Genomic DNA, 60,948 nt, shown 5'->3' on the forward strand with positions numbered 1-60,948 from the left:
TTGTCACTATGAGCACTGAAACAATGGGCACTATCACCGTGAGAAATCTCACCATGCTAACTGTCCCCAAGGGCACTGTCACAGAGAGAAAAGTCATCATGAGAACTGTCCCAGTCAGTATTCTCACCATGGGTACTCTCTTTGTGGGTAATGCCTCCGTGAGCACTATTACCATGAACACTGCTACCGTGAGCACTAGCATGATAAGAACTGTCACTATGGGCACGGCCACCATGGGCACTCTCAGGGTGTGCACTGTCACCAGGGACACTGTCACCATGAGCAATGTAACCATGGGCACTCTCACCATGAGCAATATCACCATGGGCACTGTCACTCTTTGCACTGCCACCAGATGCACCATGACCATGTACACTGTCACCATGGGCAGTGTCACCATTGGTAGTCTCACTATGGGCACTGCCACCATGAGCACTGTCACCATGAGCACAGCCACCATGAGCACCATCACAAGAACTGTCACTATGAGAACTGTCACCATGGGCACTTTCACATGATTACGGTCACCGTGGTTATTGTCACCTTTGGCACTGTCAACGTGAGTATTATCACCGTGAGCACAATCACCCTGAGCACTGTCACCATGGGCACAGCCTCAATGCGGACTGTCACCGTGAACACTGTCACCATGGCCACTACCATGGTGAGAACAGTCACCATGGTCACTGTCACCATGGGCACTGTCCCCGTGAGCACCGTCACTAAGGGCATAATCACCATATGCACTGTCACCGTGAGAACAGTCACCATGGGCACTGTCAAAATGGAAACTATCACCATGAGCAATGTCACCATGAGCAATTACAACAGGATCACTTTCACCGTTAGAACTGTCACCGCGGGGACTCTCACCATTGGCACTGCCTCCGAGGGTTTGTCATGATGAGCACTGTCACCATGGGCAATGTCTCCATGGGCAGTGTCACCGTGAGCACTCTCAATATTGGCACTATCAACATCAGCAGTGTCAGCATAGGCACGGTCACCGTGAGCACTGTCATAAAGGGCATTGTCACACTGTGTGCTGTCACCATGGGAACAGTCACCGTTAGCGCTCTCACCATGGGCACTGTGATCTTGGGCACTGTCACCATGGACTCTGCCCCCGTTGGCACTGTCACAATGGGAAGTATCACCATGGGCTTTGTCAACCTAGGCAGTGTCCCCGTGGTCACTGACACCGTGACATCTATCACCATAAACATTGTAAACATTGGCACGGTCACCATGAGCACTGGCACAATGAGCACTGTTATTTATGTCACTGCCACCATGAAAACTGTGACCCTGAGCACTGTCACCATGAGCATGACACCATGGGCACTGTCACCATGGGCATTGTCACCCTAGGTATTCTCACCATTGGCATTATCACTGTGAGAATTGTGAACATGGGCACTGTCACCATGTGCACTGTCACTGTAAGGACTATCCCTGTAAGCAGTGTCACCATGAGCAATGTCACAGTGGGCACTGTCACCATTTTGCACTGCCACCATGTGCGGTGTCACCATGGGCACTTTCACCATGAGTACTCTCACCATGGGAAATATCACCATGGACACTGTCACCGTGAGCACTGTCACTATGAGAATTTTCACCATAGCCACTGTCACAATGAGAACTGTCACCATGGTCACATTCAATGTAATAACTGTCACCTCGGGGACTATCACCATTGACACTGCCACCGTGGTGTTGCCACCATGAGCACTATCTCCATGGGCAATGTCTCCATGGGCAGTATTACCATGAGCACTGTCACCATGGGAATTGTCACTTTAGGCTCTGTCAGCATGGGACTGTCACCATAAGCACTTTTTCGATGAGCTCTGTCACCCTGGGTATTGTCACCATGGGCACTATCACCGTGAGAGTTGTGAACATGGGCAATCTCACTGTGGACACTATCACCATGAGCAATGTCACCATGAATACTGTCACCCTGTGTATTGACACCATGGGCACTGTCACCATGAGCACTATACCGTGAGAATTGTGAGAATGGGCACTGTCACCATTGGCACATTCATCATCGGCACTATCGCCATGAACACTGTCACCATGAGTACTGTCACTGTGTGCAGTTTCACCATACACACTATCACCGTAAGAACTATCACCGTAAGCAATGTCACCATGAGCAATATCACCATGGGCACTGTCACCATTTTGCACTGCCACTATGTGCAGTGTCACCATGGGTAATATCACCATAGGCACTATCACTGTGAGAAATGTGACCATGCAGAATGTCTCTATGGGCACTGGTACCATGGGCATTGTCACTGTGAGCACTGTAACAACGGGCACTCTCACCGTGAGAAATCTCACCATGCTAACTGTCCCCATGGGAACTGTCACCGTGAGAAGTGTCACCATGGGCACTGTAACTGTCGGCACTTTCACCATGGGCATTGTCATTGTGGGCACTCTCACCATGGCCATTGCCACCTTGGACTCTATCACCATGAACACTGTAACAATGCCCATTATCACCGTGTGCAGTGTCACCATGGGCACTATCACCATGAGTACTGTCACCTTGAGTAATATCACCATGGGCACTGTCACCGTGAGCACTGTCACTATGAGAATTTTGACCATAGGCACTGTTACCATGAGAAATGTCACCATGGGCACCGTCAACATGGAGACCATCACCTTGAGCACTGTCACCATGAGCACTGCCACCATGAGCAATGTCACCATGGTCACATTCAATGTAAGAACTGTCACCACGGGGACTATCACCGTTGGCACTGTCACCGTGGTGTTGTCACCATGAGCACTATCACCATGGGCAATGTCTCCATGGGCAGTTTCACCATGAGCACTGTCACTATTGGCCATCTCACTATCGGCCCTGTCACCATGGTCATGGTCACCATGAGCACTCTCACCATGGGCCTTGTCACACTGGGTGCTGTCACCATGGGCGCTGTCACCGTGGGCACTATCACAATGGGAAAAATCAGCAAGAGCTTTGTCACCAAGGGCACTGTCCCCATGGGCACTGACACCGTGAACTCTGTCACCTTAAACACTGTAAACATTTGCACTGTCACCATGAGCACGGTCACCATGAGAACTGCCACAATGAGCACTGTTATTTATGGCACTGCCAACATGAGCACTGTCACCATGAGCACTGTCTCCATGGTCATGACACCATGGGCACTGTCACCAGAGGCATTGTAACCCTAGGTACTCTCACCATAGGCATTATCACTCTGAGAATTGTGAACATGGGCACTGTCCCATGGGCATTATCACCATGAGCACTGTCACCATGAGTACTCTCACCCTGGGTATTTTCACCATGGGCACTGTCACTGTGAGCCCTACACCATGAGAATTGTGACTATGGGCACTGTTACTATGGACACTCTCACCATGGGAACTATCACCATGAACATTGTCACAATGAACACTGTCACTGTGTGCACTGTCACTATGTGCACTGTCACCATAAGGACTATCACTGTAAGTAAAGTCACCATGAGCAATATCACCATGGGCACTCTCACCTGCTTGCACTGCCACCACGTACACTGTCACCATGGGTAATATCACCAAAGGCACTTTCACCATGAGAAATATGACAGTGCGGAATGTCTCTATGGGCACTGGCATCATAGGCCTTCTCACAGAGCACACTGTCACAACGGGCAATATCACCGTGAGAAATCTCTGCTAACTATCCCCATGGGCACTGTGACCGTGAGAAGGGTCACCATGGGAACTGTCACTGTCGGCACTTTCACTTTGGGCACTGTCATTGTGGGCACTGTCACCATGGCCACTGCCACCTTGGGCTCTGTCACCATGAACACTGTAACAATGTCCATTATCACCGTGTGCACTGTCACCATGGGCACTATCACCATGAGCACTGTCAGCATGTGCACTGTCACTATTTAGCACTGTCACCAGGTGAACTACCACCAGGGGCACTGTCACGATGTGCACTATCACAGTGAGCACGGTTACCATCGGCACTGTAACAATGCACAGTGTCACCATCGGTACTGTCCCCATGGGAACTGCCACCAAGTGCACTGTCACCAGTAGCACTGTCACCACGAGCACTGCCACCTTGGGAACTGCTATTATGAGCACTGTCACCATGAGAACTGTCGCTATGAGAACTGCCACCATGGGTATTTTCAACATGAGTACCGTCACCATGGGTATTGTCACCATTTGCACTGTCACCATAAGCACTATTACCGTCAGCACTATCACCGTGAGCACTCTCACTGTCGTCACTGTCCCCACGAGCACTGTTGCCCTGGGTACTGACACAATTCGGACTGTCACCACGAGCCCTGTCACCATGGGCAATATCACTGTGAGCACTCTCACCTTACTCACTGTCTCATGGGCACTGTTACCATGAGCACTGTCAACATAGACAATAGTGCTGTGGGCAGTGTCACCATGGGCACTGCCACCATATGCACTATCACTGTGAGCACTGTCACCATGGGTACTGCAACCATGAGAAATATCACCGTGAGTACTGTCTGCATGGGTTGTCACCATGTGCACTGTCACCATGAGAACTGTCAACATGGGCACTCTCACCATTTTTCACTGCCACCATGTGCAATGTCACCATGGGCACTCTCACCATTTTTCATTGCCACCATGTGCAATGTCACCATGGGCACTATCACCGTGAGAATTGTCACCAAGAGTACTGTCATCATGGGTACTGTCACCAAGGGCACTGCCACCACGTGCACTGTTATCATGGTCACCAGCATCGTGAGCACTTTCACAATGGGAACTACCACCATGGGCATTATCAACGTAAGGACTCTCACCATTGGCAATATCACCATGGGCACTCTCACCATCGGCACTATTGCCATGAACACTGTCACCATGAACACTGTCACCGTGTGCAGTTTCACCATACAAACTATCACTGTAAGGACTATCACCGTAAGCAATGTCACCATGAGCAATATCACCATGGGCACTGTCACCATTTTGCACTGCAACCATGTGTAGTGTCACCATGGACACTTTTACCATGAGTACTGTCACCATGAGTAATATCACCATGGGCACTCTCACCATAAGCACTGTCACTATGAGAATTTTCACCAAAGGCACTGTCACCGTGAGAACTGTCACTATGGTCACATTCAATGTAAGAACTGTCACCACGGGGACTATTACCATTGGCACTGTCACTGTGGACTTGTCACCATGAACACTATCAACATGGGGAGTATCTCCATGGGCTGTTTCCCCTTGAGCACTGTCACTATTGGCACTCTCACAATCGGCACTGTCACAATGGGCACAGTCACCATGAGCAGTGTCACCATGGGCCTTGTCACACTGGGCACTGTCACCATGGGCACTTTCACAATGGGAATTATCACCACGGTCTTTGTCAGCGTGGGCACTGTCCCCATTGGCACTGACACCGTGATATCTATCAGCATAAGCACTTTAAACGTGGGCACTGTCACCATGAGCACGGTCACCATGAGCACTGTCACCATGGACCTTGTCACATTGGGCGCTGTCACCATGGGCACTGTCACCATGAGCATGCTCACCTTAAGCACTGCCACAATGAGCACTGTTATTTATGGCTCTCCCAACATGAGCACTGTTACCATGAGCACTGTCACCATGGGCATGACACCATGAGCACTGTCACCATGGGCATTGTCACCCTAGGTACTCTCACCATAGGCATTATCACTGTGAGAATTGTGAACATGGACACTGTCACCATGGGCACTATCACATTGAGCACTGTCACCGTGAGTACTGTCACCCTGGGTATTTTCAACATGGGCAGTGTCACTGTGAGCACTACACCATGAGAGTTGTGACTATGGGCACTGTCACCATGGACACTCTCACCATGGGAACAACCACCGTGAACACTGTCATCATGAACACTGTCACCATGTGCACTGTCACCATGAGAACTGTCAGTATGGGCACTGTCACCATTATTCACTGCAACCGTGTGCACTACCACCATGGGCACTGTCACCATGGGCACTATCACGGTGAGCACTGTTACCATGAGTACTGTCATCATGGGCACTCTCACCAAGGGCACGGCCACCATGTGCACAGTTACCATGGTCACTATCACCGTGAGCACTGTCACCATGGGAACTACCAACATGGGCACTGTCATCATGAGCACTTTCACAATGGGAACTGCCACCATGGGCACTATTAATGTAAGCACTCTCACCATGGGCACTATCACCAAGGGCACTGTCAGTTTCAGCACTATCACCATGGGTACTGCAACCATGACCACTGTCACCACAAACACTGTCACCATTCTCAGTATCACCATGTGCACTGTCACCATGGAAACTATCACCATGAGAACTGTCAGCCTGAGCACTGTCACCATGTGTATTGTGACTTTGGGCACTGTCACCATGAGCACTGTCACCTTGGGCACTGGCACAATGTGAACTTTCACCATGAACATTGTCATCATGTGCACAATCACTGTTAGAACTGTCATGGTCGTCACTGTCAAAATGGGAACTGTAACCGTGAGCACTTTCACCGTGAGGGTTGTGACCATGGGCACTGTCACCATGGGCAAGGTTCCCATGGACAATTTCACTGTTAGTACTGTCACCATGGACACTATAAGTATGGGCACTGTCACCGTGAGCTCCGTCACCATGGGCACTTTCACCATGAGCACTGACACTCTGACCACTCTCACCATAAGAGAGGTCACCATGGGCACTTTCACGATGGGCACTTCCACCATTGGCACTATCACTGTGATCACTGTCAACAAGAGCACTGTCACGGTGGGCAGTGTCACCATGTGCACTATCCCCGCAAGAACTATCACATTAAGCAATGTCACAATGGGCACTGTCACCATTTGCACTGCCACCATGTGCACTATCACCTTAGGCACTGTCACCATGAGCATTTTATCACTGAGTACTGTCACCATGGGTAATATCACCATGGGCACTGTCACCGTGAGAACTGTCACCATGAGCAATGCCATGATGGGCACTGGAGCCATGGGTCTTGTCACTATGAGCACTGAAACAATGGGCACTATCACCGTGAGAAATCTCACCATGCTAACTCTCCCCAAGGGCACTATCACAGAGAGAAAAGTCACCATCGGAACTGTCACAGTCAGTATTCTCACCTTTGTCATTCTCATTGTGGGCACTGCCTCCGTGGGCACTATTATCATGAACACTGGTACCGTGAGCACTATCATGATAAGAACTTTGACCATGGGCACGGCCACCATGGGCATTCTCACGGTGTGCACTGTCACCAGGGGCATTGTCACCATGGACACTGTCACAATGAGCATGATAACCATGGGCACTCTCACTATGGGCACTATCACCATGAGCAATATCACCATGGGCACTGTCACTATTTTGCACTGCCACCAGAGGCACCATGACTATGTGCACTGTCACCATGTGCAGTGTCACCATTGGTATTCTCACCATGGGCACTGCCACCATGAGCACTGTCACCACGAGCACTGCCACCATGAGCACTGTCACAAGAACTGTCCCTATGAGAACTGCCACCATGGGCACTTTCACCATGATTATTGACACCGTGAGTATTGTCTCCTTGGGCAATGTCATCGTGAGTACTATCACCATGAGCACTATCACCCTGAGAACTGTCACCACGGGCACAGCCTCAATGCGGGCTGTCATCATGAACACTGTCACCATGGGCACTATCACGTTGAGAACAGTCACCGTGGTCACTGTCACCATGGGCACTGTCACTGTGAGCACTGTCACTAAGAGCATTATCACCATAGGCACTGTCACTATGAGAACAGTCACCATGGGCACTGTCAACATGGAGACTATCACCTTGAGCACTGTCACCATGAGCAATTTCAACAGGGTCACTTCCACCGTGAGACCTGTGACCATGCATACTCTCACTATTGGCACTGCCTCTTAGGGGTTGTCACGATGAGCACTGTCACCATTGTCAGTGTCTCCATGGGCCGTGTCACCCTGTGCACTCTCAATATTGGCACTATTACCATCGGCACTGTCATCATCGGCACGGTCACCGTGAGCACTGTCACAATGGGTGTTGTCACAATGGGCGCTGTCACCATGGGCACAGTCACCATTAGCACTCTCACCATGAGCACTGTGATATTGGGCACTGTCACCATGGACTCTGTCACCTTGGGCACTGTCAGAATGGGAAGTATCACCATGGGCTTTGTCAGCATGGGCACTGTTACCATAGGCATGGCCACCGTGACATCTATCACCATAAGCACTGTAACCAGGGGCACTGTCACCATAAGCATGGTCACCATGAACACTGCCACAATGAGCACTATCACCATGGGCAATGTCTCCATGGGCAGTTTCACCATGAGCACTGTCACTATTGGCACTCTCACCATCGGCACTGTCACCATTGGCACGGTCACCGTTAGCCTTGTCACCATGGGCCTTGTCACACTGGGCGCTGTCACCATGGGCACTGTTAGGGTGGGCTCTGTCACAATAGGAAGTATCACCATGGGCTTTGTCAGCGTGGACACTGTCCCCGTGGACACTGACACCGTGACATCTATCACCATAAACACTGTATACAAGGGTAATGTCACCATGAGCACGGTTACCATGAGCACTGCCACAATGAGCACTGTTATTTATGGCACTGCCAACATGGCACAGTCACCATGAGTGCTATCTACCATGGGCATGACCCCATGGGCACTGTCACCATGGGCATTGTCACCCTAGGTACTCTCACCATAGGCATTATCACTGTGAGAATTGTGAACATGGGCAATGTCACCAAGGGCACTGTCACCATGGGCACTCTCACCATGAGTACTGTCACCCTGGGCATTTTCTCTTTGGGCACTGTCACTGTGAGCACTACAGCATGAGATTTGTGAGTATGGTCACTGTCACCATGGACACTCTCACAATGGGAACTATCACCGTGAACACTGTCACCATGAACACTGTCACTCTGTGCAGTGTCACCATGCACACTGTGACCATAAGGATTATCAATGTAAGCCAAGTCACCATGAGCAATGTCACCATGGGCACTGTCACCATTTTGCACTGCCACCATGTGCAGTGTCAAGATGGGTAATATCATTATAGGCACATGCACTCTGAGAAATGTGACCATGTGGAATGTCTCTATGGGAACTGGCACCATGGGCATTGTCACTGTGAGCACTGTCACAATGGGCACTATCACTGTGACAAATCTCACCATGCTAACTGTCCCAATGCATACTGCCACCGTTAGAAGTGTCAGCATGGGCACTGTCACCAAGGGCACTGTCACCAAGGGCACTGTCATTGTGGGCACTGTCACCATGGCCACTGCCAGCTTGGGCTCTGTCACCATGAACACTGTAACAATGTCCATTATCACCGTGTGCACTGTCACCATGGGCACTATCACCATGAGCACTGTCAGCATGTGCACTGTCACTATTTAGCACTGTCACCAGGTGAACTACCACCAGGGGCACTCTCACGATGTGCACTATCACCGTGAGCACGGTTACCTTGGGCACTGTTACAATGCACAGTGTCACCATCGGTACTGTCCCCATGGGAACTGCCACCAAGTGCACTGTCACCAGTAGCACTGTCACCACGAGCACTGCCACCTTGGGAACTGCTATTATGAGCACTGTCACCATGAGAACTGTCGCTATGAGAACTGCCACCATGGGTATTTTCAACATGAGTACCGTCACCATGGGTATTGTCACCATTTGCACTGTCACCATAAGCACTATTACCGTCAGCACTATCACCGTGAGCACTCTCACTGTCGTCACTGTCCCCACGAGCACTGTTGCCCTGGGTACTGACACAATTCGGACTGTCACCATGAGCCCTGTCACCATGGGCAATATCACTGTGAGCACTCTCACCTTACTCACTGTCTCATGGGCACTGTTACCATGAGCACTGTCAACATAGACAATAGTGCTGTGGGCACTGTCACCATGGGCACTGCCACCATGTGCACTCTCACTGTGAGCACTGTCACCATGGGTACTGCAACCATGAGAAATATCACCGTGAGTACTGTCTGCATGGGTTGTCACCATGTGCACTGTCACCATGAGAACTGTCAACATGGGCACTCTCACCATTTTTCACTGCCACCATGTGCAATGTCACCATGGGCACTATCACCGTGAGAATTGTCACCATGAGTACTGTCATCATGGGCACTGTCACCAAGGGCACTGCCACCACGTGCACTGTTATCATGGTCACCAGCATCGTGAGCAATTTCACAATGGGAACTACCGCCATGGGCATTATCAACGTAAGGACTCTCACCATGGGCACTATCACCATGGGCACTCTCACCATGAGCACTGTCACTAATTGCATTATCACCATAGGCACTGTCACCATGTGAACAGTCACCATGGGCACTGTCATCATGGAGACTATCACCTTGAGCATTGTCACCATGAACACAGTCAATAGGGTCACTTTCACCATGAGAACTGTCACCACGGGGACTCTCACCATTGGCACTGCCTCCGAGGGGATGTCACGATGAGCACTATCACCATGGGCAGTGTCTCCATGGGCAGTTTCACTGTGAGCACTCTCACTATTGGCACTATCACCATCGGCACACTCAGCATCAGTACGGTCACCGTGAGCAGAGTCACAATGGGCATTGTCACAGTGGGCACTGTCACAAAGGGCACAGTCTACATTAGCATTCTCACTATGGGCACTGTGATCTTGGGCACAGTCAACGTGGGCTCTTTCACTGTGGGCACTGTCACAATGGGAGGTATCACCATGGGCTTTGTCAGCGTGGGCACTGTCACCGTGGGCATGGCCACCGTGACCTCTGTCACCATAAGCACTGTAACAATGGGCACCGTCCCTCTGAGCACAGTCACCATGAGCACTGCCACAATGAGAACTGTCATTTATGGCACTGTCCACATGAGCAGTTTCACCATGATCACTGTCACCATGGGCAGGACACCCTGTGTATTGTCACCATGAGCACTCTCACCATGGGAATTGTCACCTTAGGTACTGTCACCATGGGCACTGTCTCCATGAGCACTTTTACCATGAGCTCTGTCACCCTGGTATTGTCACCATGAGCACTATACCGTGAGAATTATGACTATGGGCACTGTCAGCATGGGCACATTCACCATCGGCACTATCGCCGTGAACACTGTCACCATGAGCACTGTCACTGTGTCAAGTTTCACCATACACACTATCACCATAAGAACTATCACCATAAGCAGTGTCACCATGAGCAATATCACCATGGGCACTGTCACCATTTTGCACTGCCACCATGTGCAGTGTCACCATGGGCACTTTTACCATGAGTACTCTCACCATGGGTAATAACACCATGGGCACTCTCACCGTGAGCACTGTCACTATGAGAATTTTCACCATAGGCACTGTCACCGTGAGAACTGTCACCTAGGTCACATTCAACATAAGAACTGTCACCACGGGGACCATCAAAATTGGCACTGTCACCGTGGGGTTGTCAGCATGAGCACTATCACCACGGCTAATGTCTCCATGGGCAATTTTACCATGAGCACTGTCAATATTGGTTCTCTCACTATCGGCCCTGTCACCATGGGCATGGTCACCATGAGCACTGTCACCATGGGCCTTGTCACACTGGATGCTGTCACCATGGCCCATGTCACCATGGCCACAGTCACAATGGGAAGTATCACCATGCGCTTTGTCATCCTGGACACTGTCCCCTTGGGCACTGACACTGTGATATCTATCATCATAAACACTGTAAACATGGGCACTGTCACCATGAGCACTGCCACAATGAACACTGTTATTTATGGCACTGCCAACATGAGCCCTGTCACCATGAGCACAGTCACCATGGGCATGAAACCATGGGCACTGTCACCATGGGCATTGTCACCCTAGGTACTCTCAGCATAGGCATTATCACTGTGAGAATTGTGAACATGGGCACTGTCACCATGGGCACTATCACCATGAGCACTCTCACCATGAGTACTGTCACCCTGGGTATTTTCACCTGGGCACTGTCACTTTGAGCACTCCACCATGAGAATTGTGACTGTGGGCACTTCCACAATGGGCCCTATCACTGTGATCACTGTCACCATGTGTACTGCAACCATAAGAACTGTCACCGTGAGTACTGTCTGCTTTGGTTGTCACCGTGTGCACTGTTATCATGAGAACTGTCAACATGGGCACTGTCACCGTTTTTCACTGCCACCATGTTCAATGTCACCATTGGCACTATCGCCGTGAAAACTGTCACCATGAGTACTGTTGTCATGGGCACTGTCACCAAGGGCACAGCCACCATGTGCACTGTTACCATGGTCACTATCACCATGAGCACTGTCACCATGGGAACTACCAACATGGGAAATGTCATCATGAGCACTTTCACAATGGGAACTGCCACCATGGGCACTATCAATGGGCGGACTCTCACCATGGGCACTATCACCATGGGCACTGTCACTGTGAGCACTGTCACCATCGGCACTGTCACCATGAGCACTATTACTGTGAGCACTACCACCGCAAGTACTCTCACCATGGTCACTGTCACCATGGGCACTGTCACCATGAGCACTGGCACAATGCGGACTGTCACAATGAGACCTCTCACCATGGACATTATCACCATGAGGACCCTCACCGTGGTCACTGTTACCATGGGTACTGTCACTGTGAGCACTGTTACCATAAGCAATGGCACCGTGGGCACTGTCTCCATGTGCACTGTCATCATGGGCATTGTCACCGTGGGCAGTGTCACCGTGGGCACCGCCACCATTGGCACTATCACTGTGAGCTTCTTTACAAAACAAGTTTGGGCACGTTCTTTACCTTATTATGTCAGTCATGTAAGGTCACATTCTAACTTGCCTGGAATCATATGTGAAGGTAATCGCCAAGCTGACCTTTTGACACGAATTGTCGCTTTCCCTTGTATTGAGGAGGCACAAGCTTCACATAATTTGCATCATCAAAATTCCGTAGCTCTGTGATATCAATTTCAACTGCCCCGGGAGACAGCCAGATCTATAATTAAAAATTGTCCACATTGTCCAACTTATTCATCCAGTTTGCCCATGGGGGTCAACCCTAGAGGATTATTACCTAATATGTTACGGCAAATGGATGTAACTCATGTGCCAACTTTTGGAAAGCTATCTTATGTACATGGTTCTGTGGATACCTATTCTCATGTAATTCTTGCCTCAGCAAGAACCGGGAAAGCTTTTAAGGATGTTATGCAACACGTATTTTTCTGTTTTGCCTTTCTAGGCATTCCAAAAGCTCTAAAAACTGATAACGCTCCTGCCTACATTTCTAAGGCTTTTAAAAACTTTTGTGAAAACTTTAATATTTCCCATTCTATGGGAATCCCCTATAATCCTCAGGGTCATGCAATAGTGGAAAGAGCCCATCATACTTTAAAAGTTCAAATTACAAATTTACAGCAAGGGGAATTCAAATACACTTCTCCACATCACATCTTCAACACACACTATTTGTATTAAATAATTTGAATACTGATTCACAAGGTAATACTGCCATGATGAGACATTGGAATCCCAATATTAATAAACCTAAACATAGGGTGAAATGGAAGGATCTGCTCACTCGTCAATGGAAAGGACCTGATATTTTCTAACCAGCGGCTGAGGGTATGCTTGTGTATTTCCACAGGACACTGACTCGCCGTTGTGGGTGCCTGACCGTCTCATCAGTCATGTCGGGCCCTCCGACCCCGCCTTACCACTTCCCAGTCAGGCACAAGGCACCACAGCTGGAGACGTCAGCTAATGAATCACCATCAGCTAAAGAACCACTGCTGCAGCAGATACAAAAGCTCACCATTGGAGAGAGACCAATTCTTTGTCTTCCGCGTCCGCACCCAAGACCTCGCAAGACACAAGCCATCTCTACAAGAACTTCGAATCCACCAACGTGGGGTCAGATTAAACGCTTGCTGATGACGCCGATAAAGTGGTAACAGAGCAGGGAGCTACCTTAACACCTGGAAATCTTGTTGTTGCTATGCTTGCTATATTGGCCTGCCAGGTAACTAGGGGAAATGCTTTGGATAAATCTTATTGGACATATCTCCCTGATCCACCGATTTTACAAACTGTAGCCTGGGATAATGAGGGTATACCAGTGTCTACTACTATGCCCAGGTTAATGGGAGGAGCCATAAGCTCCTATCCATATAATAAATTTAAAACAAATAATAATTTTACATTTCATGGAAAATCAGGGTTCCATACTATATGTTTTATATTTCCATCAATTAATAACTCTGTAGCCTCTCGTAAGGATGGATGTATACCGGTTTTTCTTAAAGGACAGCTTACTGCTTCTCCTTTGAGTCAATCTAATAAGAGACTTCTTTGGTCTTTGATTTACCTAGCACCTGGAGAAGATCCAACATATAATCAACCTTCCTCTCATCTTTAAAATTTCTTCCTTGTAATCCTCCTTATGGTATCCATACAGGAGTACAATCATCTATATTACAATCTCCGGAAGACCAATTGGATAGTAACTGGGACGCTGTAGATACCAATACCAGATTTCCTACATGGAATTATTGTATATATTCTTCAAGAATTGATATTCCCATAGAGGATACCACAAAAATGTGCATGATTGGAGTAATCCTGATCCATGAAAGGATTATAGATCTTATTTACAACATCATGCACATTATGATTGGAATAATACACTCATTCCTGCTTCTATGCTTGTTTATAGATGGCACACTGGAGGATGTGTGCCTCCTATACTAACTATGGCTCAAGAGAGTATGTATTATGCACAGACCCAGCTTTGGAAAGCTATTGCTGCACCACCACCAGTTATTCTTCATAGACCTAAAAATATGGGCATTTATTCTATGCAGGCTTGTGTGTCTGCACCTCATGTATTCTTGGTAGCCCCAAAATATGTGGATCTAAATATTTATTATAATACTTCTGATTCTACTTTTTGGACACATTGCTATGATTGTATTTCGACAAGTTGTATAAATCCCTCTATGAATGTACAAGTTTTAATGATTCTTAAACGACCTCCATACATTATGTTGCCTTAAAATTATCATCTGCCTTGTATGATGCTTATGGCTTACATGTTTTGCATGAAACTGAACTTTTATTACATTCAAAGAGACTTGTTGCAGCTTTAATTCTAGCAATATCTACATTTATAGCTGTAATAGCATCACTTTCTCTTTCAATAAGTTCCTTAGCTCAACATGTACATACAGCTCAACACGTAAATGAGCTTTCAAAAATGTATCTTTAGCTCTGGCTACTCAGGAAGTTATAGACAGAAAGTTAGAAGCAAAGGTGGATGCCTTAGAAGAAGCAATTTTACACATAGGGCATGAATTAACAGCGCTCAAAGTAAGATTAGCTTTGAGGTGTCATAAAAAATATAGATGGATTTGTGTTACTCCTCTAAAAGTGAATGAATCATTATATTCTTGGGAATAAATTCGTACTCATATTATGGGAGTTTGGAACCAAACAGATGCTAGTTTAGACCCTACTAAATTACATCAAGATATTCATGACATAGGAAATACAAACTTATGTTTATCTCCGGCACAGTCTGCTCAGAAATTTTTTGAAAGTATTAAGTCATTTGTGTCACATAAAACCTTATTCTCAATGCTCATTAATGGAGGAATCATGGCAGTTGTTGTACTAATTCTGATATTTTTACTTCCAGTCCTCATTAGAATAATTATTAAAAGCATCAAACAACTTTCCGTGGAGCTACATACTGCACTTTTAAAAAATAAAAAAGGGGGAGATGTCGGAAGCCATCCTGGAGGCATTGCACCATGACAAAGTCATGAGCAACGGAAGGCACTACAAGGCAGTGCCGTGTCAGTAAGGTGGACTACAGCTCCGTTGTTATGTTTTATGATAATAACTTTACATACAGGGGCAATTTTGGGGGGATGTTGCTCCAGGTGAAAAAAAATTCCTCTAGGACTCCCCCTCCTGAAACTATCATAGGATGGGAAGTACCCACTAAAGCCCTGTGTAAATGGTAAAGAATTAAGAGCCTGGAGCTAAGGGGATGTTTTTGTGAAAAACACCCTCTAGTATGGAGTTACGGCCATGGGCTGGAGTTCCTGATGATGACATAGGAAATTTATGGTTCTATTATAAAGGAAAATTAATTATAGAAAAACAAATGACTAGAGCAGAATTCGTTGCCCGGATAGGGAGAAAACGCTGTCTCAGTTGAAGGAAACAACGAGAAAGAGCATGCAGGTACATTGTAAATATTTTCCTGGAACCATTGTAAAAGGTTGCACATGCAAGAAGAAAAATAGGAACAAGTAGCTCCAAATTTTACAATTGAAATAATCATAGAACTGCTTGGCTTGGTTACTAAGAAACAACCTGTGATTAATGGGAACTTGGGGAAATATTTTAATAGGACATCTAGAAACTAGGGGATGTTTGTTTTAAAAAATCTTTATAGAATATTTTCAGGTTTGATTGTGCTAAGATTGTTTGGCCACGTACCTGGTAATGTAATCAACTACGATATATAAACCTGTGATTGTAAACAATAGAGGAAGAATGGAGAATAAAGACATGAGAAAGAGAAACATGCAATGCTGATACTTTAAGAAGTGTAATAGAATTATTTCCTTTGCTGACGCTATCCATCCCTCGGGTATCCCGAGACTCACTAGAGCTGGACTCTGGCAATATATGGCCTTTATTATGTTGTGGAATCTTCCTTCGATGTCTACTGTGTGGAGGGTTTTTATCATAACCTGGTGTTGAATTTTTTCAAAAGCTTTCTCTGCTTCTATTGAGATGATCACATGTGTTTTCTCTTTCAATTTTTTAATATGGTGTATCACATTGATTGATTTGCATATATTGAAGAATCCTTTTATTCCTGCAATAAACCCCACTTGATCATGGTGTATTTTCCTTTTAATGTGCTGTTGGCTTCTGTTTGCTACTATTTTGTTGAGGATTTTTGCATCTATATTCATCAGTGATATTGTCCTGCAGTTTTCTTTTTTTGTGATATCTTTGTCTGGTTGTGGTATCAGTGATAGTGTCTCCATAGAATTAGTTTTGGACTTTTCCTCCCTCTGCCATATTTTGGAAGAGTTTGAGAAAGACAGATGTTAAACTCTTTAAGCCAGAAAGGACTGGCAGGACATCTTAAGTGATGAAGGAGAAAAACCTGCAACTAAGATTAATTTTTTTTGAAATATGTGAGATCACACCATGTTTGTTTTTATATGCCTGACTTACTTCTTAATTACTTCTCACTTCATCGTACTTCTGCTCAACATCTCTTACTATTAGAGATGTTGACTTAACATAGTGCCCTCAAGGTGCACCCATTTTGTTACAAAAGGCAGCATTTTCCTTCTACTATGCCTGAATGTATTTTTATTGTGACACATTTTTTTTCCTGCCACACAAAATACTTTTCTGTGCCACATTTTCTTTTTCCATCTATTCCGCCTAAGTGTGTTGTTTTCCTGTTATGGCATTTGAGAATGATGGTGCAGTGTACATGGGATGCAGGTATCTTTATGACTCGGTGATTTTCCTTCCTCTATAAAAATATCCAAAGATTTTTTCTGGATGATTTAGTAGTTCTACATTTTTAGCTTTTTGAGGAATCTTCAAACTGGTTTCTAGAGCGGCTATACCAGTCAGCATTCCTAACAAGAATGTAGGAGGGTTCCCTTTTGTCATGCCTGCTATCTTCTCTTTTTTTTTTATAATAGACAATCTAATAGATATGAGGTGATATTCCACTACAGAGGTTTTGCACTTTCCTAATATATGTTTGTTATTAGCTGCTTATCTCGTATGTGTTTCTAATATTTTCTGCAATTCTGTAGATTGCCTGTTAATTCTATTGATTGTTTCCTTTATTATATAGGAATGTTTCAGTTCAATTTCACTTCACTTAACTTTTGATTTTGTTGCCTGCTCTACTGCTGTCATAGCCAAGGAATTATTGCCAAGGCCAATCTTGAGAAGTTTGTTCCTTATCTTTTCTCAATGGATTTGAAACATTTTGGTCTTATCTTTAAAGCAATTTCCCCAACATTTCTGAGATACAATTGACATATAACGTTGGCAGTTTTAAGGTACACAGCATGATGGTTAGATTTACATCTATGCTGTGAAATAATGTGATAATAATGTTAGTTAATACTTCTATCACCTCACATGGTTACCAAATTTGTGTGTGTGCTGTAAGAACATTTAAGATCTACTTTCCGAGTAACTTTTAAACATGCAATAACGTATTGGTAACTAACTCACTATCCTGTAATTTAGATCCCAAGAAGTTACACATTTTATAACATGAAATTTATGCTCTCTGACTATCATCTCCCTATTTCTCCGAACCTCACACCTATTAAATACATATACACTCTTTTTTTTGAAGACCTCAGCCATTTAGATTTCATAAATAAGTGGGATCACACAGTTTGTCTTTATGTCTCTGATTGTTTCACTAAGAATAATGCCTGCAAGTTGATTATATGTGGTCACAAATTGCAGGAATTTCATTATATGACTGTATAATATCCACTGTCGTAATATATACATTTCTTAATCCATTTAATCATTGATAAACGGTTAGTGACTATGCCTGGCATATTTTAGATAAATATTTACACAGTGAACATGGGAGTGCAAATATCTCTGTAAGTTAACTGATTTCATTTCTTTCAATTATGTATATTCAGAAATGGAATTGCTAGGTTATATGGTGGTATTATTTTTAGAATTTTGAGGAACATCCATATTATTTTCCATAGTGGTTGTACTAAGTTACATTACCACCAAAAGTCTGTAAGTGTTCCCTGTTTTCTACATGCTTGACTACACTTTTATGTCTTTTCTTTTTCATAATAACCACTATGAAATGCGTGAGTTGCTATCTCATTGTGGTTTTATTTTGCATTTCTCTTACTATTAAAGAGGTTGAGCAAATGTTCATGTGTCAGTTGGTCATTTGTACGTCTCCTATGGGGGGAATATATCTGCTAAGATCTTCAGCCCACCTTTTAATTAGATTATTCAACTTTTCTAAAAAAAACTAAGTCTTTTTTATGTTTCAACATTAGTCCTGTAGCTGGCATGTTGTTGGCAAATATTTTCTCCCATTCCATAGGAGAATTCCTATGCCTCCTGTTCCTTTGCCTCTTCACTCTGTTCAAGTTTCTTTTTGTGCAGAGGCTTTTAAATTTGATGTTTTCACACATGTTGAATTTTCTTTTTGTTCCTTCTACTTTTGGTATCATATCCAAAAGAATCATTGCTGACACAAATGCCTTGGAGATTTTTTTCTGTTTAATTCTAAGGATTTTGTGATTTCTGTTCACGTTGTGTTAATTTTTGAGTCATCTAAGATGGGTGTTCAATTTTATTCTTTTCCATGTGGATATCCAGCTTTTCCAACACTACTTAGTGTAAAGTCTATTTTTACTCCATTGTTTATTCTTGTCTTCTTTGTCATGTGTTAGTTGACTGGACATGGCTGAGTTTATTTCTGGGCTCTCAGTCCTATTCTATTGGTATTTTGTCTGTTTTTATCCTAATTTCACATTATTTTGGTTACCGTAACTTTGTATAATAGTTTGAAACCAGGAAGTGAGTTGCACCCAGCTTTGTTTATCTTGCTGAAAATTGCCTTGTCTATTTTCAGTGTCCTTTGTTGTTTCGTACAATTTTTAGGATTATTATTCTATTTCTGGGAAAATTGCCATTGAAATGTTGATTGGGATTCCATTGAAACTATAGATAGCTTGAGGTAGCGTGAACATTTTAACAGTATTCATTCTTTCAATTTAGAAATATGGGATACTTTTCTATTTACATATATCTTCTTCAGTTTTTGTAAATGTTATATTTTTAGGTGTACAGATGGTTTTGTCTCCTTGCTTAAATGTATTCCTAACATTTTATTGTTTTAGGGGCTGCGGTAAATGGAAGTGTTTTTTTTTTTTTTTTTCTGTCAGGTATTTTCTTGTTAGTGTATAGAAATGCAACTAATTTTGTATTCTTATTTCAAATCCAACAAAATTACTGATTTCATGTATTAGTTCTAACAGTTTCATGGGGTTTTGGTGGAGTCTTTAGGATTTCCTGCATACAGAATATGTCATCTTCAAACAGAGACATTTTAAATTCTTCCTTTCCACTTTGGATCCCTTTCATTCCTTTTCCGTGCCTAATGGTTCTGGCTAGGGATTCTACTATTATGTTGAAGAGAAGTGGTGATAGTGAGCATTTTTTATTTGTTCCTGTCTTAGAGGAAAAGTTTTCCGCTTTTCATCTTGAATATGATGTTAGCTGTGGGCTTGATAATATATGATCTTTATTACATTTAAAATGTTTCTTCTCTCCCCAGGTAGTTGAAAGCTTTAATCAAGAAAATTTAGAAAATTCTTTCAAACATTTCTTCTGCATGCTATTCGTGTCGTAAATTAAAATTTTTGATTTAAAAATGTTAACTGCCCTTGCATCACCAGGAATTATTTCACCTTAGCATGTTGAACATTTTAGTGTGTTTTTGAATTTGGTTTGCTAGAATTTTGTTGAGAATTTTTGCATCTATATGTACAAGGATATTAGCTTGTAAGTTCTGTGCTTTTTGTTTTGTTTTGTTTTGTTTTGTGTTCCCTTCTATTTCCTTATGTGGCTTTGTTAATCAAGAAAATCCTGGTTTTATAAAATGAGTTTGGAAATGTTTCCTCTTTTGTAGTTATTTGGGAGAGTTTGGGAAGGACTGGCAATAAATCTTCATTAAATGTTCAGTAGAATTCACCAGTGAAACTAACTGATCCTGGGCTTCTCTTTGTTGGGAGAGTTTTGAATAGTGCTTCAATTTCCTAAGTCAGTATTTGTATGATCAAGATATTTTTTGTTTGTTTGTTTTTTGCTTCTTCATGATTGTCTTGCTATGTTTTATATAGGAGTTTTTGGAGATTTATCCATTTTTGTAACCCAGTTTTTTAGCATTCTTTATAACTATTTGTATGCTATGGTGTCAGCTGCAATTTCTCCTCTTTCAGTTAAAGTTTTATTTATTAAGCTCTTTTTTTCTCTTCGTTAGTCTTGCTAAATCTTGTCAATTTTATGATCCTTTCCAAATTCCAACACTTGGATTCAGTTTTTCCTAATTATCTGATATTTGTTTTATTCATTTCCATTTGAATCTTTCTTATTTTTTTCCTTTTATTCCTGGTGCTTAATTTGTTCATTTTTCCTAGTCCTTCATGCATATGCACAAGTGGTTTATTTTAGATTATTCTTTTCTCTTTTAGAAGAATCTATGATTGCTAAAATTAATTCATCCATTGACTGATTTTTCTATATTCCAAACGTTTTGGTATGTTGTCATTTTCGTTTATCTGAAGGTAGTTTCAGATTTCCCTTTTGACTTCTTCCTTGACCCATATATATTTCCAGTGTGTGTTGTATAAGTTTACATATAAGGGATTTTTCTTTTTCTCTTGTTATTGATTTCTAGCTTCATAACATTATGATCAAAAAAGATGCTTAATGTGACTCTGATCTTCTTAAATTTGTTAACGCTTGCTTTATGTTTCAAGACAGTGTCCATTCTGGGAAATGCTCCTTCAGCACTTAAGCAGAATATGAATTTTGGTACTGTTGAATGGAAGTTTTCTATAAGTTTATTAGGTACATTCTGTTTCTTTATTAATTTTCTAAGGTAGAAAGTGGGATAATACAGTCACTTACTATTATTTGTTTTATTGTTGATTTATCCTCTCAGATCTTTTTTTTTTTTTTTTTTTGTGGGCGGGTGTGGGTATACGGGTCTCTCACTCTTGTGGCATCTCCCGCTGCAGAGCACAGGCTCCGGACGTGCAGGCTCAGCGGCCATGGCTCACGGGCCCAGCCGCTCCACGGCATGTGGGTTCTTCCCAGACCGGGGCATGAAGGCATGCCCCCTGCACGGCAGGTGGACTCTCAAGCACTGCGCCACCAGGGAAGCCCTCTATCAGATCTCTTAATGGTTGATTTAAATATATGTTTAATCCCGCAACATTCAGTACATATATATTTACAATTATTATTTTATCTTGATAAATTGATCCATTATCATTGTATACTGACCTTATTTATCACTTGTGACCTACTTTGACTGAAAGTCTGTATTACCTGAGATTGGGAGATCAAGTCCTGCACTTGTTTGGAAACTGTTTGGACTATCAATTTCTATTCCCTCACCTTCAGCTTATGTGTGTCCTTAATGATAAAATGGTTCTTTTAGACAGCATATTGTTTTTTTTATCATTTATATGGCAATATAATTGTTTTACACTGTTGTGTTAGTTTCTGCTGTATAGTAAAGTGAATCAGCTATAGGTATATTCCCATATACACTCCCTCTTGCATCTCCCTCCCACCCTCCCTATCCCACCAAGCTAGGTGGTCACAAAGCACTGAACGTATCTCCCTGTGCTATGCAGCTGCTTTCCACTAGCTATCTATTTTACATTTCGTAGTGTATATATGTACAGACGACTCTCTAACTTCATGCCAGCTTACCCTTTCCACTCACTATATTCTCAAGTCAATTCTCTATATCAACATCTTTATTGCTGTCCTACACCTACATTCATCAGAATGTTTTTTTAATTCCCTATATATATATATTAGCCAGAAGTTTGTCTTTTTTTTCTTTCTTACTCATTTCACACAGTATGACAGACTCTAAGTCTATCCACCTAACTGCAAATAGCTCAATTTTTATTTCTATTTATGGCTCAGTGATATTCCATTGTATATATATGACACACCTTCTTTATCCATTCTTCTGTCAATTGATACTTAGGTGTTTACCTGTCCTGGCTATTGTAATTACACCTGTAATGAACTTTGTGGTCCATGACCCTTTTGGAATTATGCTTTTCTCAGGGTATATACAAAGAAGCGGGATTGCGGGGTCATATATTAGTTCAAGTTTTAGGTTCTTAATGACCTCCATATTGTTCACCATAGTGGCTGTAACAATTTACATTCCCACTAACAGTGCAAGAGGGTACTGTTTTCCATACACCACTCCAGAATTTAGAGTTTGTAGAATTTTGAAGTTGATGGCTATTCTGACTAGTGTGAGGTGACACCTCATTGTAGTTTGATTTATATTTCTTTAATGATTCATGATATTGAGCAACCTTCTACGTGTTTTATTGCAATCTGTGTATCATCTTTGGAGAAATGTCTATTTAGGTCTTCTGCCCACTTTTGGATTGTTGTTTGTATTTTTTGGTTTAGAGCTGCATGAGCTGCTGGTAAATTTTGAAGATTAATCGTTTGTCAGTTGCTTCATTTGCAAATATTTTCTGATTCTGAGGGTTGTCATTTGGTCTTGTTTGTGGTTCCCTTTGTTGTGAAAAATGTTTTAAGTTTCATTAGTTCCCATTTGTTTAATTTTGTTTTTATTTCCATTTCTTTAGGAAGTGGGTCACAAAGAATCTTGCCGTGATTTATGTCATAGAGTGTTCTGCCTATGAGTTCCTCTAAGTGTATGATAGTGTGGAAACTTACTTTTAGGACTCTAATCCATTTGTGTTTATTTTTGTGTATGGTGTTAGGGAGTGTTCTGATTTCATTCTTGTACATGTAGCTTTTCAGTTTTCCCAGCACTACTTGTTGAATAGGATGTCTTATCTCCATTGTATATTCTTGCAACCTTTATCAAAAAGTAGGTGACCATATGTGCATGGGTTTACCTCTGGGCTTTCTATCCTGTTCCGTTGATCTATATTTCGGTTTTTGTGCCAGTATCGTACTATCTTGATTATTGTAGATTTGTAGTATAGTCTGAAGTCCTGGAGCCTGATTCATCCAGCTGCGTTTTTCTTTCTCAAGAGTTCTTTTGGTATTTAGTGTCTTTTTTTGTTTCCATACACACTGTGTAATTTTTTCTCCTAGTTCCCTGGAATATGCCATTGGTAATTTGATAATGATTGCATTGACTCTGTAGATTGCGTTAGGTCATATAGTCATTTTCACTATGTTGATTCCTACAAACCAAGAACATAATATATCTCTCCATCTCTTTGTATCCTCTTTCATTTCTTTCATCAGCGTCTTATAGGTTTCTGCATACAGGTCTTCTGTCTACCTTGGTATATTCGTTCCTATTCTATTTGTTGCAATGGTAAATGAGAGTGTTTCCTTAATTTCTCTTTCAGATTTTTCATCATTAGCCTATAGGAATCCCAGAGATTTCTGTGCATTAAAGTTGTATCCTGCTACTTTCCCAAAATCATTGATTAGTGCTAGGCATTTTCTGGTAACATCTTTAGGATGCTCTCTGTGTAGTATCAGGTCATCTGCAAAGAGTGACAACTTTAGAGTACCTCCCAGAACTTCTGCTGGCAGTGTCCTTGTCCCTATGGTGAGCCACAACAGCCCCCCGCCTCTGCAGGAGACCCTCCAACATTAGCAGGGAAGTGTGGCCGCGGCTGCCTTACCGGAGAGCAGGTCTTCCCTTGCCTTGCGAGCCCTGGGGTGGGGCTCACTTTACGCCTGGTGTGGGGTTGGTGTGATCAGCTTCGCAGTCTGGAAGGCTTTAGGAGTTCACAGTATAAAAGACTTTCGAAGTAAAATGCAATCAATATTTCCAGCAATTCCCAAGAACTCTGAATCGGCTGTTGAATGGGAGGAAGCATTGAAATCCAAATGAGATGAGCATGGTGTGTGAAGTCCAGAACGATTGATACGGGAAAAGCTGACTTTGGAGATGTCACAACAGCAAAGGGACTCGATGGATTTCTCCTCAGGAACACATGCAGATTGTTGAGTGAACCTGTGGGATGGATGGCATTCAGTGTCCTCATAGGAGGCCAACAGTCATTTCTGTGTGCTGTACTTTATTACAACTGATTTGGTTATGTTCATGTGGGGGGGGGTGTTGGAGGGAGGGCAACGTTTTCCCAAAGTTAGGAAGACTATTTAAAATTATATGGGTACCTTCTCGATGTGAAGGAAATCCCAGGGGAAATACTTTTATGCCTGTAACAGTTGGAACCAAGTTTTTTACCTGAAAAAAAAATTATAACGTATGATTAAAAATCTTTATAAACAGACTCCTAACAGCAGTAGTACCTCTAAGTCTAATTAAATAAGTTTCAGCAGCCTTTCTTGTCCGTATGTGGCTGTCAGAACTCGGAGGACTTGCTCCTGTTAGGCAGACTCCAAAGTGACGGGTTAATGGGTGAATCCTGTCCATCAGGCACTGGGTGTGGCTCTCTTGTCCTGAACACAGTCTTTGATTTGTATATGCCAGTCATTTACCTGACAGCCTCACCTTAGGCCTGTAAATTCTTAGACAAGAAGCCAGTAACAGATTATGATAACTTGAAAGGATAATCATGTGAAAATGATGATATTATGGGTATAAAATGTACTTTTTTGACAAGTTGGTTCTGGGTCCCTAAACACTGACTGACAGTTTATAGCTTTATTTCAGTTGTCAATATAAAAATAGTCCAATTATCACCTATCTTAACAAATATTTTTAACCAAAAAGATACCTGAGAACTCAGTCTCAGGTAAATTAAATTTTAAGAAAAGTACTTTAACATGTCAGTATGACCAGAAAATTAACCTCTGGTTGAATATCATTGTGTATTTTCTTTATAATTGCTTAGACTTTAATTAACAATCAGTTTTAAAAAGTACATTGAAATTTATCTGTTAAAATGAAACCTTTTAGTTTTAAGAAAAAAATTTAAATGAGATGTCAAGTGCCTAATGTAACATTTTTCTCTGGACTGTTACCCTATTAAAGCTGCTGTATTGTTAATTAAAAAGAAAAAGAGTGACAACTTTAATTCTTCTTTTCCAATTTGGATTCCTTTTATTTCCTTGTCTTCTCGGATTGCTGTGGCTGAGACATCCAAAACTATGTTGAATAAGAGTTGAGAGGGTGGGCAACCTTGCCTTGTTCCTGATCTTAGTGAAAATACTTTCAGTTGTTCACCATTGAGGACGATGTTTGCTGTGGGTTTGTCATATAAGTCCTTTATTATGTTCAGGAATCTTCCCTCTATGCCTACTATGTGGAGGGTTTTTATCATAAACTGGTGTTGATTTTTTTCGAAAGCTTTCTCTGCATCTATTGAGATGATCATATGTGTTTTCTACTTCAATTTGTTAATATGGTGTATGACATTGGTTGCTTTGCATATATTGGAGAATCCTTGTATTCCTGGAATAAATCCCACTTGATCATGGTGTATTTTCCTTTTAATGTGCTGTTGGATTCTGTTTGCTACTATTTTGTTGAGAATTTTTGTATCTATATTCATCAGTAATATTGGCCTGCAGTTTTATTTATTCATTTATTTTTTTGATATTTTGTCTGCTTTTGGTATTAGTGATGGTGTCTCCATAGAATTAGTTTTGGATTTTTCCTCCCTCTGCTACATTTTGGAAGAGTTTTAGAAGGACAGGTGTTAAACACTCCAAGCCAGGAAGGACTGGCAGGACATCTTAAGTGATGAAGGAGAAAAACCTGCAAAGAAGATATTTTTTTTTAAATATGTGAGATCACACCATGTTTGTTTTCATATGTCTGACTTACTTCTTAAGTGCTTCTTTCTTCGTCGTACTTCTTCTCAAAATCTCTTACTATTAGAGATGTTGATTTAACATAGTGCTCTCAAGGTGCAGCCATTTTGTTACAAAAGGCAGCATTTTCCTTCTACTATGCCTGAATATATTTTTATTGTGACACATTTTTTTCCTGCCACACAAAATACTTTTCTGTGCCACATTTTCTTTACCCATCTATTTAGCCTAAGTTTGTTGTTTCCTGTTATGGCATTTGAGAATGATGGTGCAGTGTACATGGGATGCAGGTGTCTTTATTATTTTGTGTGTTTCTTTCCTTATAAAAATACACAAAGAGTTTTTTTCTGGATAATTTAGTAGTTCTAATTTTTAGCTTTTTGAGGAATTTTCAAACTGGTTTCTAGAGTGGCTATACCATTCAGCATTCCTAACAAGAATGTAGGAGGGTTCCCTTTTGTCATGCCTGCTATCTTCTGTTCTTTGATATTAGACAATCTAATAGATATGAGGTGATAATCCACTACAGAGGTTTAGAACTTTCCTAATATATGTTCGTCGTTAACCACTTATCAGGTACTTGTTTCTAATATTGTATGCTATTCTGTAGATTGCCTCTTAATTCTATTGATTGTTTCCTTTATTATATAGGAATGTTTCAGTTCAATTTCAATTCACTTAACTTTGGTTTTGTTGCCTGCTCTACTGCTGTCATAGCCAAGGAATTATTGCCAAGGCCAATCTCGAGAAGTTTGTTCCTTATCTTTTCTCAATGGATTTGAAACTTTTTGGTCTTATCTTTAAAGCAATTTCCCCAACACTTTTGAGATATAATTGACATATAACGTTGGTAGTTTTATGGTACACAGCATGATGATGAGATTTACATCTATGTTGAGAAATAATATGATAATAATGTTAGTTAATACTTCTATCACCTCACATAGTTACCAATTGTGTGTGTGTGCTGTAAGAAAACTGAAGATATACATTCCCAGTAACTTTTAAACATGCAATAAAGTATTGGTAACTAAGTCACTATCCTTTAATTTAGATCCCAAGAATTTACACATTTTATAACAGGAAATTTGTGCTCTTTGACAATCATCTCCCTGTTTCTCCCCACCTCACACCTATTAAATATGTATAAACTCTCTTTGTGATGAACACACCATTTAGATTTCATAAATAAGTGGGACCACACAGTTTGTCTTAATGTCTGATTGTTTCACTAAGCATAATGGCTGCAAGTTGATTTCATGTGGTCACAAATTGCGGGAATTTCTTTATATGACTGTATAATACCCATTATGGTAACATATACATTTCTTAAGCCTTTTTATCATTGAAAAACAGTTAGTGACAATGCCTTGCACATTTTAGATAAATATTTATACAGTGAACATGGGAGTGCAAATATCTCTGTAAGTTAACTGATTTCATTTCCTTCAAATATGTGTATTCAGAAATGGAATTGCTAGGTTATATGGTGGTATTATTTTTAGTATTTTGAGGAACATCCGTATCATTTTCCATAGTGGTTGTACTAAGTTACATTCCCACCAAAAGTCTGTAAGTGTTCCCTGTGTTTTACATGTTTGACTACACTTTTTTCTCTTTTCCTTTTCATAAAAACCACCAGGAAATGTGTGAGTTGATATCTCATTGTGGTTTTATTTTGCATTTCTCTTACTATTACAGATATTGAGCCAATATTCATGTGTTGCTTGGTCATTTGTATGTCTCCTGTGGGGGGAATATATCTGCTAACATCTTCAGTCCACGTTTTAATTAGATTTTTCGCTTTTTTTTAACTGAGAGTGTTTATGTTTCTACATTCTCCTGTAGCTTGCATGCTGTTGGCAAATATTTTCTCCCATTTCACAGGACAATTCCTATGTCTCCTGTTCAGTGCCTCTTCACTCTGTTCAAGTTTCTTTTAGTGCAGAGGCTTTTAAATTTAATGTTGTCACACATGTTGAATTTTCTTTTAGTTCCTTCTACTTTTGGTATCATACCCAAAAGAATCATTGCTGAGACAAATGTCTTGGAGATTTTTTTTCTGTTTAATTCTAGGGATTTTGTGATTTCTGCTCATGTTGTGTTAATTTTTGAGTCGTCTAAGATGCATGTTCAATTTTATTGTTTTCCATGTGGATATCCAGTTTTTCCAACACCACTCACTGTAAAGCCTATTTTTACTCCATTATTTATTCTTGTCATCCTTGTCAAATGTTAGTTGACTGGACATGGCTGAGTTTATTTCTGTGCTCTCAGTCCTATTCTATTTGTCTATTGTCTGTTTTTATGCTAGTCTCACACTATTTTGATTTCTGTAACTTTGTATTATGGTTTGAAACCACGAAGTGAGTTTCATCCAGCTTTGTTTATCTTGCTGAAAATTGCTTTGTCTATTTTCAGGGTCCTTTCTTGTTTTGTACAATTTTTAGGACCGTTATTCTATTCTAGGAAAATTGCCATTGAAAAGTTGATTGGGATTCCATTGAAACTATAGACAGCTTGAGGTAGCATGAACATTTTAACAGTATACATTCTTTCAATTCAGAAACATGAGATAAGTTTCTATTCACTTGTTTCTTCTTCAGTTTTTGTGAATATCATATTTTTAGGTGTACACATGTTTTTGTCTTCTTGCTTAAATGTATTCCTAAGATTTTATTGTTTCTGGTGCTGCTGTAAATGGAAGTGTTTTCTTTATTTTTCTGTCAGCTATTTTCTAGTTAGTGTATAGAAATGCAGCTAATTTTGTATTTTTATTTCATATCCAACAACATTACTGAATTCATTTATTAGTTCTAACAGTTTCACGGGGTTTTTGGTGGAGTCTTTAGGATTTCCTGCATACGTAATATGTCATCTTCAAACAGAGACATTTCTAATTCTTCCATTCCACTTTTGATCCCTTTTATTTCTTTTGCTTGCCTAAAGGTTCTGACTATTGTTTCTAGTATTATGTTGAATAGGGGTGGTGAGAGTGGGCATTTTTTATTTGTTCCTGTCTTAGAGGAAAGATTTTCAGCTTTACACCATGAATATGATGTTAGCTGGGACCTTGATAATATATGACCTTTATTATATTTAAAATGTTTCTTCTCTCCCCAGGTAGTTGAAAGCTTTAATCAAGAAAATTTAGAAAATTCTTTCAAACATATCTTCTGCATGCTATTCGTGTCATAAATTAAATTTATTGATTTAAAAACATTAACTGCCCTTGCATCCCCAGGAATTATCCCACCTTATCACGTTGAACATTTTATTGTGCTATTGAATTAGGTTTGCTAGAATTTTGTTGAGAATTTTTGCATCTATATATAAAAGGATATTAGCCTGTATGTTCTGTGGTTTTCACTTGTTTGTTTGTATGTTTGTTTTGTTTTCTTTTGTTTTGTGTTTCCCTTGTTATTTCCTTATCTGGCTTTGTTATTCAGGAAAATGTTGGTTATGTAAAATGAGTTTGGAAATGTTTCCTCTTTTGTAGTGATTTGGGAGAGTTTGGGAAGGACGGGCAATAAATCTTCATTAAATGTTCAGTAGAATTCACCAGTGAAACTAACTGATCCTGTGCTTCTCTTTGTTGGGAGAGTTTTGAATACTGCTTCAATTTCCTAAGTCATTATTTGTATGATCAAGATATTTTTTGTTTGTTTGTTTGTTTTTGCTTCTTCATGATTGTCTTGCTTCATTTTATATAGGAGTTGTTGGAGATTTATCCATTTGTGTGACCCGGTTTTTTATCATCCTTTATAATGATTTGTGTGCTATGATGTCAGTTGCAATTTCTCCTCTTTCAGTTAAAGTTTTATTTATTAAGCTCTTTTTTGCTCTTTGTTAGTCTAGCTAAAGCTTGTCAATTTTATTATCCTTTCCAAATGCCATCACTTGGATTCATTTTCTCCTAATTATCTGATATTCATTTTATTCATTTCCATTTGAATCTTTCAAACTTTTTCCTTTTATTCCTCGTGCTTAATTTGTTCATTTTTCCTAATCCTTCAGGCATAAGTTTAAGTTGTTTATTTAAATCATTCCTTTCTCTTAATATAAGAATTTATGATTGCTAAAAATAATTCCTTCTTTAGACTGATTTTTCTACATTCCCAAAGTTTGGGTATATTGTAATTTTTGTTTATCTGAAGGTAGTTTCAAGTTTCCCTTTTGAGTTCTTTCCTGACCCATAGGTTTTTCCAGTGTGTGCTGTATAATTCTACATATTAGGTTTTTTTTTCACTTTTTCTATTGTTATTGATTTCTATCTTCATAACATTATGATCAAAAATGTTGCTTAATGTGCTTTTGATCTTCTTAAATTTGTTAACGCTTGCTTTATATTCCACGACAGCATCTATCCTAGGGAATGCTCTATCTGAACTTAAGAATAATGTGGAATCTGATTCTGTTGGATGGAACTTCTATATAATTTTATTGGGTATATTCAGTGTCTTTATCAATATCCTAAGGTATAAAGTGAGAGAATATAGTCCCTTACCATTATTAGTTTAACTGTTGATTTCTCCTATCAGATCTGTTGATGGGTAATTTATATATTTGTTTAATCCTGCAACGTTCAGTACATATATATTTACAATTATTATAATCTCTTGATAAATGCATCTATTATCATTGTATACTGACCTTCTTTATCAATTGTGAACTATTTTGACTGAAAGTCTGTATTACCTGAGATTGGGGGAGCCAGTCCTGCTCTTGTTTGGAAACTGTTTGGACTATCAGTTTCTATTCCCTCACCTTCAGCTTATGTGTGTCCTTAAAGTTAAAATTGCTCTTGTAGACAACATATTGTGTTTTTTTATCATTTATATGGTAATTTAATTATTTTACAATGTTGTGTTAGTTTCTGTTGTATAACAAAATGAATCAGCTATAGGTATACATATATTCCCATATCCACTCCCTCTTGCATCTCCCTCCCACCCTCCCTATCCCACCAAGCTAGGTGGTCACAAAGCACTGAACGTATCTCCCTGTGCTATGCAGCTGCTTTCCACTAGCTATCTATTTTACATTTCGTAGTGTATATATGTACATACCACTCTCACACTTCGTGCCAGCTTACCCTTTCCACTCCCCATGTTCTCAAGTCGATTCTCTACATCTGCATCTTTTTTCCTGTGCTGCTCCTACCTTCATCAGAAACTTCTTTTTTAGATTCCATATATATGTGTTAGCAAAGTGTTTTTTCTTTTTCTCTTTCTTACTTCACACTGTATGACAGACTCTAAGTCTATCCACCTAACTGCAAATAGCTCAATTTAATTTCTCTTTATCTCTGAGTAATATTCCATTGTATATATATGCCACACCTTCTTTATTCATTCATGTGTCGATTGACACTTAGCTTTTTCCCTGTCCTGGCTATTGTAATTACACCTGTAATGAACTGTGTGGTCCATGACTCTTTTTGAATTATGGTTTTCTCAGGGTATATGCACAGTTGTGGGATTGTGGGGTCATATATTAGTTCTACTTTTAGTTTCTTAATGACCACCATACTGTTCTCTATAGTGACTGTAACAATTTACATTCCCATTAACAGTGCTGGAGGGTTTCCTATTCCCTACACTCTCTCAAGAATGTATAGTATATTGATTTTTTGATGACGGCTCCTCTGACTAGTGTGAGGTAATACCTCATTGTAGATTTGATTTATATTTCTATAATGATTCATGCTCAACATGAAAGGTTGAGCAAACTTTCATGTGTTTTATTGCAATCTGGGTATCATCTTTGGAGAAATGTCTATTTAGGTCTTCTGCCCATTTTTGGATGGTTTGTGTGTTTTGGTTTACAGCTGCATGAGCTGTTGGTAAATTTTGGAGATTAATCCTATTTCAGTTGCTTCATTTGCAAATATTTTCTCCCATTCTGAGGGTTGTCGTTTCGTGTTGTTTATAGTTTCCTTTCCTGTGAAAAATTTTTGTTTCACTATGTCCCATTACTTTAATTTTGTTTTTATTTCCATTTTTCTAGGAAGTGGGTCAAAAAGAATCTTGCTGTTATTTATATCATAGAGTGTTCTGCCTATGTTTTCCTCTAAGTGTTTGATAGTGTCTCACCTTACATTTAGTCCTTTAATCGATTTGTGTTTATTTTTGTGTATGGCGTTAGGGAGTGTTCTAATTTCATTCTTGTACATATAGCCATTCAGTTTTCCCAGCACCACTTGTTGAAGAGGATGTCTTATTTCCATTGTATATTCTTCCCTCCTTTATCAAAAATAAGGTGACCATATATCTGTGGGTTTACCCCTGGGCTTTCTACCGTGCTCCATTGATCTATATTTCTGTTTATGTGCCAGTACCATACTGTCTTTATTACTGTAGCTTTTAGTATAGTCTGAAGTCCAGGAGCCCGATTCATCCAGATGTTTTTCTTTCTAAAGATTGTTTTGGCTATTCGGCATGTTTTTTTTTTTTTTTTCCATACACACTGAATTTTTTTCTTCTAGTTCCCTCGAAAATGCCATTGGTATTTTGATAGGGATTGCATTGACTCTGTAGATTGCGTTATGTCATACAGTCATTTTCACTATGTTGATTCTTCAAACCCAAGAACATGGTATATATCTCCATCTCTTTGTATCCTCCTTCATTTCTTTCATCAGCATCTTATAGGTTTCTGCATACAGGTCTTTTGTCTACCTGGGTATGTTTCTTTCTATTCTATTTGTTGCAATGGTAAATGAGAGTGTTTCCTTAATTTCTCTTTCAGATTTTCCATCATTAACCTATTGGTATCCCAGAGATTTCTGTGCATTAATTTTGTATTGTGCTACTTTACCAAATTTATCGGTTAGCTCTATTCATCTTCTGGTAGCATCCTTAGGATACTCTATGTGTAGTATCAAGTCATCTGCAAAGAGTGACAGCTTTACTTCTTCTTTTCTGATTTGGATTCCTTTTATTTCCTTTTCTTCTCTGATTGCTGTGTCTGAAACTCCCAAATCTATGTGGAGAAAGAGCTGTGAGGGTGGACAACCTTCTCTTGTTCCTGATCTTAATGAAAATACTTTCGTTTTTTCACCATTGAGGATGATGTTTGCTGTGGGTTTGTCATATATGGCCTTTATTATGTTGAGGAAACTCCCCTCTATGCTTACTATGTGGAGGGTTTTTATCATATATTGGGTTTGAATTTTTTCGAAAGTTTCCCTGCATCCATTGAGATGATCATATTGTTTTTCTCCTTCAATTGGTTAATATGAAGTATCACGTTGATTGATTTGCATATATTGAAGAATCCTTGTATTCTTGGAATAAACTCCACTTGATCATGGTGTATTATCCTTTTAATGTGCTGTTGGCTTCTGTTTGCTACCATTTTGTTGAGGATTTTTGCATCTATATTCATCAGTGATATTGGCCTGTAGTTTTCCTTTTTTTATTATATCTTTGCCTGGTTTTGGTATCAGGGTGATTGTGGCGCCATAGAAGTAGTTTTGGAGTGTTCCTCCCTCTGCTATATTTTGGAAGAGATTGTGAAGGACAGTTGTTAAATTCTCCAAGCCAGAAGGGACTGGCAGGATATATTTAAAGTGATGAAGGAGAAAAACCTGCAACGAAGATTAATTTTTTTTCCTATAAGTGAGATTACACCATTTTTGTTTTTATTTGTCTGATTTACTTCTTAAGTACTTCTTACTTCTTCTTTCATCATACTTCTTCTCAACATCTCTTACTATTAGAGATGTTGACTTAACATAGTGCCCTTAAGGTGCACCCATTTTGTTACAAAGACACCATTTTATTACTAGTATGCCTGAATATATTTTTATTGTGCCACTTTTATTTCCTGCCACACAAAATAACTTGCTGGGGCACCTTTCCTTTATCCATCTATTCAGGCTAAGTGTGTAGTTTTCCTGGTATGGCATTTGAGAATGATGGTGCAGTGTACATGGTATTCAGGTGTTTTTTAGAGTCGGCATTTTTCCTTCCATTTTATAAATAACCAAAGATTTTGTTCTGGATGATTTGGTAGTTCTAATTTTTGGTTTTATGAGGAACCTCCAAACTCTTTTCTAGAGTGGCTACACCAAACAGCATTCCCAACAAGAGTGTAAGGTGTTTCCCTTTTGTCATGCCTGCTGTCTTCTCTTTTTTGATAATAGCCAATCTAACAGATATGAGGTGATATCCCACTACTGAGGTTTTGCACTTTCCTTATGTATGTTGGATATTAGCCACTTCTAAGGTACGTGTTTGTAAATATTTTATACTATTCTATAGATTGCCTGTTAATTCTGTTGATTGTTTCCTTTATTATGTAGGAATGATTCAGATCAATTTCACTTCACTTAAATCTTGATTTTGTTGCCTTCTCTCCTGCTGTCATTGTCAAGAAATTATTGCCAAGGCCAATCTTGAGAAGTTTGTTCCTTATCTTTACTCAAAGGCTTTGAAACATTTAGGTCCTATCTTTAATACATTTTCCCCAATATTATTGAGATATAATTGACATATAACCTTGGTAATTATAAGGTACACAGCATGATGATTAGACTTACATCTATGTTGTGAAATAATGTGATAATAATGTTAGTTAATACTTCTATCACCTCACATAGTTACCATTTTTTTGTGTGTGCTGTAAGAACATTTAAGATCTCCTTTCCTTGTAACCTTGAAATATGCAATAAAGTGTTGGTAACTAAGTCACTATGCTGTAACTTAGATCCCAAGAATCTACATATTTTATACCAGGACATTTGTACTCTTTGACTCTCATCTCCTTATTTTTCCCAAACCCACACCTATTAAATACATATCAACTCTCTGTTTTGATGACCTCTGCCATTTAGATTTAATAAATAAGTGGGACCACACAGTTTGTCTTTATGTCTCTGATTGTTTCACTAAGCATAATGCCCACAAGTTGATTTCATGTGGTCACAAATTGCAGGATTTTCTTTATATGGCTGTATAATATCCATTGTGGTAATATATACAGTTCTTAATCCGTTTATTCATTGATAAACAGTTAGTGTCTATGCCTTGCATATTTTGGTAAATATTAATACAGTGAACATGGGAGTTCAAATATCTCAGTAAAGTAACTGATTTCATTTCCTTCAAATATGTATATTCAGAAATGGAATTGCTAGGTTATATGGTGGTATTATTTTTAGTACTTTGAGGAACATCCTAATTATTTTATGTAGTGGTTGTACTAAGGTATATTCCCACCAACAGTCTGTAAGTTTTCCCAGTTTTCTACATGCTTGACTACACTTTTCTGTCTTTTCTTTTTCATAATAACCACTAGGAAATGTGTGAGTTGACATCTCTTTGTGGTTTTATTTTGCATTTTTCTTACTATTACAGATGTTGAGCAAATGTTCATGTGTCTCTTGGTCATTTGTAGGTCTCCTATGAAGGTACTATATCTGCTAAGGTGTTCAGCCCACGTTTTAATTAGATTATTCAGCTTTTTTTTAATTGAATCCTTTTATGTTTGGACATTAGTCCCGTAGCAGGCATGTTGTTGGCAAATCTTTTCTCCCATTCCATAGGAGAATTCTTATGCCTCCTGTTCAATGCCTCTTCACTCTGTTCAAGTTTCTTTTTGTGCAGAGGCTTTTAAATTTGATGTTGTCACACATGTTGAATTTTCCTTTTGTTCCTTCTACTTTTGGTATCACACCCAAAAGAATCATTGCTGAGACAAATGCCTTGGAGATAATTTTCTGTTTAATTCTAGGCATGTTGTGATTTCTGTTCATGTTGTGTTAATTTTTGAATCGTCTAAGATGGGTGTTCAATTTTATTCTTTTCTGTGTGGATATCCCGTTTTTCCAACACCACTCAGTGTAAAGTCTATTTTTACTCCATTGTTTATTCTTGTCGTCCTTGTCAAATGTTAGTTGACTGGACATGGCTGAGTTTATTTCTGGGCTGTCAGTCCTATTCTATTGGTCTATTGTCTTTTTTATGCTAATTTCACACTATTTCGATTACCATAACTTTGTATAATAGTTTGAAACCAGAAAGTGAGTTGCAACCAGCTTTGTTTATCTTGCTGAAAATTGTTTTGGCTATTTTCAGGTTCCTTTGTTGTTTTGTACAGTTTTTAGGATTGTTATTCTATTTCTAGGAAAATTGCCATTGAAAATTTATTGGGTTTCAAATGAAACTATAGATGGCTTTAGGTAGTGTGAACATTTGTACAGTATTCATTCTTTCAATTCAGAAACATGGGATAAGTTTCTATTCACTTGTGTCTTCTTCAGGTTTTGTAAATGTCATATTTTTAGGTGTACAGATGTTTTTGTCTCCTTGCTTAAATGTAGTCCTAACATTTTATTGTTTTTGGTACTGCCGTAAATGGAAGTGTTTTATTTATTTTTGTGTCTGCTATTTTCTTGTTAGTGTATTCATATGCAACTAATTTGGTATTTTTGTTTCACAGCCAACAACATTACTGAATTTGTTTATTAGTTCTAACAATTTCATGCGGTTTTTGGTGGAGACTTTAGGATTTCCTTCATACAGCATATTTTATCGTCCAACAGAGGCATTTTTACTTCTTCCTTTCCACTTTTGATCCCTTTCTTTTCTTTTTCTTGCTTAATGCTTCTGGCTAGGTATTCTAATATTATGTTGAATAGGAGTGGTGATAGTGGGCATTTTTTATTTGTTCCTGTCTGAGAGGAAATGTTTTCAGCTCTTCACCATGAATATGATGTTAGCTGTGGGCTTGTTAATATATGACATTTATTACATTTAAAATGTTTCTTCGCTACACAGTTAGTTGAGAGCTTTAATCAAGAAAGTCTAAAAAATACTTTCAAACATTTCTTCTGCATGCTGTTCCTGTGGTTAATTAAAAGTATTGATTTTAATATGTTAACTACCCTTACATCCTAAGGAGTTATCCCACCTTATCATGTTGATCCTTTTAGTGTGCTATTGAATTTGGTTTGCTAGAATTTTCTTGTGAATTTTTCGATCAATATGTACAAGTATATTGGCCTGTAAGTTCTGCGTTTTTTGTTTGTTTTGTTTTGTGATTCCCTTGTTATATCTTTATCTGGCTTTGTTAATCAGATAAATGCTGGTTTTATAAAATGAGTTTGGAAATGTTTCCTCTTTTTTAGTTATTTGGTAGGGTTGGGAAGGCCTGGCAATAAATCTTCATTAAATGTTCAGTAGAATTCACCCATGAAATGATCTGATCCTCGACTTCTCTTTGTTTGGAGAGTTTTGAATACTGAATCAATTTTCTAATTCATCATTTGTATGATCAAGACATACTTTTTTTTTTGTCTTCTTCGTGATGGTCTTGCAACATGGTACATTAGAGTTAGTGGAGATTTATGCATTTGTGTGACCCTGTTTTGTAGCTTTCTTTATTATTATTTGTATGCTAGGGTGTCAGTCACAATTTCTCCTCTTTCAATTAAACTTTTATTTATTAAGTTCTTTTTTCTCTTCATTAGTCTAGCTAAAGCTTTGTCAATTTTATTATGCTTTACAAATACCAGCTCTTGGATTCAGTTTTTAAATAATTATATGATTATTGTTTTATTCATTTCCATTTGAAAATTTCATATTTCTTCCTTTTATTCTTGGAAATTAATTTGTTCCTTTTCCCTAGGCCTTCATGTATAAGGATAAGTCGTTTATTTAAGATCATTCTTTTCTCTTAATAAAAGAAGTTATGAATGCTAAAACTTCACTCTTTAGATTGATTATGCTACATCCCCAAAGTTTTGGTATGTTGTCATTTTTGTTTATGTGAAGGTAGTTTCAGATTTCCCTTTTGACTTCTTCCTTGACCCATAGATTTTTCCAGTGTGTGCTGTTTAATTTTACATATTAGGAATTTTTCACTTTTTCTCTTGTTACTGATTTCTAGCTTCATAACGTTATGATAAAACAGGATGCTCAATGTGGTTTTGATCTTCTTAAATTTGTTAAGGCTTGCTTTATGTACCAAGGCAGTGACTATCAGGGGGAATGTTCCATCAGCACTTAAGAAGCATGTGGATTCTGGTTCTGATGAATGGAAGTTCTCTATAAGTTTATTAGGTACCTTCTGTGTCTTTATTAATTTTCTAAGGTAGAAAGTGGGATAATATAGTTCCTTAGTATTATTATTTTTACTGTTGGTTTCTCCTCTCAGATCTCTTAATGGTTGATTTAAATATTTGTTTAATCATGCAACATTCAGTACATATATATTTACAATTATTATAACCTCTTGATAAATTGATCCATTATTATTTTATACTGACCTTATTTATCACTTCTGAACTACTGTGACTGAAAGTCTGTATTACATGAGATTGGGAGAGCCAGTCCTGCTCTTGTTTAGAAAGTGTTTGCACTATCAGTTTGTATTCCCACACCTTTAGCTTATGTGTGTCCTTAAAGTTAAAATGGCTCTTATAGACAGCATATTCCTTTTTTTTAACACCTATATCGGAGTATAATTGCTTTACAATATTGCATTAGGTTCTGCTGTATATCAAAGTGAATCAGCTATAGATATACACATATTACCTTATCCACTCCCTATTGCATTTTTCTCACACCATCCCTATCTCACCCAGCTAGGTGGTCACAAAGCACTGAACTTATCTCCCTGTGTTATGCAGCTGCTTTCCACTAGCTATCCATTTTACATTTGGTAGTGTATGTACGTCTATATGACTATCTCACTTCGTGCCAGCTTATCCTTGACCCTGCAAGTGTTATCAAGTCGATTCTCTACATCTGCATCTTTATTCCTCTCCTGCCCCTACGTTCATCAGAACCTTTTTATTTTCTGATTTCGTACATAAGTCTTAGCAAACAGTTTTTTCTTTTTTCTTTCTGATTTACTTCAGGAAATATGGCAGACTCTAAATCCATCCAACTAACCACAAAGAGCTCAAATTCATTTCTATTTATGTCTGAGTAATATTCCATTTTATATATATATGCCACACATTCTTTATCCATTCTTCTGTCCATGGACACTTAAGTTGCTTCCATGTCCTGGCTATTGTAAATAGACCTGTAATGAACTTTGTGTTCCATGACTCCTTTTGAATTATGGTTTTCTCAGGGTATAAGCACAGTAGTGGGATTGCTGGGTCATATGCTATTTCTAGTAGTAGTATCTTATGACCTCCATACTTTTCTCCGTAGTGACTGTAACAATTTACATTCCAAACAACAGTGCCAGAAGTTTCCCTTTTCTTCACACCCTCTACAGAATTTATTGTTTGTACCGTTTTTGTTGATGGTCATTCTGACTAATGTGAGGTGATACCTCAGTGTAGATTTGATTTACATTTCTTTAATGATTCATGATATTGGGCAACCTTTCATGTGTTTTATGGCAATCTGTATATCATCCTTGGAGAACTGTATAGTTAGATCTTCTGCTCATTTTTGGATTGTTGTTTGTGTTTTTGGTTTGGAGCTGCATGACCTGTTGGTAAAATTTGGAGATTAATCATTTTTCAGTTGCTTCATTTGCAAATATGTTCTCCTATTCTCAGGGTTGTCTTTTGGTCTTGTTTATGGTTTCCTTTGCTGTGCAAAAGCTTTTAAATTTCACTAGGTCCCATTTGTTTATTTTTGTTTTTACTTCCATTTCTCTAGGAGGTGGGTCAAAAAGAATCTTGCTGTGATTTATGTCATAGAGTGTTCTGCCTAAGTTTTCCTCTAATTGTTTGGTCATGTCTGACTTTACATTTAGGACTTTAATCCATTTGTGTTTATTTTTGTGTATGGTGTTAGTGAGTGTTTTAATTTCATTCTTGGACATGTATCCGTCCAGTTTTCCAAGCACCACTTGTTGAAGAGGATGTCTTATCTCCATTGTATATGCTTGCCTGCTTTGTCAAAAATAAGATGAGTATATGTGAGTGGGTTTATCTCTGGGCTTTCTATACTGTTACATTGATGTATATTTCTGTTTTTCTGTCAGTACCATACTGTGTTGAGGACTGTAACTTTGTAGTATAGTCTGAAGTGCAGGAGCCTGATTCATCCAGATCCGTTTTTCTTTCTCAAGTTTGTTTTCGTTATTCGGTGTATTTTTATTTCCATACACATTGTGCAATATTTTCTTCTGATTCCCTGGAAAATGCGATTGCTAGTTTGATAGGCATTGCATTGAATCTGTAGATTGATTTGGGTAATATAGTCATTTTTACAATGTTGATTCTTCCAACCCAAGGACATGGCATATCTCTCCATCTGTATCACCTTTCATTTCTTTCATCAGCATCTTATATAGTGTTCTGCATACAACTCTTTTCTCTCCCCGGGTATGTTTATTCCTATTCTTTTTGTTGCAATGGTAAATAAGAGTGTTTCATGAGTCAAGAGGAGTTCAAGTTGTCTAAAAGCCTACATGTCATTTGTAGAAAGGATCTAAACTTCAGGTATACCCTGAGGTATGTCTTTGCATCTATGGCCCATGGTGCCATTTAGGGGATGTCTATTCTGGAGGGGACCTATACAGGTGGTGTTTAGGGACTGAGGGGAGGGATTTGGATGTCTCTTTGGGGGCATATCATTTTGCGCCAGGGCTTAGGAATATTTGGCAGATGGTCATTGGTGGCCATGTTTCGATAGCACATGGTATTTGCAATGTTCTCCAAAGGGAGGTGGATTTGGGTAAAATTGGAGATTTCTAATCAAGGCAGGATTTGAGGAATATTGTTTAAGTAAGGGTCCTAGTACAAGTGTTGGGATCTTGCCAGAATGACTTTTGTGACCCAAGTTCCATTATAGGGTCCTCCAAGCATTTGGAGATCTGTGTCAATAAGATTCGATTCATCGGAAATCACTTTTCTCGTAAAGATAGTCTTCAAATCAGGCTAAGAAAGGATACTGGAGATAGTCAACTGGGATTTGGAGAGAAACAGGGTACCATTAGGACTTCATTTTCTATAGTTTTACTACCATTCATGAACATATGGCGCCCTTCTTGTCAGGAATGGAGAAAGAACAGTTGTGCTGCTGGGACACAGATATTATCATGCCAAATTACATGCATTGGTTATTCATGAGGGAAAGTATAGTCCCAATTTAGAGAGGATCTATTTAGGACAGATGTACATCTATCATGAAGAGTATGGCCTTTGCTTATTCATGTACATAAACTATGTATAATTTTCCCTAACGGGTTACAGAGTTGTGAGCCTTGTGTCTAGCGAAGAAGTACATACTTCTGTATATGAGGAAGGGAAAGCCTTCTGGTCCAGTATGTCAGTTACCTGCAAAGTTTCTAAATGAAAAATCCAGCATTGTTCTCTCCCTGCTGTGTGATCACAGGCAATTTCTTTTCAGCATCCATTGGTGGTATGAAGGTGATGATAAGAAGAACAGCAAATACTTACATGATCTTTACAGTGTGGTGAATGTAAGTCTTTATCAGGTGTCATAATACACCAGGTAACTTAATAGTATTCCAGCTACTAATGTTAATTAGGTAGTATGTACTCTGTGTCACACTCTTTTTTATGCCCTTTATTCATATTTAGTCATTTAAACTCTACCAATGGGGAAAGTTACAATCATTATCCTCATTTTATAGATGGCCCAGAGAAGTGAGGTCCCTGTCTTCAGGTCACACAGCTGATAATCATGGAAAGAATTACTGGAAGGGTCCAACACTTCTCTTGTGCCAACTGCGGGCTGGAACACGAAAGGATCATTGTTTCTTCCTCAGAAAGGACAGCTAATGAGTTATGTCAGAAGATGATAGTGTAAGGCCCTCCAAAAATTCTTTACATTACAAACCTACAAAGTTGTCAGACTCAACTTTTTCAGAACTCTGGAAATTGACAAAATTTCACAGGAACTAGGGAAGTATTTACGTGTTTAAAAATGACTGAATCTTGGTAAGATCAGCAAGCTCTAGAGACTTTAAATGGTCACAATCCCATCCTCCTTTTTTCCAGCTTAATAATAGTACATATTGAAAGAGTATGCATTCCTTTTGCATCGAGTAGCCACCAGAAGGAGAAGAACAAAGTGAGAATTCTTTCAGAACCTCATCTCCAAAGATTTATCATTATCTGATGTGACTGAGATGTTCCTTGGAATTCTGCGTTTGCAAGACTGTCTATATTTGACATAATTTGGAGGTCACCCAGTGCAGATGTACTTTAACCTGGGGAGTTGTCAAAATAATTATGGGGGCAGAAAGAAAGTTTTAAGAATTAATGCCAAGAAACATCCCAAATTTGATGCAAAACATCATTATACAGATTCGCCCAGCTAAACAAACTCAAAGCAGGTTAAACTCAAAGAGATCCAAGCAACACATATCATAAACTACTGAAAGCCAAAAACCAAGAGAGAATTGTGAAAGCACTGTGTAGCAACCCATGACATGTAAGAGATTCTCAATTAAGCCAAAAAAAAAAAAAAAGACTACTCATCAGACAACATGCAGGGCAGAAAACACTTCGATACATTCATAGTGCTAAAAGAAAAAAAAAACTGTCAACCAAGAATTTTATATGCAGCAAGACCATCTTTTGAAACTGAGGACAGGAGTAGGACAATTCCAGATAAGCACAAAATGGAGAGGATTTATTGCTAACTATCTGCCCTACAAGATGAGATAATTCTTGGAGAGAGTCCAAACTAAAATGAAAGACACTTTGATGATAACTCAAATCCAGAGAAAGAAAGAACATCTGTAAAAGTAATTATATAGGTAAATATAGAGTATAATTTAAACGATTTTTTTGTTTGTATGATTGTAGTCTGAATAATAGTCCCCCAATATGCCCACATTTTAATCCCCAGGACATGTATGTTATTTTATGCAGAAAACTTTGCATATATGATTATATTAGAGTCTTCAGATGGGAAATGTTCTTGGGTTACCTTGGGTGGATCTAATCAAAATGCTTCTTATAAGAGGAATGAAGGAGATGTCGGTGACAGAGGACAAGTTAATGTGATGACAGAAGTAGATAATGAACTGATGTATTTGAAGGTAGTAGAAGGGGTTACTAGACTAGGAATACTAGCAACCACTAAGCAAAAAAAAAAAAAAAAAAAAAAAAAGGGCAAGGAAATACATTCTCCCAGCAGAGTCTCCAGATGGACCCAATCCTGCCAACATATTGACTTTAGCCCAGTAAAATGGATTTGGGACTTGTAACATGTAGTATTTTAAGAGAACAATTTGTAAAGTTTTAAACAATTGAATTCCTGAAAATGTGTTAAAGCAACAATAGTAAACAAATGCAGTTACTTTTTTCTCTTACCTGATTTAAAGCATTACTCCACAGGAAAAAAAAATTAATTGGTGCTGATGTAAAAAGTGTATAAAGATGTAATTCATGATAAGAACAACACAAGAAAAAGGATAAACTAGATAAAAGAAAAAATTCATATTTTGAAATTAAGTTGGTATTAATGTGAACTAGGTTGTTAGAAACTGTCAGTTTACTTTATAACAACCTAATTCCAGAGCAACCACTAATAAAATGGCTCTAAAATGTATATAGTAAAAGAAATAACAAATAACCATAAAAGTGGTACACTAGAAGATGTCCAATTAAAAAGCAGATTGTCAGTATGGATTTTTTAAAAACATGACCACCTATATGTTGTTAAAGAGACAAATCTTAGTGTGAAACAAATAGATTTTAAGTAAAATGTTGCAAAGATAAGTCTCATGCCAAGAAAACTCGAAAGAGAGTTATAGTGACTATACTAACAACAGACAAAACAGATTTTAAATAAAAAAAATGAGACAAAGGACAGTATATATAACTGTATTATTATATTAGATTAACAATATATTATTGATAAAAGGGTAAATCTGTTGAAATACACAAGAATTATAAACAAATGCTCACCTAACAAAAAAGTTCCAGATACCTGAATCAAAAACTTAGAAAATTTGAGAGAGAGATAAATAGGTTCAACAGCCTATCCAAATGAATGACAAAACATATGATCACCAAGGGAAGAGAAGACCTAAACAAAACTATGATATAAACCGAGTGCACTTAACAGACATGTACACAACATTCCTCCCAAGAACAGAAGAATACAATTTCCTTTCACTTGAACTAGGAATGTTCTCCAGGATAGACTTCACGTTAGGCCATAAAACAAGTGTCAATAATTTAAATCACACCAAATTGTTCTCTGACCACAAAGGAAAGAATAATGGGCATCAGTAATAGGAGGAACTTGTGAAAACTTGTAAATATGTGGAAATTAAACAATGCATTCCTAAGTAATAAAAGAGTCAAACAGTGTGCAAGAGATATTAGAATATACTCTGAAGTGAATGAAAATGTAAACACAACATACCAAAACATGGGATTCGGCAAAAACAGAGCACAGAGGAATATATATATATATATATATATATATAATACATTATATACATTTGTATAGTTTTCTCCATGTCTCTTCTGCAGTTTATTAAATATTTATTAAATATGGGTTTATAGTTTTATGAAATTGGGAAAATTTCTGCCCACATGTTTTTTGAAAATATTACTTTCGGAGCTCACTGCCATATCATTATCTCTTTCCAGAACTCCAATTACATGAGTATTAAGGCACTTGACTTGTTTGACTTTCCCCCCACACACACACCTTTTGTATTTTGCATAGTTTCTTCTACTTTGTTAAACTTCCTAATTTTTTCTTGTGTGTTAATTTGTTAATCACATCTGTTATGTAAAATCACAGGTCAAGAACATTAAAACATCTATTATAAATATATTTCACATGTCAAAGAAATTCCCAAGAAAGGGGTGGGCCAAAAGAGTTTTTGAAGAAATAATGGACCAAAAAATTACAAATTTAATGAAAACTAAAGCCACAGATGTTGCTGGTAAGTTTCTGGTAAGTGTTGATGGATGGAAGGTAATTGTGAATGTTAGCGTTTTGGAGTTGTGTTTTGTGTTCCTTTAATATTTTTGAGTCTGTTCTAGAGAAATTATGTAGTTGCCATCTGATCCTTTCAGGCCTTACTTCTTTTTCTCTAGAGGGGCATTAAGGCATAGAATACCTGTGTTGTCTGAAGAAATCAGCATTGTGTTTTCGTTTTTGATTTTGTTTTATGATGTACGATACATTATTTTTATTTCTTAATTGAAGTATAGTTGATTTAAAAATTAGTTACTTTTTGCTTTACAGCAAAGTATCTCAGTTATCTATATATACATTATTTTTCATATTCTATTCCATGATGGTTTATCTCAGGATACTGAATAGATTTCTGTGTGCTCTACAGTAGGACCCTGTTGTTTACCCATTCTATATATAATAGCTTATATCTGTTAACTCCAAACTCCCACTGTATGGGGGAGGGTGTTAGGTGAGGAAGAAGGTGGGAGGTTTTCATATTCCTGTTTTGATAGTGCTGTTGATCTTGGGAGGGAATGAATTGACAGATAACCCTTCATTCTTTTCATCCCCCAGGTCCCTACACCTTTAGTATCTGTGATACCTCCAATTTCTCTGACTACATCTGTGGAGGCATTGTCAGTCAAGTCAAAGTAACTAAGAGGATAAGCTTTGTGACTATGAGCAGGAGGGTGTGTTGTAGGGTTCCAGGCATCTCCACGATTTTACTTTTTTGGTTCTGATATCTTGTTCTTCACAGAAAACCTTGCCTACTTCACAGGCAGAGCCGGACTTTGTGATAACAAATTTTGTCAAGTATTCTCGCCCTCCTCAGCTACAAATTGGCTTCCAGGTCCTGCACCAGTTCCGTGCCCAGCATGGTCAGCCCTCTCGGCCCCACAATGAGGTAGATGGGTGGGCAAGCCAACCAGGTCCTTGAACCAAAGCTGCTCTATGCCTTTTCATCTACTTAGTTTTTCTACCTCTCCCTCTCCCCACAGTGGTGTGATTGTTCTTTTACTCCTTCCAGGGGGATGCAACAGAACTGGTGACCCTAGCACAGGCTTGAATTCTCAAGCTCTGCCACCAGTGCAGCAAAAGAGTCTGGATGAAGACCTCATCCAGAAGCCGGCTTATATGGCCCCTGGGGATCTGGCACCCATCAACTCCTTCACTGGTTGTGTGGCTGCCCAGGAGTTTATGAAGGTCAGCGTGAGTGGAGACGGACAGTGCTGGGCCTGGGCCAGGTTCCTTTCCAGCCCTGCTGCTTGCTTTCCAGCTCTGATTAACCAGCGATCACATTCTCTTTCTAACCGACTCCTCAGGGCTGCTCTGGAAAGTTTATGCCTGTTATACAGTAGCTGTACTTTGATGCCATTGAGTGTCTCCCTGTGGAAAAAGAGGCCTTTACAGAGGACACCTGCCTTCCAGTATGTGATTTGGGCCCATGGAGAAGACATTATTGTGGATCTTTTTAACGTGGCTTTTCCCTAACCCTCTCTTCCCTTCACATGACTCAGTGCCAGAACCATTATGATGGGCAGGTGGCTGTATTTGGCTCTGACCTGCAAGAGAAGCTGGGTAAGCAGAGATACTTCTTGGTGAGAGAACCTTGTGGTCAAAAGCTACCTTTAGGTCCCCTAGGCTCTGGCCACCTCTTCTGGAGTCTCCTCGTGGTGTACAAGGGATGGTGTTGGCTTGTACCCTCATCTCATCCCTCTTCCATTTTCTTCGCACCAGGTCCTTTATATCCTGGTCTTGTGCCTCTTTCTTTAGAGGACCATGGATTTTTATGGCACTGTGACTTAAATATGCAGTCATAGATCCTCTTACACTCTCTTGCCATCTGCAGGGGTAGTGAGGACTGAGGAGTGGTTTTGTTACCCAGTGACCCTAACCATCTTGTGTCTCTCTTCTTGGCCACCTCCCAGGTGGGTGCAGGGGCCGTTGGCTGTGAGCTACTCAAGACCTTTGCCATGACTGGGCTAGGCTGTGGGGAGGGTGTGGCAATCACCATTACAGACATGGACACCATAGTAAAATCCAATCTGAATCGACAGTTTCTGTTCCAACCTTGGGATATCAAGGTGAGTGGAATGGATATGGTATGTGGTTCAGCTTTGTTTTTCACTTTTCTCCTGTCTTTTTCTGGTTATCTGTCTTATTGCCTTTTGACTTTTTTTTTTTTTTTTGGTATGCGGGCCTCACACTGTTGTGGCCTCTGCCATTGTGGAGCGCAGGCTCTGGACCTTCAGGACCAGCGGCCATGGATCATGGGCACAGACGCTCCACGGAATGTGGGATCTTCCTGGATGAGGGAACGAACCCATGTCCCCGAAACGGCAGGTGGACTCTCAAGCACTGTGTCACCTGGGAAGACCACCTTAGGACTTTTTTGTTTGTCTCTTTCCTTCAGTTCTTACCTTATTTCTTTTCTCTACCACTCACTCTTTCTTCCAGGAGATATTTATTGAAAACTTATTACATCTTTCATTTGTGAGTTTAAACCTGTCCCCAGCCATCTTTTTTTTTCTTTGGTTTTTGGTTACGGCTAATGTGGAACTCTGGAAGCTAGATTATAGAGGGATCTATCTGGGGCGTCTCTGTAAAGTTCAGTGTTATTTTGCCTGCCCAGTGTTTATCTTCCTTTCATTTTATCATGCAAATACTAGGTACTACTTAAGTAGTTAGAATATATAAGATAGCAAATGAAAGGTTTCTGCTTTTGTCTAGTGAGAAGACATAGTAAATGAGAGATTCTCTAATGCAGTGGAGGTTGGCAGCACTCTTTCCTCAAGTCCAAAAGATCACAACTCTTTTAAGAATACTAAGACATTATGTCCTTTTTATCCTCATTTTATCAGGTGAAAGGGTAATTTTCCACTCTGTTCTAGGAGGCTGTCCATAACCCAAAAACACAGTATTTTCCAAATGACCAGACCAATTCATGATGATACAGAACTGTGCATTAACTAAAGAGCCATTCAAAATACAAAGAAAGACAGTGGGTATTGTTGTGGATCAGTATTTTACCTTTCAACTAAACTTTAAAGAAATATCGCTTGTCAAGTTTTGATATATATATAATTTTAAATATCAACAGTCATCTGAAAATGTTATTGATTTTTTTTTTCTGTGAGGCTGGATATCCCTGACATCTTTCAAGCAAAACATGTAATACATTAAAGTCAGTAAATAACGAAAATTCAGCTATCTTCTAAGACATTATATAAGTAAAATTTGTAAAACTGTAAATACAGATTGACTCCTGTCATTAACGCTTTGTATTGGAGTTTCTTTCATAGTGTTTGTAGTATATAATGGAATTATTCCATATTAATTAATTTATTTATTTATTTATTTTTGGCTGTGTTGGGGCTTCCTTTCTATGTGAGGTCTTTCTCTAGTTGTAGTAAGCGGGGACCATGCTTCATCGCAGTGCGCGGGCCTCTCACTAGTGCAGCCTGTCTTTTTGTGGAGCACAGGTTCCAGACGCGCTGGCTCAGTAGTTGTGGCTCTGGCCTAGTTGCCCCGTTGCATGTGGGATCTTCCAAGACCAGGGCTCAAAAACATTTCCTCTGCATTAGCAGGGAGATTCTAAACCACTGTGCCACCAGGGAAGCCCCTCCAATTTTAAATGGAGTAATAATATTTTAAAATGTTCTCAGATTAAATATCAAACGTAGGAAATCCTGATAGCTGTGCATCAGATAAAAAAGAAACCACAAACTTTGTTTTAACTTCATTTTGGACAACTGCTAGAGCAAATAATAAATACAATAGCACTGTATGTGGTTAGAACATAACAAGGTGAAACATACTGTGTAGGGGCAAGAATGAAAATCAAGATATAGAACTGGAAGTGCCATGAGAGGGTGGTTTGCAGTGTGGTAAAGGAAATCCACATTGGAAAGGTGGTATAACCGCAGAGAATTAAAGATGGTATACGAGAACAGGAAGAAATCTCAGGGAAGAGTATGCCAGGTGAAGTTAACAGTGTGAGCAAAACCCTGAGTTTGGAATATGACTGCTATGTTTAAGGAGTAGAGACAGAGATAGATCATGGTAAGAGAGAAGGTTGTCAAAGGAATAGGGACCAGCTCATTTCACCCTTAGTGAAAGTGGGAATCAATAGAGGGTTTTGCGGAGAGGAATGTGATCTGACTTGGACTTTCAGAGGATCCTTTTTGTTTTTGTAAGTTCAGAGGACCTTGGTTTTCTTTGCGTGAATGCACTCCAACTCGGGGTGCTAGTAACGAAAAACAGTGGATGTTCGGTAGACAAAAGAACAGATACTCAACCCATTGTCTCCTATTGTATCACTGTTTTCCTTTTTTATTCACGCCATTCCTCATTTGTCCCAGCCCAAGCTGTGTGGCATTTGTCATAGACCACAGAGCCTCCTGACCTCAGAGCCTAGGTCTTGTGCATCATTACTTAAATCAGTTTTCAGAACAGCTCTGTAAAGTTTTGTTGGGTGATTATGTGAATGACAGTTCTGTTTCTCCATCACTACCCAGAAATTGAAGTCTGATATAGATGCTGCAGCTGTGAACCAGATAAACGCACACATCCGTGTGATGAGCCATCAGAACTGTGTGGGCCCTCACAGAGAGCATGTGTATGATTGATAAATTCCTCCAAAACCTGGATGGTGTGGACAATGCCTCGGACAATGTGGATGCCCGTGAGTTTTGGGGATGGGTGAGGACGAGGCGAGAGTAATGTGTGTGTTTTAGGGAGTGTGTGTCACCGTGTCCTATCCTGATGTTATTTTCCCCACCCTCACCTGCTGCAACTTTCTCACAGGCACGTATATGGACTGCTGCTGTGTGTTGTACCGAAAGCCTCTTCTGGAGTCAGGCACACTGGGTACCAAGGGTAATGTGTAAGGGTTTATCCCCTTCCTGACAGAGTCATACAGCTCCAGCCAGGACCCTCCTGACAAGTCCATCCCCAGGTGCACACTGAAGAACTTCCCGAATGTCATCGAGCACACTTTGCAGGTGATCAGCCTTGCAGGGAGAAAGAGGTGGAACAGATATGTACTGGGACAGTGTCTCAGTTGCCAAACTCTTGTTATTCCGATGATGAAGCCTCAGTGTATGTAATATCTGCCCTCTCTTTATCTCTCCTTCACTCACTTTAAACCTAGGAGCCTAACGCTTTTCATAATGATTTCTTTAACTTGAAATTTTTATTTTGCAAGCATACAGGGAAGTATTATTTATACCATGTGAAATACTTTATGTGAGAAGTGTATATCTAAACGGTGAGGATATGTTTCTTTGTGTACAGGATACTATTTTGTCGTTGAACAAAATTAACTTAATATCATCTCTGCTAGTTATTTAGATATCTCTAATATTAAGTCCATATTTAGGAATAATTCTCTAATTGTTTCCCAAAATATGTTTAATAGTTTGTCAGCATAGTTGTGTTTATATAGTACACATACATACAAAAGAGCATAACTCTCATGTACATTGACAAAGTAAAAGCACCCCATTAACTGGTCCTCAGAACTTGGCCCTAATTACAGTCCCCTTTCAAACCACAAATAACCATCCTTTTATCAAAATGATTCTTAACCCAGTCTTTGAGGCTATGTTTAGGAAGTATGGGAACAGGAAGAAAATGAGCAGTAACAGTTCAGTCTGTCACTTTTCCTTCCAGAAGGGAAGAGTTTATACTTGTGGAGTCAGTTCAGTATGTGTCTTTCTCCCTTTCCATGCATCCCATGTTGGTGTGTGTGTGTGTGTGTGTGTGTGTGTAGATACAGAGAGACGGAGAAAGAGATGTGTTTGTGTGTGTGTGTTCATTTCTATACATATAAATCCTCTCCTAGGTTATGGTTCTATTATTGTGTTTCTCTCTACCCAGTATGCAGAAAGGCCAATAAAAAGGATTTTAAAACTAATATACTATGTGCCCTTGGACTTAACCACTTCATGCTTCAGATTCCTTATCTGTAAAATTGGAATGACAGTAGTAACTCTCACAGGAATTCTGAAAAACATGTATACTTAATATGCCCTTGTGACTTTCAAACTAAGCTTTAAATGTGTACATGTTTGCTTATTTCTTATTAACTCCCTGAGGTGTAGTTTTACTGTTACAGTGTTTGTCTTTAAAATGAGGAAACACAAGTAAAGATATACCTGATTGTCACAAGACTGTGGCACAGCTGGCCTTTGAACCTGGATTTCGAGCATCAAGGTGCTCCAGATCACTTCACCAGTGACTATTTATCGACCTCCGAATTCACAGGGGTCAAACCTCTATCTTACTTTCTTCCCAGTCCCCAGAACCTGCATAGAGATCGTTCATGTTTTATTCTTGGTGTGAACTTTTTCTTGAATTGATGCATGACATACCTAAGGTAATGTGTACATCTTAATAAATTCTGCATGAATGTACACTTGTGTGTAAACCTCTTCCCAGATTAAGATCATAGGTTTTTACATTGAAGTGGTGAGGGCTTGACAAGTTTGACCAGACAGATTGGGAGGGTTTTCTTCCTCTGTTCTCCCATAACAGCCATGCTCTTCCTATTTGCTGTATTTCCTGATGGTGGTCCTAAGGCCTACAGAAACTTATTTGTTTCCCATAACCCACGTAGTGTTGATTTGCTCTGTCTGCCGTGGATGAGTTTGAAGGTCTCTTCAAGCAGCCAGCAGAAAACGTCAACCAGTACCTAATGTGAGTAATTCTGTCCAAATCCTCGCTCACCGTGTCTGCTGCCTGTCAGTCAAAGCATTCTGTAACCAGTGTAACACTTAGGACCTGGTCTACTTTTCAAATAATCTAATGATTCCTTGGGCCTTATACATTTGGGAGTCAGCACTGACTTTTCATGCTGTTAAGCTCCCTCTGGGATCACTGTGTAACTCTGAGTTTGTGTCCTAATTCTTGATAGGGATTCAAAGTTTGTGGAGCAAACACTGCACCTGGCAGGCATCCAAACCCTAGAGGTGCTGCAGGCTGTGCAGCTCAGCCTGGTGCTTCAGCGGCCACATACATGGGCTGACTGTGTGACGTGGTCTTACTAGCACTGGCACAACCAGTGCTCCAACAACATCAGACAGCTGCTGCACAGCTTTCCTCCGAACCAGGTATTACACTCTTCTGGGCTCCATTTGTCAGAATAGGCTTACTGGAAGCAGTTTGTTACACGCTTTTGACATGGTTCATTGCAGTTCATCCATTTGTGGCAAGACCACCAAGTCCCAGAGATCTCATTAAATGGTTAAGTGAGTGATTTTTGAAGTCAAAGACCTGTTCCTCCCAACCTCTCTCCTCTACCTGCCCAGCCCTGTTCTCTCAAGCAACATACTTGGTACCTATTCCCTTAGATATGACATGAGTCATTCCAGATTCCCTGTCAGGGCTATAGAGATTGTAGAAGAGAAATTTTGGTGTTAAGAGCACAGGACCTAGGTGGCTTCAAGTCTCAACTGCATTTGATATTGGGACTAATCATGTATTTTCTCTCTGTGCCTTAGTAGCCTCATGTAGGAAGTTGGAATAATGGTGACCTAATTTCATGAGAGTTCTATGAGGGTTGATTTATATTTACTAAGTTAATAAATTAAATATGTTACTACACGACTGGCAATCCATAAAAGTTTCATAAATAGCTCTGTGTCTGGCACAAAGGGAGTGCCCAGCGATATACTAATTTGGGACTTCCGGGCTTGAAAATGAGGAGTCACAATTATGAGAAAGACCTCTCCTCTCAGGTCCCACTCTCCCACATCTTTCTGTTTTCCTAGCTTACAAGCTCAGGAGCCCCTTTCTGGTCTGTGCACAGCCGCTCATCTTTGATGTCAGCAATGAAGTCTCCTCCCTCAGGTCTCCTACAGTCGGGTCAAATGTGGGTACGTGGATGGGAAGGAGGCTGCAGCTCCTAAGGTGAGTACTGATATGCTTACCCCTCCATACCTTGCCTTCTCTTAGCCCCTGCATCTGGACTAGGTGATAGCTGCTGCCAACCTGTTTGCCCAGGCCTATGGGCTGAGGGGCTCTCAGGACCGAGCTTCTGTGATCATACTCATTCAGTCTGTGCAGGTCCTTGAGTTCACCCCAAAGTCTGGTGTCAAGATCCATGTTTCTGACCAGGAGCTGCAGACCACTTCGTGTGTTGGTGAGGATGTTTATCTAGTTGGCCTAGAGCTAGCATCCTACTTATCACCTACCTATGCAAGCCTCCCCTGTACTTGTGTTTTGCCACTGGCTCTGCTCTGAGATCTCAGGCCTGAGATTAATCCACACTGTCCTTTGGTCCTTGCTTCTTCCAATTTAAAATAAGGTTGGTTGGTTGAGGCAAGTTCTCTGATGCCCTACTACTTTGTTCTTCCCACTGTTTCTCCCTCAGGTGCACCAGTTGTCCAGCTCTTTTCTGTGTGTATGTTTGCTTTGTTTTGTTCTTTCTCTGTTTCTTTTTGTGTCCATATGCAGGGACAAATGGATATGATCTTTACCAGTAGGCTCTCTGCCTTGATTTCTTCCTTGATTCATTTCATTATAGATCTCCTCATCCACCTCCCCCCTTCTTTGGTATGCCTGTTTACCCTATTGTTATTTATTTATTTACTGATTTATTTATTTATTTAGGCTGTGTTGGGTCTTCGTTTCTGTGTGAGGGCTTTCACTTCTTGTGGCTCACGGGCCTACTTGCTCTGTGGCATGTGGGATCTTCCCAGACCAGGGCTCGAACCCGTGTCCCCTGCCCTGGCAGGCATATTTTCAACCACTGGGCCACCAGGGAAGGCCTAACCTATTTTTAACCTCCATATATCTTTCCTCATCTCCCTCTCTAGATAGCCCTCCTCATCTCTCCATCTCTAACTACCCCCCAACTCAAATTTCCCCCCCTCTACCGTATTCTGTCTCATGCTCTGTAAGTCTTCCTCTACATTTCATCTTCTTTGTATATATCCTTCAATTTCTTCGTCTGTATATCTCTCCCCTCCTGATGTATCCCCCGCATTTCCCTTCCGAAATAACTACTCTCTCATGCTCCTCTTTGTATATTTTCTTTATTTATCACCCTACGTGTCTCCCTTTCAGGTGTTTTGAACTTTCCCATTCTCTGAACGTTCTCATAATCTTCACATTTATCCTCCTTGGTCTCCCTCTTCAGATTTTTTCACGTCTCTCCCATTTCATATTACTCTCTTCTTGGCTGTCTGTACACTTTCCCCCTATGTTCCTTTCTGTATCTCTTATCCCTCTGTCTCTTGTTTTCCCTCGTATCTTCCTTCATGTCTCCCCATCTCTCTCTATGTCTTTCTCTTGAAGTATGTTCTCATTGACTCCTTTTTTTTTTTTTAATTGTGGTAAGAAACACAAAGGATTTACCATCTTTAAATATAGTAAACTTCCAGTTTGGAAGGCTTAATATTTAATGGAATGGATTTTAAGGCTTAATATTTCATTGGATGGATAGATCACATTTTTCTGTCCACTCATTCAGCAGTGAACAACTTCTGTGCTTTCACCTCTTATCTGTCATGATTAACGCTGCTGTCTATATCCTTTCTTAGTGGCTTTACCTGTTGCCCTCAGTGTCTCTACATATCTCCATGTCCCACACACCTGTCTACCTTTTCCTTTTCTGACATGTTTTCTGCCCTATCTTTCCCCCTTCTTTTCTCTTTCCCATGATGTCTCTCCTTTTCAAATCCTTTATCTGCCTGAACATCTCTGCCCCACCCTGGATTCCTGCTGGCACCTCAGACCGTGAACAGGGATTTAACATGTATCTAAGGACTAACGTGTACTTCCTCCCTTTCCGCAGTGGATAATCACCTGCAGGAGCTCAAGCCATGCTGACCAACCAGAGAGCCTCCCTGGGTTCAAGATCTGCTGTGATGGGGACCTCAACCGTGTATGAGAAATGGCTGAGCCACCCTAAGTTTTTTGGGGATTACAGGCCTGACTGTAATTATGTTGTTGTTGTTGTTGTTGTTTTCGGTACGTGGCTTTCTCTCTCTTGTGGGCTCTCCCATTACTGAGCACAGGCGCCGGATGTGAAGGCTCAGCAAACATGGCTCCTGTGCCCAGCCGCTCCCTGGCATGTGGGATCTTCCCCGACTGGTGCACGGACCCGTTTCTCCTGCATCGGATGACCCAAGTATCTTTTGTGGTCTGGGCTAGTATTTGGCTGGTCTGGCAGGTAATTGAGGTGAATATACCTCAGTTCCCAGAATCCAGGAAAACTTTTTCTCCTTAACTCTGTCTCTCCTGTTCTTTCTCTGTCTCCACTCACAACAGGATGATGACAGCAACTTTCATATGCATTTCATTGTGGCTGTATCGAATCTCCGGGCAGAGAGCTATAACATTCCCCCTGCTGACCGGCATAAGACTACAATAGTCTATACCTAACCTTGCATAATTTTCCAAGTTTAACTCTGCCACATTTGAAGTCTTCTGTAGACCTTGAACGTCTCTAACAACTACGTCTTCTCATCACCTTCTGTATTACAGATCAAGCTGATTGCAGGGAAGATCATTCCAGCCATAGCAGCTATAGTTGGCCTTGCAGGTCTGGAGCTGTACAAGGTAGTTCAGGGACACCAACAGCTTGAGTCCTATAAGAACAGCTTCATCAACTTGGCCCTTCATTTTTTTTCCGTTTCTCTGAGCCCCTTGCCCCACACCATCACCAGGTAAGGGCTTGCTTTTATAGAATCCTTTGGTGTTGCCCATCAGTGATTGATGCTATGTGTGTGTGTGCATGCATAGAAGTTGTGTGTATCTTATTTCGGTAGAACTGGCTCTAGTTTTCATCATACCTGGTGAGAGGCTTTTTTAATTTTGTGTATCCTTTGTTCATTGTTTGAACCTGTGCAAAGTAGGAATGGAACTGGCATGTTTGTGAAATGAAGAGGAGCGTATGATTAGGGCTTGCTCCCATTTTACTCTTTGTGCTTTACTCTGTGCTTTGTCCCATAATACTACAACCAGCAGTGGTCACTGTGGGATTGCTTTGAGGTACAGTGGCTGCAGCCTAATGGTGAAGAGATGCCCCTCAAGCAGTTCCTTGACTATGTTAAGGTAAGACCCTTTCACTCACTGCACCTGTGGTGGTGGTTGCCCAGGTTACTGGTACTGTCCATCCCAGTGACCCTGTTGCCCCTCCTCGTTTCCACCCTCTTCAGACAGAGTACAAGTTAGAGATCATCATGCTGTTCCAGGGTGTATCTATGTTCTACTCCTTTATCAAGACAGCAAGTAAGATCAAAGATCAACTCAGGCTTGAGTTGGGTCAGTGTGCAAACAGAAACAGGTCCTGCCTGGGGTGGGAAACATCAGCTAGCTATGCAACTCATCTTCACTGTTCTCTTAACTTTGTCTCTGTAAGTCTTTCCTCTCTGTTTACTTCACAGACTCTCTTTCTCCTCACCCCAGGATGTCAGCAATAGTGAAACGAGTATCAAAGCAAAAGCTGGGACACCACATTCAAGCACTGTTTCTTGAGCTGTGCTGCAACTAGAGCGGCAATGATTTGGATGTCCCCTATGTACGATACACCATTCGCTATTCACTCTACACCCATCTACCTCATTCTCAGTCAAATCAATCTATTTCCATTTCTCTTATAGTTGTCGCAAATGCTGAGCCTTAAGTTCTTCTGAGGACTTTTTGTTGTTGCTGCTGCTTTCTACTGTTTGGAGTTGGAATTCTTAATAAAGAGTTATTAATCCAATTGTGTCATATCCTTCTTTTGTCAAAGGCCCGTACCCTGTTGTCTGTGGGAAAGACCAGCCTTTCTTTAGCTCTGCAGGTTCAGGTGATAGTATGAAAGGGTCAGCCCCTCCCACCAGCATGGAATTTGCCTCACATCCAAGCTTATGAGAAAAAGATTAAATCCACCTGTTCTGGTAAACCATTGGTTTGCTATTTTTTCCTTTGTCCTCTCTGTTTAAAAAGAAATAGAGGGGGAGTTCAGGAAGATGGCAGAAGAGTAAGTCACGGAGATCACCTTCCTCCCCACAGATACATCAGAAATACATCTACACGTGGAGCAACTCCTACAGAATACCTACTGAACGCTGGCAGAAGGCCTCAGGCCTCTCAAGAGGCCAGAAACTCCCCACATACCTGTGTAGGGCAAAAGAAATAAAAGGAAAAACAGAGACAAAAGAATAGGGATGGGACCTGCACCAGTGGGAGGGAGCTGTGAAGGAGGAAAGGCTTCCATACACTAGGAGCCCCTTTGTGGGCGGAGACTGCTGGTGGTTGAGGGGTGTAGCTTTGCAACCACATAGGAGAGCACAGCAACGGGTGCGGAGGGCAAAGCAGAGAGGTTCCCACACAGAGTATCGGTGATGACTGGCACTCACCAGCCCAAGAGGCTGGTCTGCTCAATGGCCGGGGCATGCAGGAGCTGGGAGCTGAGACTCGGGCTTGGGTCAGAGCGCAAGGAGAGGACTGGAGTTGGCGGTGTGAACACAGCTTGAATGGGTTAGTGCAGCACGGCTAGCCGGGAGGGAGTCCGGGAAGAAGTCTGGAGCTTCCAGAGAGGCAAGAGACATTTTCTTCCCTCTTTGATTCCTGGTGCGTGAGGAGAGCGCTACTTAAAGGAGCTCCAGAGAAGGGTGCGAGTTGTGGCTATCAGCGTGACCCCAGAGATGGGCATGAGATGCTAAGGCTGCTGCTGCCACCACCTAGAATCCTGTGTAGAAGCACAGGTCCCTCCTCATGCCTCCGTGAACAGGAAGCAGAGCAGCCCGCCAGTGTCAGGGTCCCGAGATCCAGGGACAACTTCCCCAGGAGAATTAATTGTGCACCTCAGGCTGCTGCAAAGTCACGCCAGATTTGGACACCACAGGCCAGACCTGCATCCATATGCCTCCATCCCCACGGCCTGAGAGAGGCAGAGCCACTGAATCAGTGGCTCCTTTAACCCTGTCCTGTCTGAGCAAAGAACAGACACCCTCAGGCAAGCTACATGCAGAGGCAGGGACAAATTCATAGCGGAAACACAGGAGCTGTGCGAGCAAAGAAGAGAAAGGGGGCTTCTCTGGTGGCACAATCATTGAGAATCCGCCTGCTAATGCAGGTAACACGGGTTCGAGCCCTGGTCTGGGAAGATCCCACATGCCACGTGGAGCAACTAGGCCCGTGAGCCACAACTACTGACCCTGCACGTCTGGAGCCTATGCTCCACAACAAGAGAGGACACGACAGTGAGAGGCCTGCACACTGTAATGAAGAGTGGCCACTGCTTGCCAAAACTAGATAAAGCCCTCACACAGAAATGAAAACCCAGTACAGTTAAAAATAAATAAATAAATGAAAGTACACTTAATTCAAAAATATATTTTTAAAAGATATTTCACACCAGGGTCAAAAACAAAAACAAACAACAAAACACAGACAACAAAAACAAAAAAAGATAAAGGGAGATCTCTCCCAGCAGCCTCAGGAGCAGCGGACTAATTCTCCACAATCAACTTCATGTACCCTGCATCAGTGGAATACCTGAATAGACAATGGTTCATCCCATATTGACGGGTGGACTTTGTGAGCAAGATATATTATTTATTCCTCTTTTCCTCTTTTTGTGAGTGTGTATGTGTATGCTTCTGTGTGAGATTTTGTTTGTATAGCTTTGCTTTCACAATTTGTCCTATGGTTCTGTCTGTCAATTTTTTTTTTACTTATAAAATATTTCTTTCCTTAATAATTATTTTCTATTTTTGTTTTAATAACTTTTTAAATTTTATCTATCTTTTCTTTTTTCTTGCTTTCTTTCCTTCCTTCCTTCTTTCTTTCCTTCTTTCTACTTTTTCTCCCTTTTATTCTGAGCCATGTGGATGAAAGGCTCTTGGTGCTCCAGCCAGGAGTCAGTGCTGTGCCTCTGAGGTGGGGAAGCCAAATTCAGGACACTGGCCCACAAGAGACCTCCCAGCTGCACATAATATCAAATGGTGAAAATCTCCCAGAGATCTCCGTCTCAATGTCAAGACCCAGCTTCACTCAACAACCAACAAGCTATGGAGTTGGACACCATATGCCAAACAACTAGCAAGACAGGAACACAACACCACCCATTAGCAGAGAGGCTGCCTGAAATCATAATAAGGCCACAGACACCCTAGAACACAACACTAGACCTGGAAGTTTTCACCAGAAAGACAAGATCCAACTGCATCCACCAGAACACAGGCACCAGAGTCCCCTCCACCAGGAAGCCTACACAACCCATTGAATGAACTTTAGCCACTGGAGACAGACACCAAAAACAATGGGAACTACGGACCTGCAGCCTGCAAAAAGGAGACCCCAAACACAGAAAGATGAGCAAAATGAGAAGACAGAAAAACACACAGCAGATGACGGAGCAAGGTAAAAACCCACCAGACCTAATAAATGAAGAGCAAATAGGCAGTTTACCTGAAAAAGAATTCAGAATAATGATAGTGAAGATGATCCAAAATCTGTGAAATAGAATAGAGAAAATGCAAGAAACATTTCACAAGACCTAGAACAAGTAAAGAAGAAACAAGTAATGATGAACAGCACAATAAATGAAACTAAAAATACTGTAGAATGGATCAGTAGCAGAATAACTGAGGCAGAAAAAATGGATAAGTGACCTGGAAGTAAAATAATGGAAATAAAACTGCAGAGCAGAATAAGGAGAAAAGAATGAAAAGAACTGCAGACAGTCTCACAGACCTCTTGGACAATATTAAATGAACCACATTCGAATCATATGTGTCCCAGAAGAAGAAGAGAAAACGAAAGGGACTGAGAAAATATTTGAAGAGATTATAGTTCAAAATATCCGTAATATGGGAAAGGAAAAATTTAATCAAATCCAGGAAGCACAGAGTCCCATGCAGGATAAATCCAAGGAGAAACACGCCAAGACACATATTAATCAAACTATCAAAAATTAAATACAAAGAAAACATATTAAAAGCAGCAGGGGAAAACAAACAAACAAACAAACAACACAAAAGAGATTCCCCATAAGGTTAACGGTGGATCTTTCAGCAGAAACCCTGCAAGCCAGAAGGGAGTGGCAGGACATATTTAAAGTGATGAAGGAGAAAAATCTACAACCCAGATTACACTACCCAACAAGGATCTCATTCACATTTGATGGGGAAATTAAAAACTTTAACGACAAGCAAAAGCTGAGAGACTTCAGCACCACCAAACTAACTTTACAGCAAATGCTAAAGGAACTTTTCTCGGCAAGAAACACAAGAGAAGAAAAAGATCTACAAAAACAAATACAAAATAATTAAGAAGTGGGAAGGGGAACATACATATTGATAATTACTTTAAAGGTAA

The 60,948-nt window shown here is 40.3% G+C and overlaps 1 pseudogene across 1 annotated transcript; it reads left to right on the forward strand.

The window, feature by feature from the left end:
* The first annotated feature begins 7,611 nt into the window (after positions 1-7,611).
* Positions 7,612-58,123, forward strand: LOC308609651 (ubiquitin-like modifier-activating enzyme 1; annotated as a pseudogene). The gene is made up of 22 exons: positions 7,612-7,675; positions 8,575-8,664; positions 13,853-14,077; positions 41,530-41,664; positions 46,207-46,304; positions 46,391-46,537; positions 46,661-46,836; positions 46,956-47,060; positions 47,151-47,231; positions 47,562-47,717; positions 50,151-50,317; positions 50,440-50,636; positions 52,268-52,332; positions 52,550-52,745; positions 53,406-53,467; positions 53,590-53,776; positions 55,656-55,810; positions 55,909-56,001; positions 56,125-56,306; positions 56,593-56,694; positions 56,799-56,871; positions 57,987-58,123. The product of its transcript is annotated as a ubiquitin-like modifier-activating enzyme 1 (transcript).
* The last annotated feature ends 2,825 nt before the right edge of the window (positions 58,124-60,948 follow it).

Source organism: Mesoplodon bidens (assembly GCF_964165515.1).
Source record: "Mesoplodon bidens genome assembly, chromosome: Y".
NCBI classification, from domain to species: Eukaryota; Metazoa; Chordata; class Mammalia; order Artiodactyla; family Ziphiidae; genus Mesoplodon; species Mesoplodon bidens.